This window comes from Chiloscyllium plagiosum, unplaced genomic scaffold, assembly GCF_037043375.1.
Source record: "Chiloscyllium plagiosum isolate Xiang-an unplaced genomic scaffold, Cpla_swu_hap1 HiC_scaffold_35, whole genome shotgun sequence".
Taxonomy (NCBI): domain Eukaryota; kingdom Metazoa; phylum Chordata; class Chondrichthyes; order Orectolobiformes; family Hemiscylliidae; genus Chiloscyllium; species Chiloscyllium plagiosum.
Genome location: NW_028270173.1, coordinates 54,357,855 through 54,429,759, shown reverse-complemented (window position 1 = coordinate 54,429,759; position 71,905 = coordinate 54,357,855). Strand labels below are relative to the sequence as shown.

The 71,905-nt window shown below is 48.2% G+C and overlaps 2 protein-coding genes across 2 annotated transcripts; both read left to right on the top strand.

The window, feature by feature from the left end:
- The first annotated feature begins 15,353 nt into the window (after window positions 1–15,353).
- LOC148140929 (class I histocompatibility antigen, F10 alpha chain-like) lies at window positions 15,354–28,763 on the top strand. The gene is made up of 4 exons (XM_087979690.1): window positions 15,354–15,546; window positions 17,045–17,305; window positions 27,818–28,093; window positions 28,210–28,763. The coding sequence occupies exons 1-4, from the start codon at window positions 15,495–15,497 to the stop codon at window positions 28,674–28,676; spliced, it is 1,056 nt and encodes a 351-aa protein (XP_087835816.1). The 5' UTR covers window positions 15,354–15,494; the 3' UTR covers window positions 28,677–28,763.
- A 25,146-nt stretch (window positions 28,764–53,909) lies between these two features.
- Window positions 53,910–66,888, top strand: LOC148140928 (class I histocompatibility antigen, F10 alpha chain-like). Its single transcript, XM_087979049.1, has 6 exons — window positions 53,910–53,985; window positions 61,542–61,760; window positions 62,262–62,540; window positions 62,657–62,935; window positions 66,101–66,133; window positions 66,857–66,888. Exons 1-6 carry the CDS (start codon window positions 53,910–53,912, stop codon window positions 66,886–66,888), a joined length of 918 nt encoding a protein of 305 aa, XP_087835175.1.
- Window positions 66,889–71,905: the final 5,017 nt, after the last annotated feature.

Below are 71,905 nucleotides of genomic sequence, written 5' to 3'. Positions count from 1 at the left end.
GAGGGGAATTAGTCTGACAGGGTTTAACAGTGCCTGGGAGGGTGGGAAAGGGTCAGGAGGGGAGGGGAATTAGTCCAACAGGGTTTAACAGTCTCTGGGAGGGTGGGACAGGGTCAGGAGGGGAGTGAAGAAGTTCCAATTAAGTCTACAGAGAGAAATTGATATATCATTTATTAAGTTGGAATAGAGATGTCCAAAGCTGAGAAAATAAAAAAAAGTTCAAAGTGGAATGAAATATAAGATTTCGCACTCTGAAATATTCTCTCTCACTCACTGGACCCAGGATTCAATCACCCTCAGCACTAACGAACCAGATTCACATAGCACAGTGCAGAGCGAGTCAAGGGTGAAGGAGTGGAGGGAGAGGGAGTAGGGGATGAGAAAATAGGGGGTGAGGATTGGAAGGAGAGGTTGTGGGGTGGGGGGGGGGGGGGGGGGGAGGGAGTTGAGGAAGAGACGGATGAGAGAGTCATGAAGAACTGAACCGTGAGGAAACTGATGAGTGTCCCATCCAGGAGAATGTAACTCTACACCTTCCAATCCCTCTCCCATCATTCCCAACAGTCTGTCCCCTCTATCACTTACTGTAGGTCCCACTTGGGGAATCTGCAGAAACAAAATAAATGTCCATTAGAATGAGGAATGATCCATTCTCAGAGAGTGAGAACACAACAAGTGTGAGGGAATGGAGTCTGTGTAAGTCATATTGGGTCCTTTTGATGTGCCGTTAGTTCTTTCTGCTGTGTTAATGGCTGTGGTGCATCAGGACCCTGTGGAATCCCTGTCCTTGCAGACTCTGAGGGAACATCCTGGGAAATTGAAGATCCTGCCGGGGTTGGGGGAAGTGGTGCTGTTCCGGTTTTGGGGGATTCTACGGCCACTCATCCTTCTGTGCCTCCCTCAGCAGATCTCCCCCTTAGCTCTGAGACTGACCACACTGTGGGTGTCACTGCCATCCCCAGGGTTGAACCTCTCTCTGACTTTGGGGAACCTGGCACAGTTCCTGACACCTCCTGTCAGGGTACCCTGTTCAGTCGGGAAACTCTCTGCAAATTAATTGGTTCTTATTTCTTGTTCCCCACAGGGTCCCACCTTCGAGATTGCCCAGTTGTGTTAATGTCATGTTCCAGTCTGCACTGAGCAGCCAGCCAGCACAGCTCACTTCTGCCAACTACAGTTGGTGCTGCGTTACTGATCCAATCCACTGTCCTGCCCAGGAACCTCAAGCTTTGCCCTCCTCGGAGCACCTCCCTGACTCCTTGAGGAGGTACCACCTGCACTATGGGGGGTGGCACTTGAACCATGCCCGCTTGGTCCTGTCAGCCCCTCCACATACTATCACCCTGAAGGTTGGTGCCCAGTTACCTTCGGTGCCACAGTACACTTTACGAGCTGCTGCCATGGAAGGAAGCTTCTCTACTGCACCAGGGGATCCTAGTGCCCACACAGCGCTCCCTGCAATACACTCATCCTCCTGACTCCCAAACAGGGCAGATCAGGCCATGAGAGGTTTGTGCAGGACCTGAGAGCCCGTTACTGCCATTGCTGCCCCCCATTCCCCGGTGGTACCGGGCACCAATGCCATCCTCTCGAGTATTCCTGCTTTGGTGACTTTTTTTTTTAGTGATTGACCTTGGTCCGCCTTTTCCTCGAATAAATTGTCCCCGAAAGCAGTGCCTTTTCACCTTTCCTTCCAGTACATGTGGACATAGCTTCCCTAAGGGTACACAAACAGCCCCACTGTATCTGCCTGGGCAGTGCAGCGGGTACTCAGAACCCTTCAAGTGACTTGCAGCAGCGTCCTTCTTCAATACGCCCATGTCTTGATTTTTTTTTTATTTCAAAAATATACTTTATTCATAAAATTATTTGAATCTCTATGCAATTGGTCATTCCATTCTTGTGCACACCTTACATTGCTTTACATAAAGCCATCGAAATTTATTTTTCCTATATACAAGTCTGTACATTTACTATCCAACTCTTCGGCTGAGGCATCAGCAGAGCCCAATGACTGTGTGGGCCCCCTGTTCTTCGTTAGGCAGGCAGATGTTACACGGTGGCCTTTCCCCACCGCGCCTTGGCGGCAGCTGCCCCAAGCTTCAGCGTGTCCCTCAACACGTAGTCCTGGACCTTGGAATGTGCAAGTCTGCAACACTCAGTCGGGGTCAACTCCTTCAGCTGGAAGATCATCAGGTTTTGGACCACCCAGAGAGCGTCCTTCACCGAGTTGATGATCCTCCAGGCACAGTTGATGTCCGTCTCCGTGTGCGTCCCGGGGAACAGGCCGTAGAGCACGGAGTCCCACGTCACGGCGCTGCTCGGGACGAACCTCGACAAACACCACTGCATTCCTCTCCAGACTTCCTCTGCATAGGCACATTCCAGAAGGAGGTGTGTGACAGTCTCGTCCCCCCCGCAGCCGCTTCGAGGGCAGCGTGCGGTGCGGCTGAGAGTCCGGGCGTGCATAAAGGATCTCACAGGCAGAGCCCTTCTCACCACCAGCCAAGCCATGTCTTGGTGCTTGTTGGAAAGTTCTGGCAATGAGGCATTCTGCCAAATGGCTTTGACAGTCTGCTCAGGGAACCGCTCGACAGGATCCGCCCTCTCCTTTTCCCGAAGGGTCTCAAGGACACTACGTGCTGACCACTTCCTGATGGACTTGTGGTCAAAGGTGTTTTTCTTCATAAATTTCTCCACGAAGGACAGGTGATACGGAACGGTCCAACTACTCGGAGCGTTCCGCGGCAGCGAGGCCAGGCCCATCCTTCGCAACACCGGGGACAGGTAGAACCTCAGTACGTAGTGACACTTGGTGTTTGCGTACCGGGGATCCACGCACAGCTTGATGCAGCCACACACAAAGGTGGCCATCAGGGTGAGGGTGGCATTGGGTGTATTTTTTCCCCCGTTGCCCAGATCTTTGTACAGCGAGTCCCTTCGGATCCGGTCCATCTTTGACCTCCATATAAGCTGGAAAATGGCCCGGGTGACTTCAGCGGCACAGGTTCTGGGAATAGGCCAGACCTGTGCCACGTATAACAGCAATGACAGTGCCTCACACCTGATGACCAGGTTTTTTCCCGTGATGGAGAGCGACCGTAGCTTCCATCTGCCCAGTTTCTGCCTCACTTTGCTGATACGCTCCTCCCAAGACTTGGCGCACGCCCCAGCCGCCCCCAGAACCAAATTTCCAGCACCTTCAGGTGGTCGGTCCTGACGGTGAAGGGGATCGAGGATTGGTCGGCCCAGTTCCCGAAGAGCATGGCCTCCCTCTTGCCTCGGTTTACCTTGGCCCCCGAGGCCCGTTCGAACTGGTCACATATGCACATGAGTCTGCGCACGGACAGCGGATCCGAGCAGAAAACGGCGACGTCATCCATGTACAGGGAGGCCTTAACCTGCAGGCTCCCGCTGCCAGGAATAGTCACCCCTCTCAGGCTCGCATCCTTCCTGATGGACTCGGCAAATGGCTCTATGCAGCACACAAACAAGGCAGGAGAGAGAGGGCAGCCCTGCCTGACTCCAGATCTGACTGGGAAGCTATCTGATTCCCACCCATTGATTGAGACTGCACTGACAATGTTGGTGTAGAGCAGTCTGATCCAATTGCAGATTCCCTCCCCAAAGCCCATTTTGGAGAGAACATCTCACATATACCTGTGTGATATCCTGTCAAAGGCTTTCTCCTGGTCCAGGCTGATCAGGCAGGTGTCCAACCCTCTGTCCTGCATGTAGGCGATCATATCCCTGAGGAGTGGGAGACTCTCAGCGATCTTCCTGCCCGGCACAGCACAGGTTTGGTCAGGGTGAATCACCGACCCTAGAGCAGACCTGACCCGGTTGGCGATTACCTTTGACAGAATTTTGTAATCTGCATTCAACAGTGAGATTGGTCTCCAATTTTTGAGTTCCTCCCTCTCCCCCTTCCGCTTGGAGATGAGGGTGATGATGCCTTTCCTCATGGATTCACTCATGGTACCTGCCCGAAGCATACTGACATACACCTCCAGCAGGTCCTGGCCAATCAAGTCCCACAGAGCGGAATAGAGCTCGACCGGTAAGCCATCGCTTCCGGGAGTTTTATGCTTTTCGAAGGACTCGAGGGCCTTGGTCAGCTCGTCCAGAGATAGCGGCTGGTCCAGCCTCTCCCGTGTTCTATCGTCTATGACCTCCGTGATAGAGGACAGGAACGACTGGGAGGCCGCGCTGTCGGTCGGCTTCGCGTCATACAGACTGGCATAGAAGGAATTACTGATCCTCATGATGTCAGCCTGAGATGACGTTAGCGAGCCATCTTCTTCCTTCAGGCTGCTGAGCACAGAGCTATCTTTGTGCACCTTCTGGAAGAAGAAACGTGAGCACATCTCGTCCTGCTCCACCGAGCGGACCCTGGACCGGAAGATTATCTTGGAGGCCTCCGAGGCAAAGAGCGAGGCTTGCTGGCCCTTCACCTCCTTGAGGTCCTCCGTGACATCCACCCCCATCGTCTGCAGCAGGAGCAGGTTCTGCATACTTTCCTGGAGCTGGGACAGTTTTCCCCGCCTCTCTCTCGCCTCCTGAACACCTTTGAGGATGAAGAACCTCTTGATGTTCCCTTTTACTGTTTCCCACCAGTCCGCTGGGCACTCAAAGAGGGGCTTCACGGTTCTCCAACCTGCGTAGTCCCTCTTGAGCTCCTCAATGTTTCCCGGGGTCAACAGCTTGGTGTTCAGCTTCCACGTTCCCTTACCAGCCCGCTGCTCATCTTGTAGGTGACAGTCGGCCAGCAGGAGGCAGTGGTCAGAGAAGAACACCGGCTTGACGTCGGTGGATTAGACCGAGAGCGTTCGGGACACAAACAGGTAATCTATCCTTGAGCGGATAGACCCGTCTGCCCATGACCAGGTGTATCTACGCTGCCCTCCGTCTGCAGGGGCGCTGAAGACGTCGTGCAGCTTGGCATCTTTACCGTCTCCATCCACCCCACCCCCTCGCCGGATCGTCCATCTGCATCAATGATCCAGTTGAAGTCTCCGGCCAGAATGACTGTCCTGGACGTAGCCAGCAACAGTGGAAGCTGCTGCAGGACGGCCAACCGTTCCCTCTTACCCACTGGGGTGTACACATTAATCAGTCTCAGGGGAGCATTCCTGTACATGACGTCGGCGACAAGGAGACGCCCGCCCACCACCTCCTTAACCTCGGAGATGGCGAAGTTGCCTCCTCTCAACAGGATACCCAGGCCGGAGGTGCGGCTATCGTTGCCCCCCCGACCATGGGCCCACAAGCTCGACCATCTCCTGTAGCTGCTGAGGTGCGGTATCCCACAGTAGGTATCACTCCCACCCGTGATCCAGATGTCTCCTTTCCAAGGATAAACTGTCTTTATTGTCTTCAACCCTTTCCTTTACCACCTGAGGATATCTCTTTGCCCAAATTCTGTCCCTCACAGATTGAAATAATCATCAGCCAATTCTGCTGCTAATCTTGCATTTTTAACTCTGAGCTCTTCCATATGAGTTCACACTAAGTCAGGGAATGAATTTTCAAATCCTCCAAAATAACAGTTCCCCCTAAAAGCGTCATATGTCTGATTTATTTTTAATGCCCCTATTCACCTCTCAAAGTTACTTTGTTTGATTCTTTCAAACTCAAAGTAGCCTGATGAGGTACCTTCTTTAGATTTCAAAACATTAGCTGTAGGCCTCTGGCACTAGTTCATCTGCATATTTGGTTTTGTTGACCTTCCCATACTCCTCAGGTACCTCCTCTGATAGTGATTCAAACACCTCACCACCTCTGTTTGCATTAACAATACCCCCGATGATCACTAGCCATTCCATTTGTTTAGCCACTTTCTCAAATGAAATAAAAAGGGCTTTCACATAGTTCTTGCCGAACGTAGCCAAGGCTTGGACATAGATAAACAGATCCCACCAGGGCTTTGGCTACACTGGGTTTACTGACCATCACTATTCCTACCTTTCACCTCTACACCCACCATTTCAAATTGTCTTTCACTTTTCAGTCCCAACTTCTGAAGTTCAAAATCTCTCTCTTTCTCCCTTTCCCTCTCGGCTTATCCATGCACTAAAGTGAGTAACTCAACCTGTCTGTGTCTGATCTATCTGGTAATTGGTGACAGAAATCTGTTCATCTGTTTATTGGGTATTTTACTGAGATTGGGACCAATCAATGACTCTCTGCTTCTGCAGCTTGAAGCTCAGGAAATGATCTGCAGCTCAGCATTGACATGGAGTGGCGGGGGAGAAAGTGGTTTGTTCTTCCAGACTCTCACCACCAGTTGTTGCCAACTCCCCTTCCTCCCAGTCTCTGATTGGAACAGGGACAGCGGATTAACCCCATTCTCCAGGATGTAGAAACCCCGAGATCAGAGAAGCTCCGAGTAAATGGGAAATGGTTCCAATGGACAATTTTAATTTTCACATCGATTGGAAGAAGCCAAACAGCTTCATCATTCCTGGTCTAAAGGCTTGTAACCACTGCCCAGGCTCAGCTGTGATGATGCCCTTGAAAAGGATGGTTTTCTCTTAAATTTCCACAGCCTAAGAAAACTAGACAGAGCAATTTGGAACCTTGGCCGGTGTTTATTCATGCATATGCAAATGAGATTCCCTTTCCTGTTGGGAAAAATAGATCTCCTCGAGCTGTTACCAATCAGGGACAATCTGCCACTTTTCACACAGACTTTACGTTATTCGAATACATCAATGAATTCATACATTAATCCATTCATACAGTCCCGGTCAGGTTCCATCTGTGATGTTTGAATCTTAACACCAGGGTACTGCCCAGGAAGTGGGATAGGCTGGGCTGGGGGAAAGGTAAACAGATGGCTAACTCCTCTGTCTTTAATCCTGTTTTAATGGGACATCTAACCTCATGGACTGGAACATCCTATCTCTTTACTGCCACTGGGGAAGGTCTTAGGCTGGCAGTTCTGGGTTTCCCATGGGAAAGGAGTCATTTTCTCTGGGCTGAGCATCATTCCCAGGAGAGTGTTAGTGTCTCACTGTCCTGTCTGATTTTTCTCTGTGCCTCTGGGACATGCCCATTTGTTTGAAGCTTTTCTCCTCTGTTTGTGTCCTGTTTGTTCTGCTGGCATGTCTGAGCCAAGCAGCCTGAATGCATTGGGTTAAATCAACTGCTTTTCTTAAACTGCCTTCTGTGGGAGATCGATGTAGGTTAGAGATAGACCAGGTATGTCCCAGGTTACTGTTCCAGGTTAGTGATAGACTGGGTGCCCCCTGGTTACTGTTCCAGGTTAGTGATAGACCGGGTGCCCCCAGTTATTGTTCCAGGTTAGTGATAGATTGGGTGTGTCCCAGGTTATTACTCCATGTTAGTGATAGACAGGGTGTGTCCCAGGTTACAGCTCCAGGTTAGTGATAGATTGGGTGTGTCCCTGGTTCAGCTCCAGGTTAGTGCTAGACTGGGTGTGTCCCAGGTTACTGTTCCAGGTTAGTGATAGACTGGGTGCCCCCGGTTATTGTTCCAGGTTAGTGATAGACTGGGTGTGTCCCAAGTTACAGCTCCAGGTTAGTGATAGACTGGGTGCCTCCTGGTTACTGTTCCAGGTTAGTGATCGACCGGGTGTGTCCCTGATTACTGTTCCAGGTTAGTGATAGACCGGGTGCCCCCGGTTATTGTTCCAGGTTAGTGATAGACCGGGTGCCCCCGGTTATTGTTCCAGGTTAGTGATAGACAGGGTGTGTCCCAGGTTACAGCTCCAGGTTAGTGATAGATTGGGTATGTCCCAGGTTACTGTTCCAGGTTAATGATAGACTGGGTGTGTCCCAGGTTACTGTTCCAGGTTAGTGATAGACTGGGTGCCCCCGGTTATTGTTCCAGGTTAGTGATAGACTGGGTGTGTCCCAAGTTACAGCTCCAGGTTAGTGATAGACTGGGTGTGTCCCAGGTTACTGTTCCAGGTTAGTGATAGACTGGGTGCCCCCGGTTATTGTTCCAGGTTAGTGATAGACTGGGTGCCCCCGGTTATTGTTCCAGGTTAGTGATAGACAGGGTGTGTCCCAGGTTACTGTTCCAGGTTAGTGATAGACTGGGTGCCCCCTGGTTACTGTTCCAGGTTAGTGATAGACTGGGTGTGTCCCTGATTACTGTTCCAGGTTAGTGATAGACTGGGTGTGTCCCAGGTTACTGTTCCAGGTTAGTGATAGACTGGGTGTGTCCCAGGTTACTGTTCCAGGTTAGTGATAGACTGGGTGCCTCCTGGTTACTGTTCCAGGTTAGTGATCGACCGGGTGTGTCCCTGATTACTGTTCCAGGTTAGTGATAGACCGGGTGCCCCCGGTTATTGTTCCAGGTTAGTGATAGACAGGGTGTGTCCCAGGTTACAGCTCCAGGTTAGTGATAGATTGGGTGTGTCCCAGGTTACAGCTCCAGGTTAGTGATAGATTGGGTGTGTCCCAGGTTATTACTCCATGTTAGTGATAAACCAAGTGTGTCCCAGGTTATTGATAGACTGGGTGTTCCCTGGTTACTATTCCAGGTTAGTACTCTTCTGTTTAGCACACCAATTCCTGTATTGTGTCCCAGACTCTCTCTTGTATCCACACTGACTCTATTGAATGTCTGTATGACTCTGATTCTGTGTTCGGGCTCTGTTCTGAGAGACTGCATTATCTAATTCTGACCCAGCTGGATCTGGCTGTGTTTATAATATCAGACAGGATTCAGACAGTGTGATAAAGTGGTGGATTGTTGGAGATTGTCACTATAGGGATGTGAATTCATGGTGGTCTGATGGGAATGTGTGTAAATGTTTGTCAAATTGTCCCTTTAATTTTGTTCTACAAGCACTAACTCATTGATTGTGATCGACACAGCAATTTCTGGCACTGAAGATTTTCCTGTTGTAACAAAGGTTGCAATGGTGAATGGAGTTATAGTTAATGATCATGTCAGTAATATTCAAAGGACAATTGCCAGGCAGCAATTCATGGCACAATCTTTCAATCAGTGTTCTGGACCAGGCCAGGCCCCACAAAACACTTTAAGAAGGTCACCCAGACCCGAACATTTTCCTGTTTTAAAGGCAGATGTGAAGTGAATATTCCAGGAGTGATGCAGCTGGTCAAACCACTCAGCTTGAAGCAAAACACAACTTATTTACACCCTACAGTTGAAACATGAACAAAAGAAAACAGAATTCGGAATAACAACTGACCCGATATAGCAACTTAACTAAGGAGCTGTTCCAAACCCTGTGATGCCCCACAAACATATCTCTTGGCAAAAAGGAATTTCAAACCCAGGTTCTTACAGGCAGGAGAGATTGCAGAGAGAAGAGTCAGGCAAGAAATATCTGTTGAAGCATGGAACCTTTTTTTTAACTGTAGCAGCTTCTCTGCTACCAGCAAGTTCTGACTGCCTGCTGAAAACAAACCAAACTAGAAAATGACCTGAGCTGGGAGAACTGGCTACTCCCCTGCCATTGTTTAAAGTAGCCATTTACAGACATATTGGCACCTCTGCCTTTACAACCCCTCTTGAAAAAAGCTGAGGACAAAATAACCTTGTCAAAGGGGCAGCATCGTCATACTCTCCAGTCCCTCTTCCTTCAATCCTTCACTCTCCACTTTCTCATCCTTTCTTCACCAATAGTCTTCAAGATCCACTCACTCACCCTGTTTTCAGTGGGATTTGAAGGACAAGTGTTATCGATGATTTCGGGAGAAATCACCAGCTCTTCTTCAAAACAGTTTCTCTTGATATTTTACACAAATTCCTGAGAACAGACATGATCTTGGTTCAACATCTCATCCGAAAACAGGCAGCATTTAAATTAAATGTCCCATAGGTCTTTGCAGCTTTAGCTGTGTTGTCTTTATTATTCATCTTGGTGAGTTTTCTCCCAGTTAGTGTCCTCAGTCATTGCTGCACAAATAACAAGGGGCTCTGTCTCTGTGAAAATCTCTCCAGTGACTCTTTAAAACAAACCTTATAATCTTCCTGCTTATCTCAAAATGTACAGAAATGACCATCTTCAGGATTGGATCCTCAGACACTGGAACCCCATGAGCTGAACATTGTCACCGTGATTCATGGTCAGAGCATCGATAGCTGGCAGCTCAGCTTTTAGATGGACTTCAGTGTCAGGATCTTGTTTAACCACCTGATCTCCATTGACAGTGTCAGGTCGCTCAGGGGAAAGTGATTCCAGTTCATAATGTGGCCTGAGTATTTGACCCACATTTCAGTCAGACAGAGGGATCCAGTGGGTAGATAGGGAGAAGGAGAAATTACAGCGAAAGGGAAATAGACATTGATGCAATGTTAGATAGCGACAGTACATACATGCACACACTTGGAGACATACACACTGACAGGCTCACCTAAACCAACAGGCATGCAGATCGAGATACAATGATAAATCCATAGGTCTACAAGTATTGTTTTTTTAAGGCAGGGCTAGATAGATTCCTGTTCATCAAAGGGATCAAAGGTTATTGGGATGAGATGACAATGTGTCACTTAAAACATGACTGGATCAGCCAAGATCTGATTAAATTGTGCAGCAGGCTCAAGGAATCAAATGGATTACTCCAGCTCCTAATTCTCATGTTTATACCCTTTACAATATCGGATCGTGAACAGACCAACAATGAAGAGCTACAGATCTTCACAGTTAGTCTTTTGTTGTGGAATGATTAAGACATTGTGAGCACAATATTTCAGTCTGGCACACCGAGGATTCCAGATGTCATTAACCAAGAGCTCTTCAAGAACATGGCACGGTAGCTCAGTGATGCCTGACAGTACCACGGAATTGGGTTCGATTCCAGCCTCGGGTGACTGTCTGTGTGGAGTTTACACATTCTCCCCGTGTCTGCATGGGCTTCTTCTGGGTACTCCGGTTTCCTCCCACAATCCAAAGACGTGCAGGTTAGGTGAATTGGCCACAGTAAGTTGCCTCACTTCCAGGAATGTGTAGGTGAGGTGCATTAGTTGGAGGTAAATACAGGATAATAGGGCAGGGGAATGGGACTGGGTGGGTTACTCTTTGGAGGTTGGTGTGGACTTGTTGGGCCGAAGGGACTGTTCCCACACTGCAGGGATTCTAAGATTAACACTGACCCGGCTGTGAGATGTGAGTGAAATCAGGAGAAATTCACCCCTCAGCCACACGTAGCCCTCAGGTTGGGGAGTGTAATAAGTACTGAAGGACACTTTACAATTACAAGATAGATCAGGACAGAAGGGAAAAGGATACAGAATTCAGATTGTATGGATATACGAAGAGTAAACGGGAAACATTGGAGTCACTCTTTTATGCTGTGTGACATGAAGGAGGGTGAGAGTAGGATCTACTTATATACCTCTGATGGGCTGCTCATCCTGAGCAGTTTTCTGTGCCACCTCAGCCCTGGGATGGTCCAGCAGTTTGCCGTCACCACGGGGATGCACACAGCTACCCCAGAGGGGCAAGACCAGCAGCAAATGGACACTGTTAACCTCGTAAACTATTAAAATGGGGATAAGAATTGCCAGCATCAATGTGCGTTGCATCAAATCGGCTACGCGATGTGTTTCTACGATGGCCTTCCTGGCCAACGTTAAAGCCGACGTCCTGTTCCTGCAGGAGTGTGGGATACCGCACCTCAGCAGCTACAGGAGATGGTCGAGCTTGTGGGCCCATGGGCCGTCAGTTTGGTCGGGGAGCAACGATAGCCGCGCCTCCGGCCTGGGTATCCTGTTGCGAGGAGGCAACTTCGCCATCTCCGAGGTTAAGAAGGTGCTGGGCGGGCGTCTCCTCGTCGCCGACGTCATGTACAGGAATGCTCCCCTGAGACTGATTAATGTGTACGCACCAGAGGGAACGGTTGGCCGTCCTGCAGCAGCTTCCACTGTTGCTGGCTACGTCCAGGCCGGTCATTCTGGCCGGAGACTTCAACTGTATCATTGATGCAGATGGACGATCCGGCGGGGGGGACAGTAAACTGGACGCCACGCCCAGAGCCATGATGGACACGGTAAAAGATGCCAAGCTGCACGACGTCTTCATCGCCCCTGCAGACGGAGCGCAGCGTAAATACACCTGGTCACGGGCAGACGGGTCTATCCGCTCAAGGATAGATTACCTGTTTGTGTCCCGAACGCTCTCGGTCAGATCCACCGACGTCAAGCCGGTGTTCTTCTCTGACCACTGCCTCCTGCTGGCCGACTGTCACCTACAGGACGAGCAGCGGGCTGGTAAGGGAACGTGGAAGCTGAACACAAAGCTGTTGACCCCGGGAAACATTGAGGAGCTCAAGAGGGACTACGCAGGTTGGAGAACCGTGAAGCCCCTCTTTGAGTCCCAAGCGGACTGGTGGGAAACAGTAAAAGGGAACATCAAGAGGTTCTTCATCCTCAAAGGTGTTCAGGAGGCGAGAGAGAGGCGGGGGAAACTGTCCCAGTCCAGGAAAGTATGCAGAGCCTGCTCCGGCAGCAAACGATGGGGGTGGATGTCACAGAGGACCTCAAGGAGGTGAAGGGCCAGCAAGCCTCGCTCTTTGCCTCGGAGGCCTCCAAGATAATCTTCCGGTCCAGGGTCTGCTCGGTGGAGCAGGACGAGACGTGCTCACGTTTCTTCTTCCCGAAGGTGCACAAAGAGAGCTCTGTGCTCAGCAGCCTGAAGGAAGAAGATGGCTCGCTGACGTCATCTCAGGCTGACATCATGAGGATCAGTAAATCCTTCTATACCAGTCTGTATGAAGCGAAGCCGACCGACAGCGCGGCCTCCCAGTCGTTCCTGTCCTCTATCACGGAGGTCTTAGACGACAGAACACGGGAGAGGCTGGACCAGCCGCTATCTCTGGACGAGCTGACCAAGGCCCTCGAGTCCTTCGAAAAGAATAAAATTCCCGGAAGCGACGGCTTACCGGTCGAGCTCTATTCCGCTCTGTGGGACTTGATTGGCCAGGACCTGCTGGAGGTGTATGTCAGTATGCTTCGGGCAGGTACCATGAGTGAATCCATGAGGAAAGGCATCATCACCCTCATCTCCAAGCGGAAGGGGGAGAGGGAGGAACTCAAAAATTGGAGACCAATCTCACTGTTGAATGCGGATTACAAAATACTGTCATAGGTAATCGCCAACCGGGTCAGGTCTGCTCTGGGGTCGGTGATTCACCCTGACCAAACCTGTGCTGTACCAGGCAAGCAGATCGCTGAGAGTCTCGCACTCCTCAGGGATACGATCGCCTACGTGCAGGACAGAGGGTTGGACACCTGCCTGATCAGCCTGGACCAGGAGAAAGCCTTTGACAGGATATCACACAGGTATATGAGAGATGTTTTCTCCAAAATGGGCTTTGGGGAGGGAATCTGCAATTGGATCAGACTGCTCTACACCAATATTGTCAGTGCAGTCTCAATCAATGGGTGGGAATCAGATAGCTTCCCAGTCAGATCTGGAGTCAGGCAGGGCTGCCCTCTCTCTCCTGCCTTGTTTGTGTGCTGCATGGAGCCATTTGCCAAGTCCATCAGGAAGGATGCGAGCCTGAGAGGGGTGACTATTCCTGGCAGCGGGGGCCTGCAGGTTAAGACCTCCCTGTACATGGATGACGTCGCCGTTTTCTGCTCGGATCCACTGTCCGTGCGCAGACTCATGTGCATATGTGACCAGTTCGAACGGGCCTCGGGGGCCAAGGTAAGCCGAGGCAAGAGCGAGGCCATGCTCTTCGGGAACTGGGCCGACCAATCCTCGATCCCCTTCACCGTCAGGACCGACCACCTGAAGGTGCTGGGTATTTGGTTCGGAGGGGCTGGGGTGTGCGCCAAGACTTGGGAGGAGCGTATCAGCAAAGTGAGGCAGAAACTAGGCAGATGGAAGCTACGGTCGCTCTCCATCGCAGGAAAAAACCTGGTCATCAGGTGTGAGGCACTCTCATTGATGTTATACATGGCACAGGTCTGGCCTATTCCCAGAACCTGTGCCGCTGAAGTCACCCGGGCCATCTTCCAGTTTATATGGAGGTCAAAGATGGACCGGGTCCGAAGGGACTCGCTGTACAAAGATCTGGGCAACGGGGGAAAAAATACACCCAATGCCACCCTCACCCTGATGGCCACCTTTGTGTGTGGCTGCATCAAGCTGTGCTTGGATCCCCGGTACGCAAACACCAAGTGTCACTACGTACTGAGGTTCTACCTGTCCCCGGTGTTGCGAAGATGGGCCTGGCCTCGCTGCAGCGGAACGCTCCGAGTAGTTGGACCGTTCCGTATCACCTGTCCTTCGTGGAGAAGTTTATGAAGAAAAACATCTTTGACCACAAGTCCATCAGGAAGTGGTCATCACGTAGTGTCCTTGAGACCCTTCGGGAAAAGGAGAGGGCGGATCCTATCGAGCGGTTCCCTGAGCAGACTGTCAAAGCCATTTGGCAGAATGCCTCATCGCCAGAACTTTCCAACAAGCACCAAGACATGGCTTGGCTGGTGGTGAGAAGGGCTCTGCCTGTGAGATCCTTTATGCACGGCCGGACTCTCAGCCGCATCGCACGCTGCACTCGAAGAGGCTGAGGGGGGGACGAGACTGTCACACACCTCCTTCTGGAATGTGCCTACGCAGAAGAAGTCTGGAGAGGAATGCAGTGGTGTTTGTCGAGGTTCGTCCCGAGCAGCGCCGTGACGCGGGACTCCGTGCTCTACGGCCTGTTCCCCGGGACCCACACCGAGACGAACATCAACTGTGCCTGGAGGATCATCAACTCGGTGAAGGACGCTCTCTGGGTTGTCCGAAACCTGTTGATCTTCCATCTGAAGGAGTTGACCCCGACTGAGTGTTGCAGACTGGCACATTCCAAGGTACAGGACTACATGTTGAGGGACGCGATGAAGCTTGGGGCAGCTGCCGCCAAGACGCGGTGGGGAAAGACCACCGTGTAACATCTGCCTGCCTAACGAAGAACAGGGGGCCCATGCAGTCATTTGGGCTCTGCTGACGCCTCAGCTCAAAATGTGGAGAGTAATCGTACAAACCTGTATATATGAATGATTACTGTCTCTGTATGCAAAGAAATGGAATGTTTACATATGTATGGCTTGACTGATTGTACAGATCATCAAAATATTTCTGAATAAAGTATATTTTTGAAATAAAAAAAAAGACCTGAGAGACTTCCCCATTGGGTCTGGGCGCCTTAAATACAAAGACCACACCCTGATTCCTGCCGGTGCGGGGGCGGGCGGGGGCGGAATCCAATTCTGACAGTTTCTGTTTCCCTGCGGGTAACTCAACCTGAGTGTGATCCTCCTGGGAACTGGTGACAGGAATCTGTTCATCTCTTTATTGGGTATTTTACTGAGACTGGGACCAATCATTGACTCTCTGCTTCTGCAGCTTGAAGTTGAGGAAATGATCTGCAGCTCAGCATTGACATGGAGTGGAGTCAGAGAAAGTGTTTTGTTCTTCCAGACTCTCAATAGCAGTTGTCCCCTCTGTTTTTTTCCCCAATCCCTGATGGGAATAGGGAGAGTGGATTCTCAGAATGTTGGTGATCCTTCTCTCCATCTCCCTGTGTTTTTCCCGGGTCTCTCCCGGTAAGTACAGAATTCAGCTTTCCATTCTCTCTCTCTCTCTCTCTCTCTGTGTCTGGGGTGAATGTGAATCTCTTGGGGAGAGTTTGAAATGGGGGATGTTTGACCAGCCGCCTGTTATACAGCCAGCCTGATCTTTTACACATTGAAGGCAGCACAGTCTGGGAGACTCTGATGGGATTTGTGTCCAGGTCTCCTGACAACAGGATGTAGAAACCCCGAGATCAGAGAAGCTCCGAGCAAATGGGAAATGGTTCCAATAGAGGATTTTAATTTTCACATCGATTGGGAGAAGCCAGACAGCTTCATCATTCCTGGTCTAAAGTCTTGTAAACACTGCGGGGAGGAGAAGGATACTCCATGTTTAACCCAGCCCAGGCTCAGCTGTGATGCCCTCATGGTTGAATAGGCCGGGTTATCTCAGACACCAACATCCTACTGGCCGTGTATAAAGGGCTGATTAAAAAGCTCAGTGAAGGACAGTGAGGATCCTGCTCTGGATTGTCCATCCCCCTGTTTGACAGAGAGAAGTTCACACAGTGACTGTCTTTTTTTAATTTCAAAAATATAGTTTTTCATAAAATAATTTGATGGTCTGTACAGTTGGTCATGCCATACATACGTAAACATTTACATACAGAGATCAGAATTTGTCATGTGTGTATACACGTCTGTACGTTTACCATCCATATATCCATATATTTAGCTGAGGCGTCAGCAGAGCCCAAATAACTACGTGGGCCCCCTGTCCTTAGGCAGGCAGATGTTACACGGTGGTCTTTCCCCACCGCGCCTTGGTGGCAGCTGCCTGTCCCCCATGGTCTCACACATCATCCGCCCAAATATTCCTGATTCTCTTCATTTCAGTCTGGATTCACTCACTCCACATCTTTCCTGGTTATGGTGATAAACTACAGACCTGCCCCTGGGTTAACCTGAATTCCTCACTTCAGATGTTTCCTGGCCTGGAGAGTCTCCTCAATATCCTTCTTCAAGTTATCCTGGGATATTGTTCCAGGTTAGTGATACACCACGTGTGTCCCAGGTTCCTGTTCCAGGTTAGTGATCTCTGTTTAATGTCCAATCCCTGGATTGTGTTCCAGCCTCTCCTATGTCCACACTGACTCCATCGAGTATCTGAGTGACCCTGATTCTGTGTTTACTCCCTGTTCTGAGAGGCTGCAGCAGCTAATTCTGACCCAGTTGAATCTGATTCTGATGATTATATCAGACAGGATTCTGACAGTGTTATAATATTTTGGGTTATTGGAAATTGTCACTGTGTGGATGGACCTCACTTTGACCAGCTGGAAGTGTGTATAATTGTTTTCAATCTGATCTTTACAGATATAACATGTTGAAAGTGATTTTGAGAGCAGTCTCTCACATTAGTGATGCCCCTGGGATCTGTGATGTGATTCTGGTTTTGTGGCCCAGGTACATTAATATGATGTTTATGTTGGTATTGAGTAACACCCTGCTTTTATTGTTTGTTTTACAGAGACTAATGTAATCACTGGGATTTACACAATTGTTTCTGGAATTAAGGATTTTCCTGAGGTTACAAACACTGGAACAGTCAATGGAGTTTTAATGAATTCTCATGACAATAAAACCAATCGGAACATCCCCAGGCAGCAGTTCTTGGCAGATTTCTTCGATATGAATTTCTGGGATCATGTTACAGATATAGTGAACAGACATGCAAACATGGCGAAGGAAATTCTGAGTACAATAATGAAGAGGACAAACCAGACATCTGGTAAGATCAGGCTTGTTGAATTTCTCTGTTGTTGTCCCCTTTCATCATAAAACCTCATTCGTTCCCCAACCCTGTCATTTGGGCCCCAGGACTGGGAGAGACATAATAGGCCTCGATGCTTCCCCTATTTCTGTGAGAGTTTTCCACCACCAGTGCACCACCAACATTCATCTCAGTCCTTCATATCTTTTGAGGGACCAAAATAGGGAACTGTAGACACAGTGCGGTCAAATATTTTTACATAGGTTTAACAAAACATCTTTTTTTATTATTTCAAAAATGTACCTTACTCATAAAATTATTTTGGTATCTATACAAATGATGATGCCATACATTCGTATATATTCCATTTCTTTACATACATAGATCAGAATTAATCATTCGTATGTCCAAGTCTGTACATTGACCATCCAGGTATTCTGCTGAGGGGTCAGCAGAGCCTTTCTTTTTATTTCAAAAATATACTTAATTCATAAAATGTCTTGATGATCTGTACAATTGGTCATGCCATACATCCATAAACATTCCATCTCTTGGTACACAGAGACAGAGTAATCATTTGTATATACAGGTCTGTGCCATTACATTTTTAGCTGAGGCGTCAGCAGAGCACAAATGACTGCGCGGGCCCCCTGTTCTTCTTTAGGCAGGCAGATATTACACAGTGGTCTTTCCCCACTGCGCCTTGGCGGCAGCTGCCCCAAGCTTCAGCGCGTCCCTCAACACGTAGTCATGGACCTTGGAATGTGCCAGTCTGCAACACTCAGTCGGGGTCAACTCCTTCAGCTGGAAGATCAGCAGGTTTCGGACCACCCAGAGAGCGTCCTTCACCGAGTTGATGATCCTCCAGTCACAGTTGATGTTCGTCTCGGTGTGTGTCCCGGGGAACAGGCCGTAGAGCACGGAGTCCCACGTCACGGCGCTGCTCGGGACAAACCTCGACAAACACCACTGCATTCCTCTCCAGACTTCCTCTGCACAGGCACATTCCAGAAGGAGGTGTGTGACAGTCTCGTCCCCCCCCCGCAGCCGCTTCGAGTGCAGCGTGCGGTGCGGCTGAGAGTCCGGGCGTGCATAAAGGATCTCACAGGCAGAGCCCTTCTCACCACCAGCCAAGCCATGTCTTGGTGCTTGTTGAAAAGTTCTGGCGATGAGGCATTCTGCCAAATGGCTTTGACAGTCTGCTCAGGGAACCGCTCGATAGGATCCGCCCTCTCCTTTTCCCGAAGGGTCTCAAGGACACTACGTGCTGACCACTTCCTGATGGACTTGTGGTCAAAGGTGTTTTTCTTCATAAACTTCTCCACGAAGGACAGGTGATACGGAACGGTCCAACTACTCGGAGCGTTCCATGGCAGCGAGGCCAGGCCCATCCTTCGCAACACCGGGGACAGGTAGAACCTCAGTACGTAGTGACACTTGGTGTTTGCGTACCGGGGATCCACCCACAGCTTGATGCAGCCACACACAAAGGTGGCCATCAGGGTGAGAGTGGTATTGGGTGTATTTTTTCCCCCGTTGCCCAGATCTTTGTACAGTGAGTCCCTTCGGACCCGGTCCATCTTTGACCTCCATATAAACTGGAAGATGGCCCGGGTGACTGCAGCGGCACAGGTTCTGGGAATAGGCCAGACCTGTGCCACGTATAATAGCAATGACAGTGCTTCACACCTGATGACCAGGTTTTTTCCCGCGATGGAGAGCGACCGTAGCTTCCATCTGCCCAGTTTCTGCCTCACTTTGCTGATACGCTCCTCCCAAGACTTGGCGCACGCCCCAGCCCCCCCCCGAAACAAATACCCAGCACCTTCAGGTGGTCGGTCCTGACGGGGAAGGGGATTGAGGATTGGTCGGCCCACTTCCCGAACAGCATGGCCTCGCTCTGCCTAGGTTGACCTTGGCCCCCAAGACCCGTTCGAACTGGTCACAAATGCACATGAGTCTGCGCACGGACAGCGGATCGTAGCAGAAAACGGTGACGTCATCCATGTACAGGGAGGCCTTAACCTGCAGGTCCCAGCTGCCAGGAATAGTCACCCCTCTCAGGCTCGCATCCTTCCTGATGGACTCGGCAAATGGCTCTATGTAGCACACAAACAAGGCAGGAGAGAGGGGGCAGCCCTGCCTGACTCCAGATCTGACTGGGAAGCTATCTGATTCCCACCCATTGATTGAGACTGCACTGACAATGTTGGTGTACAGCAGTCTGATCCAATTGCAGATTCCCTCCCCAAAGCCCATTTTGGAGAGAACATCCTGTGTGATATCCTGTCAAAGGCTTTCTCCTGGTCCAGGCTGATCAGGCAGGTGTCCAACCCTCTGTCCTGCACATAGGCGATCGTATCCCTGAGGAGTGCGAGACTCTCAGCCATCTTCCTGCCCGGCACAGCACAGGTTTGGTCAGGGTGAATCACCGACCCCAGAGCAGACCTGACCCGGTTGGCGATTACCTTTGACAGAATTTTGTAATCTGCATTCAACAGTGAGATTGGTCTCCAATTTTTGAGTTCCTCCCTCTCCCCCTTCCGCTTGTAGATGAGGGTGATAATGCCTTTCCTCATGGATTCATTCATGGTACCTGCCCGAAGCATACTGACATACACCTCCAGCAGGTCCTGGCCAATCAAGTCCCACAGAGCGGAATAGAGCTCGACTGGTAAGCCGTCGCTTCCGGGAATTTTATTCTTTTCGAAGGACTCGAGGGCCTTGGTCAGCTCATCCAGAGATAGCGGCTGGTCCAGCCTCTCCCGTGTTCTGTCGTCTAAGACCTCTGTAATAGAGGACAGGAACGACTGGGAGGCCGCGCTGTCGGTCGGCTTCGCGTCATACAGACTGGCATAGAAGGATTTACTGATCCTCATGACGTCAGCCTGAGATGACGTTATCGAGCCATCTTCTTCCTTCAGGCTGCTGAGCACAGAGCTCTCTTTGTGCACCTTCTGGAAGAAGAAACGTGAGCACGTCTCGTCCTTCTTCACCGAGCAGACCCTGGACCGGAAGATTATCTTGGAGGCCTCCGAAGCAAAGAGCGAGGCTTGCTGGCCCTTCACCTCCTTGAGGTCCTCCGTGACATCCACCCCCATCGTCTGCAGCAGGAGCAGGTTCTGCATGCTTTCCTGGACTGGGACAGTTTTCCCCGCCTCTCTCTCGCCTCCTGAACACCTTTGAGGATGAAGAACCTCTTGATGTTCCCTTTTACTGTTTCCCACCAGTTCGCTTGGGACTCAAAGAGGGGCTTCACAGTTCTCCAACCTGCGTAGTCCCTCTTGAGCTCCTCAATGTTTCCCGGGGTCAACAGCTTGGTGTTCAGCTTCCACGTTCCCTTACCAGCCCGCTGCTCGTCCTGTAGGTGACAGTCGGCCAGCAGGAGGCAGTGGTCGGAGAAGAACACTGGCTTGACGTCGGTGGATCTGACCGAGAGCGTTCGGGACACAAACAGGTAATCTATCCTTGAGCGGATAGACCCGTCTGCCCGTGACCAGGTGTATCTACGCTGCGCTCCGTCTGCAGGGGCGCTGAAGACATCGTGCAGCTTGGCATCTTTTACCGTGTCCATCAGGGCTCTGGACGTGGTGTCCAGTTTACTGTCCCCCCCGCCGGATCGTCCATCTGCATCAATGATACAGTTGAAGTCTCCGGCCAGAATGACCGGCCTGGATGTAGCCAGCAACAGTGGAAGCTGCTGCAGGACGGCCAACCGTTCCCTCTTACCCACTGGGGCGTACACATTAATCAGTCTCAGGGGAGCATTCCTGTACATGACGTCGGCGACAAGGAGACGCCCGCCCACCACCTCCTTAACCTCGGAGATGGTGAAGTTGCCTCCTCTCAACAGGATACCCAGGCCAAAGGCGCGGCTATCGTTGCCCCCCGACCAAACTGACGGCCCATGGGCCCACCAGCTCGACCATCTCCTGTAGCTGCTGAGGTGTGGTATCCCACACTCCTGCAGAAACAGGACGTCGGCTTTAATGTTGGCCAGGAAGGCCATCGTAGAAACACATTGCGTAGCCGATATGATGCTACACACATTGATGCTGGCAATTCTAAACCCCATTTTAACAGTTTTCGAGGTTAACAGTGTCCATTTGCTGCTGGTCTTGCCCCTCTGGGGTAGCTGTGTGCATCCCCGTGGTGACGGCAAACTGCTGGACCATCCCAGGGCTGAGGTAGCTGTCCGGCTCCACGCTGGAGCCATTTCCCCGCTCTGGTGTCTTCGGGTCGGGCCCAGGGTCCGCATGGTCCAGTTCTCCATCTGACAGCGGAGTCCACGGCTCGCATTGCCACCTCCAGCCATCTGTGCGTAAGTGGGGCCCCCCCCCCGGTCTTGGGCAGGTCTTGTACATGTGGCCCGCCTCTCCGCACAGGTTGCAGCTCTTTGCTTCCTGACAGTCCTTAGTCAGGTGACCCTCCTGTTTGCAGTTCCTGCAGATGGTCACTTTGCAATCCGCCAGCACATGTCCCGACTTCCCGCAGGTTTGGCACACTTTTGGCTGCCCTGCATATGTCACGTAGCCTCTGCTCCCTCCAATTGCGAAGCTCGAGGGTGGGTGGAGAATGTTCCCATTGTCATCGACCCTCAGAGTTACCCTGACCTGCCGCTTACTGGTCCAGATCCCAAAGGGGTCGACCACATCAGTGGCTTCTCCCTCAACTTGGACGTACCTTCCCAGAAAGGTCAGGACATCAGCCGTTGGAACACAGGGGTTGTACATATGGATTGTAACAACCCGACTCCTCTGTGCAGGAAGCACACACAATGGGATCGCTGACAAGATGGAGAACAGCGGCTCCCCTTCCTTTTCCTTGAAGACCTTCAGGAGCTGTTCGCACTGCTTCACACTTCTGAAGGTCACGTCAAAGTAGACTGCCCCAGGGAAATCCTGCAGGCAGTACACGTCCGCTGCAGCGAACCCACAGCATCCTAGCAATACCTTCTTAATAAACAGGATGCGATGCACCGGTGTATGACCCTCTACCTTCTTCACAGTCACCCGGACTGTGTTTCGAACTCCCTGCCCAGGGCTGCAGACAGCTGAGGAGGTCATAGCTCTGAGATTGTCTGGTCGTCCTTAGGTATCGTGGTATCTTCCCTGCCAGGCAGTACACGTCCGCTGCTTCGAACCCGCAGCACTCCAGCAAAATATTCTTCACAAACACCGTCCGATCGATCGGTGTGTGCTCCTCCACCTTCTTAACAGTCACCCTGACTGTGGGGAGACCATCTTAGATTTTGTATCCATTCCTGTGTTTGGAAATCCCATTGAAATCTCAGCTTTCAATGTGACCCACCTTCCAACCATTGCTTCGGCCTTTTGGCTCGGAATATGTGTAGTTCCTGAGGACCAGAGGAAGAGATTCTGCTCGAGTGCTGTCGGTTCGACGCAGCGGACGTGTGCTGGCGGGGGAGAAACCAAGGGGATCGTGCTGCGAGTCGTAGGAACTGCTGGAGACCATCGCTGGATCGTGATTGGACGTTGGAGGATCGTTGGGTTGTGCTGACCTGCTCTAGGTGGATCTTTATGCTGGCTTCGGCCTAACACCAATTCAGGTACCAGCCAACCTCTGAGCCTCAGCAGCCGCTCGCAGCCCTGGCCAGGGCATTCGCAACACAGTCAGGGTGACTGTGAAGAAGGTGGAGGAGCACACACCGGTTGATCGGATAGTGTTTGTGAAGAAGATTTTGCTGGAGTGCTGCGGGTTTCAAACAGTGGATGTGTACTGCCTGCAGGATTTCCCTGCGGCAGGCTATTTCGATGTGACCTTCAGGAGCGTGAAGAATTGCGAGCAGCTCCTGAAGGTCTTCTCCATCTTGTCAGCGGTCCTGTTTTGTGTGCTTCCTGCGCAAAGGAGTCGGGGTGTAACAATCCAGATGTACAACCCTCACGCCCCAGCAGCAGATGCCCTGACCTTCTTGAGGAGATACGTGCAGGTCGAGGGAGAGAGTACCGATGTGGTCGATCCTTTCGGGATCTGGACCAGCAAACGACAGGTCAGGGTAACCCTGAGGGTCGATGCCAGTGGGAACATCCTCCACCCACCCTCCAGCTTTGCCATCGGAGGAAGCAGAGGTTACCTGACATACGCAGGGCAGCCAAAAGTGTGCCGAACCTGCGGGAGGTCAGGCCACATGGCGGCGGATTGTAAGGTGACCGTCTGCCGAAACTGCAAGCAGGAAGGCCACCCGACCAAGGAATGTAAGGAGGCCAAGAACTGTAATCTGTGCGGAGAGGCGGGCCACATGTACAAGGCCTGCCCAAGACGAGGGGCCACCACCTACACACAGATGGCCGGAGGTGGCAACACGAGCCGTGGACCGAGTAAGACCAGCAAGGTACCACAAAACAGCACGGGAACGGTGTCTGGAGGCACCCAGAAGGAAGGGCAGGCTGTAGCGGAGCAGACGGCAGACAGTGGGGAGGTGCAGCAGCCGATCCAAGCTCCTTCAGGACAGACGGAGGAAATGGAAGAGAAGGGACCAAAGGAGGCAGAGGATTGGATTACCGTGAAAAGCAGGAAGAGGAAACCTCCCAGAGCCACCCAGCGAAGGGGGAAGCGACACCTACACGGCGAGGATACAGGCAGCTCTTCCGACGGTGAGGACGGGCGCAAGGAGGGTCGTCACCAGAGGAAGAGACAGAGCGCTGCGGGGAAAAAGGAGGGCAGCACCGCCCAAGCACGAAACGACGATCCTCTGAGGGGATGGGTAAAGGCCTCCCCCCACCCGGTGAGAACCAAGAGGTACCCACCGGCCCACAGCTCCAGGTAACGGGGAGCAGCGGTCCTGTGACAGCCCCACTGTCAGATGGAGAACTGGACCATGCGGATTCTGGGCCCGACCCGAAGACACCAGAGCGGGGAAATGGCTCCAGCGTGGAGCCGGACAGCTACCTCAGCCCTGGGAGGGTCCAGCAGTTTGCCGTCACCACGGGAATGCACACAGCTACCCCAGAGGGGCAAGACCAGCAGCAAATGGACACTGTAACTGGGGAGAAGGTATTACATAAACTGATGGGATGAAAGGCAGATAATTCCCCGGGACCTGATGGCCTGCACTCAAAGGTAATGGGGACGTTGCTGAAGCCAATCATAAGGGAGGAAATAACTGAACATTTAGATAAATGAAGCTCAATTCACTGGTGTCCAGTGGATGTGGCATATCTAGACTTCCAGAAGGCATTTGACAAGATGCCACATAAAAGACTGATCCTGATGATGAGATCCTAGGGGGTTTAAGGTAGAGTATTGGCCTGGAGAAAGGATTGGATAACTGACAGAAAACAGAGGAACAGGAAAAATGGGTCCTTTTCTGGGTGGTGAAGTGGAACTATCTTGTGCTGCTTGGTTGAGTTGTCAGAGTTCAACTATTTACAATCTGTATAAATGATCTGCAAGGAGGGACAGAGTGTTGGGCGGCACGGTGGCTCAATGGTTAGCACTGCTGCCTCACAGCACCAGGGACCCAGGTTCGATTCCTGCCTCGGGTGACTGACTATGCAGAGTTTGCACATTCTCCCCTTGTCTGTGTGGGTTTCCTCCAGGTGCTCCGGTTTCCTCCCACAATCCAAAGATGTGCAGGTCAGGTGAATTGGCCATGCTAAAATGCCTGTAGTGTTAGGTGCATTAGTCAAGGGCAAATATGGGGTAGGGGAATGGGTCTGGGTGGATTGCTGATGGGAGGGTCAGTGTGGTCTTGTTGGGCTGAAGGGCCTGTTTCCATGCTGTAAGAAATCTAATCTACTATATTGTAGTTAAACTCATGGATGATACTAAGATTGGTGGGGAACCAGGCTATGATGAGGAGATAATAAGTTTCCAGATGGATATTGGCTAGGAGAATGGGCCAGACTCTGAGAGGTGGAGTTTAATGTGGGTAAGAATGGGGTTGTTCATTTTGGCCGGAAAATAAGAAGGCAAATTGTTATTGCACTGGGAAGCAGATTTGCAGTGTGTCAGTGCAGAGGGATCTGGGTGTTTTTGGGCATGAATTGAAGAAAGTGGATACGCAGGTGCAGCATATAACAAGAAAAGCAAATGGAATACTGGCATTTATTGCAAAGAAGTGTGGTTACAATTATATAAGGCATTGGTGAGACCACACCTGGAGAATGATGTCCAGTTGTGGTCTCCTTACCTAAGGGAGGATGTGGTGACATTGCAGGCAGTTCAGACGAGGTTCACCAGGCTGTTCCAGGGATGAAAGGGTTATTGTACGAGAAGCAATTGTATAGCTTGGGCCTGGACTCACTGGAGATCAGAGGAATGAAGGAGGATCTGATTGAGGAATATAAAATGCTCAAGGGGATTGATAAGATTGATATCTAGCAGACATTCCCCTTGTGGGACAGTCTTGAACAAGAGGTCATAGATATAGAGAGAGGAGGTCGGTTCAAAACTGAGATGAGAATTACCTACCCCTTTCAGGGGGTTGTGAATCTGTGGAACTCACTGACCCAGAGCGAGGCAGAAACAATCAACAAATTCAGGACAGAAATGGCTACGTTTCTGATGGAAAGCAGGATAAAGGGGGATGGGAGCAGGCAGGAAGGTGGCGGTGAGACCAGGATAAGATCAGCCATGATCATGTTAAATGGTGGAGTGGACTCAAAGGGCTGACTTGCCCACTCTCCCTCTGAACTCCCATGTTACTAGAATTAACTGGGAATGTGTTTGAAAGCAGCATATCAAGTGTAGCACTGGAATCTATTACTTGTTGTCATGAAAACAGAAAAAAACAATTGTAAAGTAAACAAAGCTAGAAATGAAGAAATATTAAAAAATGAAGAAATAGATAGAACGATCACTAACATTAATCATGTTTAGTTCTTAGCAAATCAGTAAACAGTGGGATAACAAATGAATTGAGAACAGGAGGGACAGTAAAGAGAATATTTGACTGTCACGGTCCATTCATGATCTGGAGATATATTTGAATCAGGTTGTGGAGATATATTGTGACCCCTTTGGACCAGCGGGGACTTGAAACAGGGCATTCTGGGAAACTGCCCCAAAATAGGCCAACTCATTCTGTTTAATTTGTGAGGAATGGATTAAACAACAAGAACAAATGTAAAAACACTGTAATAATTAGAGGAAATTGTATAGAAAGTAGATACATAGAGTTGCACAGCTCAGAAACAGACCCTTTAGTCCAACTCGTCCACGCAGACCAGAAATCCTAAACTGATCTAAGTCCCATTTGCCAGCTTTTAGCCCACATCCTTCTTAACCCTTCCCATTGTAAGCCCATCCTGATGCCTTTTAAATGCTGTAATTGTACCAGCCTCTGTCACTTCCTCTGGCAGCACATTCCATACTGGCACCATCCTCTGCATGAAAAAGTTCCCTGTTAGGTCCCTTTTAAATCTTTTCCCTCTCACCTTCAACCTATGCCCTTTAGTTTCGGACTCCCCTACCCTGGGCAAAAAAACTTGGCTATTCACCTTATCTATGCCCCTCATGTTTTTATAAACTTCAGGGAAAATAGCTCCAGCCTATTCAGTCTCTCACTATAGCTCCAAACCTTGTAAATCTTTTCTGAACCCTTTCACATTTCCTATTGCAGGAAGTACAGAATTTAACACAGCATTCGAAAAGTGGCTGAATCAATGTCCTGTACAGCTGCAACATGATATCCCAACTCCTGTACTCAATCCACTGACCCATAAAGGCAAGGAGACCAAACACCTTCTTCACTATCCTGTCAGTCTGTAACTCCACCTTCAGGAACTATGACTCTATACCCCAAGGTCTGTTTGTTTGGCAACACTCCCCAGCACCCTACCATTAACTGTGTAAATGCTGCTATGATTTACGCAAAATGCAACACCTCACTTTTATCGAAATTAATCTCAATCTGCCACTCCTCAGCCCATCTGATCAAGATCCCATCATACTCTGATATAACCTTCCTCACTGCCCACTACATTTCCTGTTTTGGTGTCATCTGCAAACGAACCATTACTAACCATTCCCTCCTATATGCACATCCAAATCATTTATTAAAATGACAGAAAGCAGTGGACACAGGTAGTGAGTAACTTAAAGAGATTGATCCTCATCTCCATTCCGCCAGGCTCAGGGGAAGAGATTGCACAGCCCCACGTAGGGAGAGGGTCCTTGTAAATAACACACAGAGTCCGATCGTGGGCCAGAGCCTGTGGGAGGCTGACAGAGTGGTCACAGACAGACATGGACTACATCCCCCAGAATGCAGCCTGTGATTGAAACAAATGACCAGAAGGACTGGGCCTGTCGTTCCAGGACAGTGGGAATGTGAGCACTGGAATTCTGACCCGGATCGGAGAGCACATTCCCTATCTGCTCCAGGTTGAGGTGTGAAGCAACCACTGGAGAAAGGGTCAGTGCTGCCCGAGTCTGGGGCCCTGGAGATTAGCACCGTGTGTAACCCCCCTCTCCCTGGGCCTGATACAGGATCCCCCTTCCCCTTTGATCAGATTGTTCCTCTGGTTATTAATTATTAATTATCTATGACTGTTTGATCACCAACAGGAATTCACATTTTTCAACGGATAACTACTGTTGAGGTCAGTGATGACGGCAGCATTAAGAGATCGATGAGATTTGGATTTGATGGAGAAGACTTTATCAGTTTGGAACCAGACAGAATGAGATGGATCGCATCCAATCCCATTGCAGTGATGACTAAAGAGAAATGGAATTCTGATGATTCCTGGAACAACTACTGGAAAAGACACATGGAAGAGGTATATGTTGAATATTTAAAGAGATATCTGGAAGCTGGAAAGGAATATTTCAGAAGGAAAGGTATGTATTTCAGTTTTGTTCCATGTTCCGATCTAACCTCACTGATCTATGAAGCCGCTCTCCCATTCCATTCAGTGTCTGTCTATTGTTTGTGGTTTCACCCTTTCCCATCACAGTTCAGCCTGAAGTGTTCATCTCCAGGAGGGAGCCCAATGGTCAGGACAAGCCGCTCACTCTCTCCTGCCTGGTCACTGGGTTTGATCCTGCAGACATTGAGGTGACCTGGCTAAGGAATGGAGAGGTCATGTCTGAGACACATTCCTCGGGGGTACGACCGAACCACGATGGGACCCATCAGATCCAGAAAGAGATTGAGATCAATGCTGGGGATGAGGATCAATACTCCTGTCACATTGAACACAGCAGCCTGGCAGAGGCCCAGCTCTATCAGTGGGGTAAGGGACTGGGCACAATGTTTGTGTGTGTGTGTGTGTGTGTGTGTGTGTGTGTGTGTGTGTGTGTGTGTGTGTGTGTGTGTGTGTGTGTGTGTGTGTGTGTGTGTGTGTGTGTGTATATACATGTGACAGATGAAACCATTTACAGGACACTTTTTCACTTCCTTGTTTGCAACTACCCACCTTGATCTCTGTGTTGATATGTCATGTTGGTCTCAATTGCGTTAAAGATTTCAATTCTAAGTTTGAAAGGATCTCCGAATCCCAAGCTTCTAGAGCCTTTTGGGGATTCCAGATTCCCACAGCCCTGTTATTGGTGAAGTACTCGTTGATTTCCTTCTGGAATAATCTCACCAGAATTACAAGAAGATGCCCTTGTATTCCAGGCTTCAGCACCAGACATGGGCCCAGATTGTCCAGCAGCCAGACAGTCAGAGACTGGACACTCCCTGAGAGAGGAGGGTCTGGACCCCTCAGAATTCCTGACTCACTGAATGGGATTTGTCCAGGAAGTTTCAACTTCCGATGGACAATTACCTCGCATCTGAAACCCTTTGGGAAGACCTCAGGTTCTGAGGTTAGGGATTGGAAGCTTCTTTAACTCCTAGTGTGATGATGCTGCCACTTTAAAAGGTTGTTGGTGTCCTAGTTTTTGTTTTGAAGAGAGGTTGTAAGGCAGAGGCAATAAACTCGCTGCTGCTGATGACTGAGGTAAACAAGTTGTGAGGCCTCTAGGTGTTTTTTTTAAGTTGGAACAATAGAAGCAGTCTGAATGGGCGTGGCCAGCTCTCACAGATCCAGATTTCTCAGTTTGGTTTTTTCAGTTACATCAGAAGCCTTTGCGGTCTCAAAAGAGTTGGCAGCTTCAGTGAATGTCACCTGGCTTCTACTGTCTACATTTTTTTCTTGATATTATTTCCTCCTGGGTTGGAGAACTGCATGTAAGAATCTGTGTCTGAAATTACCTTTTTAGCAAGGTGTTTATAGGATGTTACAATATTGCAGCAGTTAATTAGTAATAGGTACTGAGTTTGGTTGCATTTTTCAATTGTTAAGTTATTCTAAATTTCTCGTTCTTTTGTTTGTATTTTAATTACAGCGTTTAAGTAAATTGTGTTTTGCTTAATGTTGAGTTGTTTGACCACCTGCGTTGTATCTGGAACACATCATTTCCCATCGAGCTTTAAAATAAGAAACAATTCAGATCTTAGACTACCTTCTTCAGATATTTTGAGGGGGCCTGGTGTGGTCCCTAACACCAGAGAGCTGGAAAACCGACCATCTCCAAAGGTACTGCTGATCCCTCCATTCACACACTGACGAGGATATCTGGTCAGTGTGGGCAAGTTGGACTGAACATACACACTTGTTGTGTGACTCTTTAACTCTTTGACTCCATCCCCTCAAACACATGACCTGATATTCTGCAACCAACACTTGACCTCTCCCCAGCACCAACAGCAGCTCACCGTCTCCAGACGTCTGTCAAACTCGCAGTGCATCACCCTGGACAGACAACTGGGACACAACACAGATCTCTACAACTGGATCCCTAACAAGGCCCCCTCACCAGCCCACTGTGGCACCCAAACCCCATTCCATTGGTACTCAACATCCCCAACACTCACCAGTGAGTTCCCAAACTGCCCCTTGCCCAACCACTGAGGAAGTGCCTTCTGGGTACCGAACTACACCCCTCCAACCATTCACTCACTCCTTCACCTCACCCAAGGCCGATCTACCCCACCAGCACTAGTAAGGACAGGACACAGAGATATTGGGGAGAATGGGAACTGAACTGTCTGGGGAGGTAACCCCCAGGACAGGTACAACACGATGTTTATACCCCTATCAATGGGATCCTTGGTGACTTCACTGGAGAGTGAAATCGGGAGAGGGTGAAACCAGCATTTCAACCAATCCCAACAATTCCCAACAGCCCGGAGCAGTTATAATTGTTCCCAATTAACACAGAGCTAGAAATAAATCCAGGAACAGAGAGAATCCTGATATATTTCCAATGTGTTTCAGAAAATCTGAAAAGCAATTGGCTGCATTCCCAACTTGGAAGTCTCATTGCATCAATGGTCATTCTTTTGGCTGTTATTGTCGGGATAGTCGGAATAATCATCTGGAAATGGTCACGGAGAGGTAAGAATCAGAGAGAGGGGAATGTGGAACTGAGGGGACAGAGTGAGTGTGGGGAATCTCCAGTACTGGGAGTACAGGGCACTGTGGGGAATGGAACTGATTGAATTCCCACACACAGATACACACGTATAAACACGTCTCGTTCCCTGTCTGATCTTCCTTTACGTGATCAGCCCAGACCAGGTCTAATATTGATCATTAAAGCCACTGCACCCAATCAGATCCTCACTGACTGAATATTAATGGAATGGAAGGGATTTTTTGCATCTCGAGGGGATGCAGGGGAGGGGAATATGGGAATGAGGATTTCTGACACAATCCCTGTAAAACCTTCCTTACTGCCTTGTTTGTGTGCCATCACCTTGATAAATTTTGAACAGCTGTTTACAGTCTCTGAGAATGGATTATTCCCCATCCTAATGGACATTTATTTTGTTTCTGCAGATTCCCCAAGTGGGACCTACACAACAGCTCCCAGTAAGTGGCTGAGGGGACAGACTGTTGGGAATGGTGGAGAAGGTAATGGGAGGTGTAGAGTAGATTCCTGACAGTGTGGAAACAGGCCTTTCAGCACATCAAGTCCACACAGTCCCTCCAAAGAGTAACCCACCCAGACCTATTCTGCAACCCTATATTTACCCCTGACTAACACAACTGACACTATGGGCAATGTAACATGGCCAATTCACCTAACCTGCACATCTTTGGACCGTGGGATGAAACCGGAGCACCCGGAGAAAACCCACACAGACACGGGGAGAATGTGCAAACTCCACACAGACAAATACCCGAGGAGGGAATTGTACCCGGGTCCCTGGTGCTGTGAGGCAACGGTGCTAACCACTGAGCCACCGTGCTGCCCCGATGAGAGTGTAGAGTTATATTTGCCAGGGTGTTGCTCAGGGTGATGGGTCCGTCTCCTCACAATGCTGTTTCTCAGCCAACACTCTCTTATCGTCCTGTTTCTCTACTCCATGTCCTCGGTGTCTCTCCTTCGAACTGTCACCCTCCATTCTCTTCCCCCACTGCCCCTCCCTCCACTCACTCACACTTAATTCCCACTGGGGGGTGCTCGGAGAGTCTGGTTAGTTAGTGCTGAGGGCGATTAAATCCTGGGTCCAGTGAGTGATAGAGAATATCTCACACTGTGTCATTTTATATTTGATATAACTTCTCACATTCTGTTTTTATTTTCTCAGCTTCTGATATCTCTGGTGCAGCTTCTTCATGATTCAGTAAGTGACATGTCAACTTTTCTCTGACTTAGATTTATTTAGATTTATATTCTCCAGATTTATTTGCAACATTTTCACATCCCTCCTGACCCTGTCCCACCCTCCCAGACACGGTTAAACCCTGTCAGACTAATTCCCCTCCCCTTCGACCCTATCCCACTCTCCCAGACACTGTTAAACCCTGTCAGACGAGTTCCCCTCCCCTCCTGACCCTGTCCCACCCTCCCAGTCACTGTTAAACCCTGTCAGACTAATTCCCCTCCCCTCCTGACCCTGTCACACCCTCCCAGACACTGTTAAACCCTGTCAGACTAATTCCCCTCCCCTCCTGACCCTGTCCCACCCTCCCAGACACTGTTAAACCCTGTCAGACTAATTCCCCTCCCCTCCTGACCCTGTCCCACCCTCCGAGTCACAGTTAAACCCTGTCAGACTAATTCCCCTCCCCTCCTGACCCTGTCCCACCCTCCCAGTCACTGTTAAACCCTGTCAGACTAATTCCCCTCCCCTCCTGACCCTGTCCCATCCTCGCACTGTTAAACCCTGTCAGACAAATTCCCCTCCCCTCCTGACCCTGTCCCACCCTCCCAGACACTGTTAAACCCTGTCAGACTAATTCCCCTCCCCTCCTGACCCTGTCCCACCCTTCCAGTCACTGTTAAACCCTGTCAGACTAATTCCCCTCCCCTCCTGACCCTGTCCCACCCTCCCAGTCACTGTTAAACCCTGTCAGACTAATTCCCCTCCCCTCCTGACCCTGTCCCACCCTCCCAGTCACTGTTAAACCCTGTCAGACTAATTCCCCTCCCCTCCTGACCCTGTCCCACCCTCCCAGACACTGTTAAACCCTGTCAGACTAATTCCCCTCCCCTCCTGACCCTGTCCCACCCTCCCAGTCACTGTTAAACCCTGTCAGACTAATTACCCTCCCGTCCTGACCCTGTCCCACTTTCCCAGTCACTGTTAAACCCTGTCAGACTAATTCCCCTCCCTTCCTGACCCTGTCCCACCCTCCCAGTCACTGTTAAACCCTGTCAGACTAATTCCCCTCCCGTCCTGACCCTGTCCCACCCTCCCAGACACTGTTAAACCCTGTCAGACAAATTCCCCTCCCCTCCTGACCCTGTCCCACCCTCCCAGTCACTGTTAAACCCTGTCAGACTAATTCCCCTCCCCTCCTGACCCTCTCCCACCATCTCAGACACTGTTAAACCCTGTCAGACAAATTCCCCTCCCCTCCTGACCCTGTCCCACCCTCCCAGACACTGTTAAACCCTGTCAGACAAATTCCCCTCCCCTCCTGACCCTGTCCCACCCTCCCAGACACTGTTAAACCCTGTCAGACTAATTCCCCTCCCCTCCTGACACTGTCCCACCCTCCCAGACACTGTTAAACCCTGTCAGACTAATTCCCCTCCCCTCCTGACCCTGTCCCACCCTCCCAGTCACTGTTAAACCCTGTCAGACTAACTCCCCTCCCCTCCCTGAAGTGATTGCCTTGTGTCTCTCCATTCCTGACCTTGTGGGATTCCTGGGCCCCACTACAGGACATTCCCAGAGCCTCATTGCGGAATAACGGGATTCTCTTGTTCCAGTATGAACGTGGACATCATTGTCCATCCTTCCATATCACAGCAGACACAGAGAATTACAGCTCATTGTTCACACTCAATTCGTTCAGGACTGAGGTCAATGTTTCTGGGAATGTGTTTCCACACATTGAGCAGTGGATCCCAGATGCTCAGGTTTGGATCCTGATTCTTCAAGTGAGACCTTCTCAAGTCGTGTTTCCATCCCGTCTCAGAAGTGTGAGCAGTGTCACCGTCAGAGGGATCTTCACAGCTGGTTCCTCCCTCACACTTTCTCATCCTCACTGTCTTCAGTGGGTCACTGATTGACCTGAAATGAAGCAACGTCCTGAGGGAACTCGGAGACAGTTTTTATATTGAAGGAATTGATTTTGCATCTGACGTAAACAAGTTTCAAATGTTATGTAAATCTCTGTACATAAATATCAGTTTTACATATTCTAATTCTTAAATAAATATATAAATAGTATAAATCTGAGTTATTGGTGAATACTAAAATCTATCACTACTTATCACCATTGTTTAACTACAATCACCAATATGTGTCATTTGTAATCATTAAAAGTTATTTATTGACTTATTAATTTTGATATTTTTATTAATATTTCACAAGAACGATTCTATTCATTTACACAGCAGCAGCTTGTGGCTCTTGGAACCAGCAGATGCTGAGCTTCAATTCAATGTGAACTGGGGGAGTTAAGACCATATCCATCTGCCTCTATTGTAAAATCCAAGTCCCAGATGGTAACTCCATACCCGTCAACACAATCAGGGAAAGTCCATTCCCAGAGAGTGGGAACACACAAGTGTGAGGGAATGGAGATTGTGTCAGAACCTGATGGAGATTCTGGACATCGCTTCCATTCCATCGATATTCCCTGAGGATGTGTGTGGTGGGTTTGATGACCAACATTAGACTTGTATTAAAGGACATAGCTGCTAGACTGGGTCTGCAGCAGGTGGTGAGGGAACCAACAAGAGGGAAAAACATACTTGATTCCATCTTTCCAATCTGCCAGCTGCAGGTACAAATGTCCATGACAGTCTCAGTGAGAGTGACCATCGCACTGTCCTTGTGGAGGCAAAGTCCCACTGTCACATTGGGAATAATCTCCATTGTATTGTGTGGCACTATCACTGTGCTAAATGGAACAGACTTGGATCAGATCTAGCAGCTCAAGCCTGGGTATCCATGAGGCACTGTGGGCCATCAACAGCAGCAGAACCGTACTCCAGCACAATCTGTAACCTCATGGCCTGGCATAGCCCCCACTGAACCATTAACACCAAGCCAGGGGATTAACCCTGGTTCAATGGGGAGTGTAGGAGGGCATCCAAGGAGCAGCACCAGACATACCAGACGATGAGGTGCCAACCTGGTGAAGCCACCAAACAGGACGACTTGCATGTCACATAACATAAGCAGCAAGTGATAGACAGAGCTAAGCGATCCCACAACCAACAGATCCGATCTCAGCTCTGCAGTCCTGCCACATCCAGCCAACTCACTGGAGGCTCCACAAATATTCCCACTCTCACTGATGAAACAGCCCATTACATCAGAGTGAAAGATAGGCCTGAAGGTTTCACAGCAATCTTCAGTCAGAAGTGTCATCTCAGTCTCCTCCAGTGGTCCCCAGCATTACAGATACCAGTCTTCAGCCAATTCAATTCACTTCATGTGATATCAAGAAACAGTTGAAGACACTGGGTACTGCAAAGGCTTCAGGCCTAACAACATTCAGGCAATAGTACTGAAGGCTTGTGCTCGAGAACTTGCCACTCCCCTATCCAAACTGTTCCAGTCCAGTTACAACACTGGCATCTACCCAACAATGTAGAAAATTGCCCGGGTATATCTTAGACACAAAAAGCAGGACAAACCCAATCTGCCCCATCAGTCTCCTCTCGATCATCAGTAAAGTGATGGAAGGGGTCATTAACAGTGCTATCAAGCAGCACCTGCTCAGCAATAACCTGCTCAGTGACGCCCAGTTTGGGCTCTGCCAGGGTCACTCAGCTCCTGACCTCAATACAGCCTTGGTTCGAACATGGACAAAAGAGCTGAATTCCAGAGGGGAGGTGGGAGTGACAGCCCCTGACATCAAGGCTGCATTCGACCGAGTGCGGCATCATGGAACTCGAGCAGAACTGGAATCAATGGGTATTGGGGGAAACTCTCCAGTGGATAGAGTCATACCTGACACATAGGAAGGTGGTCTTGGTTGTGGGAGGTCAGTCACCTCAGCTCCAGGAAAGCTCTGCAGGAGTCCCTCAGCGTGGTGTCCTAGGCCCAACCGTCTTCAGCTGCTTCATCAATGACCTTCCCTCCATCAGAAGGTCAGAAATGGGGATGTTTGCCAGTGATTGCACAATGTTCAGCACTATTTGCAACTCCTCAGATACTGAAGCAGTCCATATTCAAATGCAACAAGATCTGGACAATATCCAGGCTTGGGCTGACAAGTGGCAAGTAACATTTGCGCCACACAAATGCCAAGTTATAACCATCACCAACAAGAGACAATCTCACCACCACTCCTTGGCATTCAATGGTGTTACCGTCACTGAATCCCCCCACTGTCAACAGCCTGTGAGTTATCATTGATCAGAAACTCAACTGGCCTCACCACATAAATGCAGTGTCGTCAAGAGCAGGTCAGAGGCTAGAGATACTGCAGCAAGTAACCCGTCTCCTGATTTCCCAAAGCCTGTCCACCAACTACAAGACACAAGTCAGGAGTGTGATGGAATGCTCCCTGCTTGCCTGGATGAGTACAGCCATCTCACCACTGAAGAAGCTTGATACCATCCAGGACCTAGCAACCCAACTGATTGGCACTGTATCCACCAACATCCAGTCCCTCCACCACTGACACTCAGTTACAGCAGTGTTTGCTATCTACAGAAATTCATCAAAGATCCTTAAACAGTGCCTTCCAAACCCACAACCACCTCCATCTGGAAGGTCAAGGTCAGCAGATATATGGGAACACCACCACCTTCATGTTCCCCTCCAAGCCACTCACCATCCTGACTCGGAAATATATCACCATCCCTTCACTGTTGCTGGCCAAAATCCTGGATTTCCCTCCCTCATGGCATTGTGGCTCAACCCACAGGAGGTAGACTGCAGCAGTTCAAGAAGGCAGATCACCACCACCATCTCAAGGGCAACTAGGGACGGGTAATAAATGCTGGCCAGTCAGAGACACCCACATCCCACAAAAACAGAATCAATACAAAAACTGGGGGAGGTGTGATACATGGTTATTGTCTCTGGAGGAGGAATCCAGTGACCAAAGTATCATTCCAGAATGAGAAGCCTCTTTCTCCTCCAGGGAGTTGTTCAATGTTCACACCTGGATGTGACAGGACAGCAGAGCTTCGATCTTATCTATCGGTTGTGGAAACACTAAGTTCTGATTCTACTCCCTCTGCTGTTTACTGCACGATCAGTCCTGATCTGACACTTCACTGACCAACACCATCACTTACAAGTTCCCCTCCAAGCCACTCACCATCCTGACTTGGAAGTATATTGCACTTCCTTCACTGTCACTGGGTCAAAATCCTGGAATTCCCTCCCACCACCACATGAGCTGCTGCTGTTCAGGAAGGTAGCTCACCCCCACCTTCGCAAGGACCGTTAGGGATGGGAAATAAATTCCAGCAGCCAGTGATTCCCACGTCTCCCCAGTGAATAAAAAAGACATCATTTTTCAGCTCTGCTTGGTCCTGCTCCTGTGATCCCTCCCACATTCCTCATTGAACCGGGGTTGGTCCCCTGGCTTGGTGGTAATGAGAGACTGGGGGTTGGGGTGAGCCATGAGGTTACAGTTTGTATTGGATGGCAGTTCTGCTGGTGTTGATGACCCACAGTACCTCATGGACACACAGTCTTCATCTGCTCGACCTGTTCACATCCCACAGGAGGGGAGGGAGGGGGTGTGCCATGAGGTTTAATGGTGAAATGTGTTCCCATCTGATGGTTATTGGTAGGAGCAGGGTGCAGTGAATGGGCTGTAACCACCCGGCCCCCACTGGGTTCTCTGTACCTGACTCTCAATATCAATCCCCCCCTCACCACCTCCCCTCTCACACTGGGTTCTCTGTACCTGACTCTCACCATCAATCCCCCCTCCCCCCCCAACACTGGGTTCTCTGTACCTGACTCTCACCATTAATCTCACCCCCACAGTTTGCTCTCTTTAGCCGACTCTTCCCACCAAACCCCATACCGGATTCTCTGCAAATAAAAGATCTAAATAACTCTGTAATAACTCCTTTTCACAATAGCCCACAGGCCAACCTGACTCTCTGTAATTAATCCACTCCATGTTCCCTCACATTAAACTCTCTGTCAGGTTTAGCTCATTGATCACTGACTGGGTGAAGAATCTCTCTCACTGTAACTGTGTCCTCCTGTTCTGAATCTCTCGGTTTAGTTTAAATCCAATCTCAGATTTCTCGTTTCCAGACTGTTTAATGTTTTATAAATCCCATCAGGTGCTTCCTTTCCTGGTAGAATAACCCAATTCTCTTTGCCACATGACCCAGAAGCTTGACCCTGGGGTGAGCCTGGGTGTTTCTCTCTCTGCACTCCCCCCTTCCACACTCCCCCCTCCCAGGGTCTGAGTGTCTCCCCTGTGACTGTGTCCTGAATTAGACTCAGTACCAGGAAGAACACCAGGGTCCATGGGATTCCCAGCCAGCCCAGGGTTAGCAGTGACTGATACTGACCTGTGACCCATGACCCAGGGTGACACCATGCCTCAGTGGTTCGCACTTCTGCCTCACAGCACCAGGGACCTGAGTTTGATTCCTGTGTGGAGTTTCCCTGAGTCTGCATGGGGTTCCTCCGGGTGCTCCAGTTTCCTGCCGCAGTCGAACAGGTGCACCTTGGGTGGATTGGTCATGCTCAATTCCCCACAATGTCCAGGGATGTGCATGTGGATTAGCTATGGAACATGCAGGTTTACGGGATGGAATAGAGCGGTGGGTCTGGGTGGGAAAGTCTTGAGAGAGTCAGTGTCGACTCAATGGGCCGAATGGCCTGTTTCCACACTGTCGGGATTCTATGATTCATGAATGGCCTTTAATCTCCCAGTTCCCAGAGACAGAATGGAAAGATGAATTCTGTACTCATCGGGAGAGACTCAGGAAAAACACAGTGAGGGAAAGGAAAGGATCACAACATTCTGGGGATACACTGTTCCTATTCCAGTCAGAGACTGGGAATTAAACACTCTGAGGGGAAACAGCTTCTGTTTACAAACTGGAAAAACCAGTAATACAACAATCTTTGGAGACTGCACCCTATTTGTTGAGAAATTTGATCCATTGTTTGAAGTGAAGCTGCAGAAGCAGAAAAATGGAACAAGTGCTAAGTGATGACCCGGTCCCAGTGACGGGGAAGCTCCAGCACAGCCAGGCTGAGGTTCAGGCTCTGAGCCAGTAAGGCTGGGGCTGAGAAGAGGCCTCCCCCACCAGCTCAAGAAGCATCAGGACACTAGGACCCTGGGACCCCCCTCTCACAGTAAACATATGGCTCAGTCCTTCCAACTGGGGGAGGTGACGGAAGATCGGGATTGTCCCTGGAGCAGGAATCCAACAACCCAAGTGGAGCCTCCTCCTCCTACATTGAGTTGTTGAATGATCATGACTGGATGTGGTAGGACAGCAGATCTGATCTGTTGGTTGTGGAATCACTGAGCTCTGTCTCTGCTGCTCCTGTTGTTTCTGCACACCTCGGCCTGTTCTGTAGCTTCACCGAGGAACACCATCATCTGCAAGTTCCCTCAAAGCCACTCACCAACCTGACCATCCATTCCTTCACTGTCACTGGCTCCAAATCTTGGAATTCCCTCCCTCCCTAATGACATTGTGGGTCTGCCTCCAGCATATGGAATGCTCCATGAGGATCACTGGGGAGATGGGCTCTCCCATGACTGCAGGGAACCAGCTGAATCTCCATGTTGGATTCTCTGTACCAGACTCTCACCATCAACTCCCATACTGGAGCCTCTGGAACTAAACGTCCCACACCACTCTCTGTCATTAATCCACTCCATGAAGACCCCACACCACACTCTTCGTTTTTCTCTCTCTGCACTCCCCTCCCCCCCCCAGGGTCTGAGTGTCTCCCCTGTGACTGTGTCCTGAATTAGACTCAGTAGCAGGAAGAACACCAGGGTCCATGGGATTTCCAGCCAGCCGAGGGTTAGCAGTGACTGATACTGACCTGTGACCCATGAATGGCCTTAACTGTCCCAGATCACATTGAACTGAATCTCAACAACTGCTGATACGAGGACCCACAAGCTGCTGGGTGAAAATCTCGTGAAATTATTAGCAATGAATTCAATCAACAACAAACAATTATTTATTGATGACTCACCACAATTATCAGCATTTACAGTCAGTTTAATGATATAAATAGGAAAAGATGGTTTTCTCATTTGCATATTTGCTTTGTAAAAATTGTAAAAAAAAAATCCGTATTGGATCCAATTTGCATGACACAAAGTGCAAAGTCAGTCACATCCTTTCAGTGCAGTCTGTGGCTCTCTGAGCTGCCTCACTACATTTATAATTGTCGGTTATATTTTACAATATACACATCACGTTAATCAGACAGCTCACTCAAGGGGTTTTATAAGGTCATCAATCTCTTCCTGTAGTGTGGTGGGAGGGCTGCAGACAAAGACCTTGCTTCATTCAGCATCTATGGGACTTGAAATCCCTTTACATGAAATGCCCCATTCTGGGTCTCACATATTATTGGTGGATGAGGTTTGGCTCTGAAAGGGTTAATGCTGAGGAGTACATTAAGCACTGCCCAATATGATGATGTCACATGGACTTGGGTGAAGAGATCAGCTGTGGATGTTGAAGGGGTGAGACCCAGCATGGATATCTCCATCATCGTCTGTAAAACAATGTCCCCCTCACTCCCCAACGCCAGTGTATCCTGGACTGAGCTGTTACCATGAAGTAAACTCAGTCCTGTTTAAAACAAGAGCCTGTTCTCATTAGCTTCTCGTGTGGTTTTCCTCAACTAACCACTTGACCAACCAGGTCCTGGAGATTCCAACCAGGAAAGAGGATGGTCATATTTAATCTGCCAGATGGAACTGGAGGAGCTATGGGGAGGATCCATCTTACCCTACGTGTCTGAAAAGTAAATGGCTCATGGTGTCAATCCCTTCAAACAGCCGTGGAAGTGTTCTTGAAGAGCTCGAGGTAAATGAGGTCTGGGTACCACTCTGTGGGAGACTGGAATTTTACCTTCCTAACATCTCCATCATTGCACAATGAAGGACCAACTCCATCCAGATAATGAACCATCACTGGGTATCTTTATCTAACACTGTATCTATATCTGTGTGTGTATGTCCATCTGTATGTTGTGTGTGGGTGCAAACAGATGTCTCTGCCTTTGTACTCATCCACATCCGTGTATATCTTTCTACATTCCTGAGTGAGCTGTGTATGAGTGCACACTGACATATCTAACACTGACCTATATCTGTCCATCTCCCTTTCATTATCTGCTTTTGCTCTCACACTCTGTGCAATCCACCTACTGACAGGATCCTGCTCTCTGTCTGTGAAATGTGCATCATGTATTCAGACCACATTATGATCTGGAATCACTTTCCCCTGAGCTACCTGACACTGCCAATGGAGATCAGGTGGTTAAACAAGATCCTGACACTAAAGTCCATCTAAAAACTGAGCTGCCAGCTATCGATGCTCTGACCATGAATCACGGTGACAATGTTCAGCTCATGTAGTTCCAGTGTCTGAGGATCCAATCCTGAAGATGGTCTTATCTGGGTAAGTTCAGAGTGAACAGTAAGATTATAATGTCTGTTTAAAAGTGACTCTGACACAAAGCAACACAGATGTTTGTCATTGGGAACAAGTTGTTGAAGATGAGAAAGGGTGAGGGAAACCAGCCCTAAAGATCCCTTCGACTGTGAGAGCCATCACCTTGCTGACACTGGATGGAGTCACTCCTGAAGAAAATCTCACCTGAAGAATCAGGATTCTGACCTGGTGGATCTGGGATCCACAATTCAATTTGTGGAAGCACATTTCCAAGAAAAATCTATCTCAATCATTTGATAAAAACCGGTTATAGAGTCATGGAGATGTACAGCACAGAAATAGACAGTTCGGTCCAACACATCCAAGCTGACCAGTTATCTTGGCGTCATCCAGTCCCACTTGCCAGCACCCAGCCCACATCCCTCCAAACCCTTCCTGTTCATTTAACCTTCCTGATGCCTTTTAAATGCAATTGTACCAGCCTCCACTACTTCCTCTGGCAGCTCATTCCATACACGTAACATACTCCATGTGAAAACGTTGCACTTGAGATCTCTTTTATATCTTTCCCCTCTCACCCTAAACCTATGCCCTCTAGTTCTGGACTCCTCCAGCCCATGTCTATTTATCCTATCCATGCCCCTCATAATTTTGTAAACCTCTATAAGGTCACCCCTCAGCCTCCGACGCTCCAGGGAAAACAGCCCCAGCCCGTTCAGCCTCACCCTATAGCTCATGTCCTCCAACCCTGGTAACATCCTTCTCCATCTTTTCTGAAGCCTTTCGAGTTTCACAACATCTTTCTGAAAGGAAGGAGACCAGAATTGCACGCAATATTGCAAAAGTGCCCTAACCAATGTCCTGTAAAGCTGCAACATGACCTCCCAACTCCTGTAATCAATATTCTGACCAATAAAGGAAAGCATACCAAATGCCTTCTTTACTATCCTATCTACCTGTAACTCTACTTTCAAGAAGCTATGAACCTGCACTCCAAGGTATCTTTGTTCAGCAACACTCCCTGGGACCTTACCATTCAGTGTATATGTCCTGCCCAGATTTGCTTTCCCAAAATGCAGTACCTCACATTTATCTGAATTAAAATCCATCTGTTACTCCTCAGCCTTCTTTTTGTCCACTGTATGGAAAGTTCCCCATTACCCTTTCCTTTCACAGCTTATCGGGCCATCTGTCCAATGATATGCCGGAAGAACATGACTTGGATTTTTGTGAACTCACTGTTCACCAGGTTTAGCACCAAGCACGCCTTCGGAAGTTGATTGAATAATTCTGAGAGATACTCCAAATGATCCTTCCACATGTGTCTGAAAATGACAAGATCATCCAAGTACACCACACAATGGAACAATCCCAAAATGGCCTTCTTAGTTAGTCTTCAAAATATGGTATTTTTCGTATCAAAAGACATCACTTTGAACTGGTAAACGCTGCTCGCTGTCATATAAGCCACAATTGCCTTCACTCTTTCAGTTAACGTCACCTGCCAGTATCCTCTGAGTAGTTCAAGCTGAGAAATGTAAGTTGCTTGTCCCACCTTCTCAATGTAATCTTTCAATCTTGGCATAGGGTACAAAGCAGGTTCCATCACTGCGTTGTATTTTCGATAGTCCACACAAAATTGTTGGGTACCATCTGGTTTTGGGACCATCACTGTGCATGAGCTACATTCACTGCAACTCATTCAATTATGTCATCGCTGAGCATGTTTTCAAACTCTTTTGGAACTTTTAGCAATTTCAAAATATTAAGTCTAGAAGAATGTTTCTTCAGTGGAAAAGCATTTCCTATATCTCCATCATGAGTAATTGATTGACACCTTCCCGGCTTATTCCCACATACAGCTATATCTTTATGTGATTGCAATCAGACTTTCAGGTCAGTTTGATTTTCCTCTGGAAGGGAACTCAGTAATTTAGTGCAAATTTCCTCATTGTCCAATTTAATTTGAGGAAAATCAAATTCAGACTCATTTGGATTTGGGTCTTCCCTCTGAGTTGTAACAAGTATCCATTCTCATCTCACTTTTCTTCCTTCTCAAACACCTTCTGAGCAAATTCCCACCCGGTTTCCTTTCTACCTGATGTTCTGATCAAATAATTCCCCTCACTCAATTTCCTTTCGATTCAATAAAGCCAACTAACTCTTACCTTTTAATGTTCACCTCCCACTGACAGTAACACTATCACCTTATCCCCATTAGCAAAACTACACATGTCTGAGCACTTGTTTGCTTCCTGAATCACCACGTGGTGTGCTGGGTTTACACACTGTCCAGCCAACTCACCCACTCTATTTAATTTCTCCCTAATATTTAACATGTAGTCCTAATACTTAGTCTCTTCAATATTGACTCTTCAATACTTCCTGAATTAATTTAAATGGTTCCCCCACCTCATGTCCGAATACTAATTCAAATTTAGCTGATTTATTAGGTACATCCCAAATTGAAAAAAATATACAAATACAATTTTGTTCTCCCAGTTGTGATGACACTGTGGCATTAAGTGGCATTTTACCCTGGTTTTTATTTGAAGAGAGATTTTAAGGCAGAGGTACTGAGCGGTCCAGCTAAGCCGTGAGAGTAAACAGCTTGTGAGGCCTTGGGGTTTTTATAAGTTGGAATAATAGAAGCAGCCTGAATGACCCTGTGGGGTCAAGCTCCCACAGAACCAGGATTTTTTTTATACCTTTCAACAGTTGCTGTTGGGTTTTGAAGACGTGGAATCTATTTATCCCTCTCTCAGTTACAGCCAAAAGCTGGGGGTTCTCCTCCTGTTATTGCAGTTGGATGTGAGACAGTCTGTTTTCTGAATTTACAATTTGCCAAGAATATATTTATGGGATATTACTCTGTTGGAACAGTTAATTACTAATAGTTATTGCTTCAATTATTCTGTTATGTTTTTTATAGAGTTGTTATTTTGTTGTATTTTGACTACAGTGGGGGAATAAAGTGTGTTCTGCGTTAAATCCGGTAGATGGACCAATCAAATTGCATCTGGAATGCAGCATCTCATGTTGAGCTTTAAAATAAGAAAAAGTTAGTGTCCAGACTATCTTCAGAATATTTTGAGGGGATTTGGTCTGGTTCATTACACAATCCCTTGGATGGTCTTGACTGTATGCCCTCAAGATAGTGTTGAAATCCGGGTGTTCCCCAACAGGAAACCCTGGATGGATCAGGACATACAGAACCTGCTAAAAACCAGGTGTGAGGCCTCACATCAGGAGACCCACTCAAATATAAGGAATCCAGGTGTGACCTTCACAGAGCCATGAAGACAGCCAAGGACCAAAACTGATCCAAACTCGAGACCCAGACAGACACCCGGCAACTATGGCAAAGGCTGAATGACATCACAGGTTTGAAAAAGAGACAGTGCAAGATAGCAGACGATGACACATCCCTCCCAGATCGTCTCAACACCTTCTATGCTTACTTTGAGCAGACCTCTGGTGGAGAGGTAACACCTATTCCAACAAGTCCTGATGAACCTCTCCCAACCGTCGCTGCATCAGAGGTCAGGTCAGTTTTCCTGCGTGTGAATCCAAGCAAAGTGATGGGACCAGAGTACCAGGCCGTGCACTCAGATCATGCACAGATCAACTGGTAGAGGTCTTCTCGGACATCTACAACCTCTCTCGGCTCCCCACTACTCTTGACCCACTCCAATTTGCCCATTGGACCAACAGATCCACGTCAGATGCCATGTCACTTGCCCTTCACTCGTCCCTAGAACATCTTGACTCCAAGAACAGCTACATAAGAATCCTACTCATTGACTACAGTTCAGCCTTCAACACTATTATCCCCTTGAGACTGATGACTAAACTTACTGATATTGGACTAATCCCCACTCTCTGCAACTGGATCCTTAGTTCCCTGTCCCACAGGCCACACTCAGTGAAGACTGGGGACAATATTTCATCCTCACTAACACTCAACACTGGAGGCCCCCAGGGGTGCGTACTCAGTCCCCTACTGTACTCACTATATACCCATGACTGTGTCACCAAATACCAGACTAATGCCATTTACAAGTTCGCTGATGACACCACCACAGTCGATCGAATCTCAGATGGCAATGAACAGTCTACAGACGGGAGGTGGAAGACCTGGAAAAACGGTGCACTGAGAACAACCTAACTCTCAATGCCAGCAAAACCAAGGAACTCATTATTGACTTTCGGTGGGATGTTACTCCTGCCCCCCTGCACAGAGGTGGAACGAGTGGAGAGTGTCAAGCTCCTGGGAGTGGTCATCCACAACAAGCTTTCTTGGACTCTTCATGTGGACACACTGGTGGCAAAGGCCCAGCAATGTCTCTTCTTCCTCAGGCAGCTGAGGGAATTTGGCATGACGCTCTGCCAACGTTTATAGGTGTGCCATCGAGAGCATTCTGTCTGGATGTATCACAACCTGGTATGGCAACTGTACCATTCAAGATCGGAGACGGTTACAGAGAGTGGTGAACTTGGCCCAGACAATCACAAAGGCCAACCTCCCATCTATAGAATCCATCTACCAGGCCCGCTGTCAAGGAAAGGCCGCCAGCATTCTCAAAGCTCCATCCCACCCTGGCAATGTTTTTCTTTCACCTCTACCATCAGGGAGAAGGTACAGAAGTCTGAACACATTCACCAGCTGGTTTCAAAACCGTTTCTACCCGACTGCTGTTAGAATACTGAATGGACTCACAAACTCTTAACATTCGCCTGTACCTGTGTTTTTGTTTTAGCCGCTGTTTACCTATTATTTACTATTTCTGCTATTTAAGTCTGTGATCTGCCTGTATTGCTCGCAAGACAAAATTTTTCACTGTGCCTCGGTACATGTAACAATAAATTCAATTCAATTTAAAGTTTGAATGCTCCCCCATTTCTGGATGGTACACAATTGATTTAAATTATTTAGATGCCTGAGCTCTTCATAATTTCCTTGAATAACTTTGATGTAAAATTTGATCCTTGTTCCAATTGCATTTCTACAGGTTGTCTGTAATGAGGGAAAAATACTGAGTAATTCTTCTCCACTCCTTTCAGCCATGCTATCTCATTCTGGAATGGCCTCTGGAAATCTCAGAGACACATCCATTATCGTCAACAAATATTGATCCCCACTTTTTGTTTTAGGGTTGGGTCTGATGCAAATAATTAAAACTTTTGTAAAAGATTCATCAAATGCTGGAATAGGTATTAAGGGTGTTGGTTTGATCAATAAATGAGTTTTCCAATTATCTGACATGCCTGACATGTCTGGCAAAATGCAACAACATTTTGAAGGGCTTTTGCCAGAACCATGGATTTTCCTGCTCCACGGATGCGGCCTGACCTGCTGTGCTTTTCCAGCACCACTGTAACCTTGCCTCTGATCTTCAGCATCTGCAGTCCTCACTTTCACCGAACATCTTTCTGCAGTCCAGGCCAATAAAAATAAACTTCTATTTTCCTTACTTCCAAATGACCTCCTACTGGTTACTCTCATGGTGCTACCCACAACACCTCCTTTATATCACACACCAGTAATACAACTTGATGAGCTTCTGCCCATTTTTCACCCACTTGAATATGTGATGGTCTCCATTTCCTCATCAACATTTCATTTTTAAGAGAGTGACATTGTGGGACAGGCGCAGATTCACCTTTTCGGTAAAACTGTATTATCTTTCCACCTTTCTGTTGTAATTTCGCTAACATCTCTGAGCTAGAAAACGTATGCTTTGTTCTTGCTTTTTCTCAACAAATTGAACAAATATAGTTTCTGATAATTGAATTTTAACTTGCTTATCTTTTCTCTTCGTTCTCTCCTTCTGTTCAACCTGTGGCTTTGTGACCTTGTTATCACACATTCAGGAATAATTCCAGAATGAACTGTTCTGGAACCGAGAATTTCTCTGTTACTCCATCCACCACTTTTCATCAGACCCTCTAACTTCACCTTACATGAAAGAACACTATGTTTCTCACCATGGACTCCATGTATTCTAGCAATACTTTTTCTGATTACACATCTCTGTATCTCTCCCTAGCAAAGATTGACTTGCTCCCATATCTCTAAAAATCTTAATTTCTTTTCCTACCCGTCTTGGTAAACATGAGGAAACTTTCCTCGCACAAGTGCTGCAAAGTTGAAGAGAGTACTTGTGGATTGGAAGGTAGAAAGCTAGAATTTGGTATTTGTAAAAGGCTAGGGGTGGATGGGGGAAAGCATTGCTTGGTCCCTTTAAAAATCTAGTGCTTTTTCTATGTTTAGAGATTTAAAATGGATGTCTGTGAACAGCAGCTTGAAGGTTTGCAAATCCACAGAGAGCACCCAAATTGAAACATTATATTGAAAGGCTATACAGTTAGCAGGCTAAACACCAGTTATTTTTTCAAGACAACAGGCTTTTGAATTTAGCCAATTAATTTGAGCAGCGACTTCGATACCAAAAATCTATTAAATTTAAGGCTGATGATTTTAACAACAGAAGACCAATCCTATTGTGTGAAATATTGATATGTCATCAAGGAGATGAAGGTAGGGGGCAGTTGGATAAAGACCCCAGAGCTAACTGCCCTCCAGCAGAGCCAATGGCCCTCAGCTCTTAAGAGAGAATCACTGGCTCTCACAGCCTCATCTATGTCTTAGAGAAAGTGCCATTAAAATAAAAATGGTACCAGTGGTACAGCTAGTTAATATTCCTGACAGAAGAATTGTTGGAGAAGGCATAGAACATTCCAGAAGGCACGTAACATGGATGTAATTTTGAGAGACTAAATATTTTTATGTATAAGTGGGACTGTTCTTTATTGGAACAGCATACCATTAGAATCTTGCTGTAATTGGGAATAGTTAGAAGTTAATCGGGATTAATTCTGCTTGTTAATAGTTTAGTTAATTTGTTCACTGTTCGAGTGAGATAAATAGATGGTAACGAATTGATTTTAAAGTGAGTGTCAGGGATTTATTTTATTGAACCGCTTGAAGTTGCTGAGGTACACCACTCTACACACTCCCTTTTACAGATTATGAGGTGAGGTGTTCCTCTTTGGGGATGAGGGGGGTGGGAGGGGGGTGGAGTCAACCTCCACTTTATAACACAAGGAAATTCTTCGCAGTTTTAACTCTCTGCTCTTCATCATGAGTTGCCAATACTTCACAAAGTGAATTCTTGAACTCCAACAAAGTAGTCTCTCCAAGACTGTGATATGTGTCTGATTTATTTTCATGCCCTTATCCACTTCGCAATGTTACTTTGTTTGATTTTTTTCAAACTTTGACCAAGTTCTTTCGTTAGATTTTGAAATTGTTTTCTTTCAGCTTCTGGTACAAGTTCATATGAACATGAGATGGCTGTTTTTAGAATCATGGATTCATAGACTCCCTACAGTATGGGGACAGGCCATTTGGCCCAACAAGTCCACCCAACCCACCGAAGGGTATCTCACAAAGACCCCACACCCTGTGTCCTGCCAATGGGAGAAAGGTCAGTTTTCCCTGTGTCTGTTTCACAGCGAGTAACTCAACCTGTCTGTGTCTGATCTCCCTGGGAACTGGTGACAGAAATCTGTTCACCTCTTTATTGGATTTTTTACTGAGACTGGGACTGAGACTGGTTCGGCAACTTCAAGTTCAGCAAATGATCAAATTACTTTGTCGATCGGGAAATGGCATTCTGGATAGGCAAAAATGTTTATTTTGTTAATTTTTCAGTTTGTGAACAGCAGATATTTTCCAATCACTTTTTATTTCCAATCCCTGATTGGAATAGGGAGAATGAATTCCCAGAATGTTGCTGATCCTTCTCTCCATCTCCCTGTGTTTTTCCCGGGTCTCTCCCGTTAAGTACAGAATTCAGCTTTCCATTCTCTCTCTCTCTCTCTCTCTCTGTGTCTGGGGTAAATGTGAATCTCTTGGGGAGAGTTTGAAATGGGAGATGTTTGATCAGCCGCCTGTTATACAGCCAGCCTGATCTTTTACACATTGAAGGCAGCACAGTCTGGAAGACTCTGATGGGATTTGTGTCCAGGTTCCTAATCTAAAACCTTCTTAACAGTGCAAGGCTTGGTAGCTCAGGTTAAGGTTTAGGGTGGAGGTTTGCACGCTGAGCTGTAGGTTTGATACCCAGACGTTTCATTACCTGGCTCGGTAACATCATCAGTGGTGACCTCCAAGTAAAGCGAATCTGTTGTCTCCTGTTTTCTATTTATATGTTTGTCCTGGATGGGGTTCCTGGGGTTTGTGGTGATGTCATTTCCTGTTCGTTTCCTGAGGTGTTGATAGATGGTATCTCGATCTATGTCTTTGTTTATGGCATTGTGGTTGGAGTGCCAGGCCTCCAGGAATTCTCTGGCGTGTCTTTGCTTAGCCTGTCCCAGGATAGATGTGTTGTCCCAGTCGAATTGGTGGGTTTTTTCATCCATGTGTAGGGCTATGAGGGAGAGAGTGTCGTGTCTTTGTGGCTAGCTGGTGTTCGTGTATCCTGGTGGCTAACTTTCTTCCTGTTTGTCCTACGTAGTGTTTGTGGCAGTCCTTGCATGGAATTTTGTAGATGACGTTGGTTTTGTCCATGGGTTGTACTGGGTCTTTTAAGTTTGTTAGTTTTTGTTTGAGAGTGTTGGTGGGGTTTGTGTGCTACTAGGATTCCGAAGGGTCTTAGTCGTCTGGCTGTCATTTCTGAGACTTCTTTGATGTATGGTAAGGTGGTTAGAGTTTCTGGCTGTGTTTGGTCTGCTTGTCGTGGTTTGTTCCTGAGGAATCTGCGGACTGTATTTTTTGAGGATCCGTTCTTCTTGAATATGTTGTATAGGTGGTTCTCCTCTGTTTTCCGAAATTCGTCTGTGCTGCAGCGTGTGGTGGCTCGTTGGAATAGTGTTCTGATACAGCTTTGTTTGTGTGTTGGGATGGTTGCTGGTGTAGTTAAGTACTTGGTCAGTGTCTGTCGGTTTTCTGTATACGCAGGTTTGTAGTTCTCCGTTGTCCTTTCTTTCGACTGTGACGTCCAGGAATGCGAGTTTGTTGTCGGTTTCTTCCTCCTTGGTGAACTTTCTGCCTGTGAGAGTGTTGTTGATGATGTTAAATGTCACTTCTATCTTGTTTTGTTTTGTGATGACAAAGGTGTCATCTAGGTAGCGGACCCAGAGTTTTGGTTTGATGGTTGGTAGGGCTGTTTGTTCTAGTCTCTGCATTACTGCTTCTGCTATGAATCCCGCTAGCGGAGATCCCATGGGTATGCCGTTGGTTTGTTTGTAGATGATGTTGTTGAAGGTGAAGTGGGTGGTGAGGCACAGGCCCACTAGCTTCATGATGTTTTCGTTGGTAACATGATTGATGGTGGTTGGGGTGTGTGTGATGGTCTCTTCTAAAAGTGTGGTAAGTGTTTCCTTTGCCAGGTCGATGTTGATGGAGGTGAACAGTGCTGTTACATCGAATGAGATCATTATATTTTTAGATTAGATTACATTACAGTGTGGAAACAGGCCCTTTGGCCCAACAAGTCCACACCGACCCGCCGAAGCGCAACCCACCCATACCCCTAACCTAACACTACGGGCAATTTAGCATGGCCAATTCACCTGGCCTGCACATCTTTGGACTGTGGGAGGAAACCGGAGCACCCGGAAGAAACCCACACAGACACAGGGAGAACGTGCAAACTCCACACAGTCAGTCGCCTGAGGCGGGAATTGAACCCGGGTCTCTGGCGCTGTGAGGCAGCAGTGCTAACCACTGTGCCACCGTGCCGCCCACATGGCGTATCGTCTTCCTCTATTTTGGTGTTTTTGATGATTTTTAGGAATTCCTGGGTGGAGTGGATGGAGTGCTGTGACTCTTCTACTAGGTATTTCAGTCTTGTGTGTAGTTCTTTGGCCAGTCTGTAAGTTGGTGTTCCGGGTAGTGAGACTATAGGTCTGAGGGGGGCTCCTGGTTCACGGATCTTTGGTAGTCCATAGAATTGTGGAGTGTTGGTCCCGTCTGGTTGCATTTTCTGGAATTCTGTCTTGTTTAATTGTCCGGAACTGTGTACTTAGGAGAAATGTAATTTTGTTTCTTGGTTGTGGGGTCGGGTCTAGTGCCACCTGTCGGTAGGTGTTGGTGTCTGCGAGTAGTGCATTGGCTTTCTCTATGTAGTCCCTTCTGTTCAGGATGACTGTGAGCTGACCTTTGTCTGCAGGTAATATAACGATGTTTTTGTCTTTTTGAGGTTTTCTGGGGCTTTCTTTTCTTGTGTGTTGAATTTGTTTCCTTCCCTCGTTCGGCTCAGAGTAGGTGCAACTGTCTATCTGATCGTTTGTTGTGTTTCTTCTGTGAGATTGTTGTCCTTCAATGTGGTTTCTAATGCCGCTAGGAAATCCTCCTTGTCAGCGTCTCGGTAATTGAAATTTAGTCCTTTTACTAGTACAGCTTTTTCTGTGCCCGATAGGGTCCGGTCTGATAAGTTCTTTATCCATGCCCCTGTGTTCTCGGTTATGTCTTTGTTTGTGAGTTTGTCAAGTTTTATCTTCAGGTCCTGATTTTGCTTTCTCTGTGTTTGTCGTTGTTTGGTGTTTATGGCTCGCTCTACCGCGTCTGGCTATTCTTGATTTGTTGCTTGTTTGAATAACGGTTTATGGCGCGCAATTTCCCAGTTGTATTTTCGGAGTCTGTGTTTGGCGTCATTGATTAGTTCTCAGAGCATTCTGCAGCTATTTCATTCTGTTAAACCTCTGGCTTGAGGTGTTTTTATCGGCGGTTTGTATTGGAGACATTTTGGCAGTACCTGTTTTCTCAAACATTCATACAGGAAGTACAGATATTCGCGGGTGAAACTCTCTCGGATGGCATTCCTTTCCCATCTTCGGGCAATTTGCAGTGTGTTGCGTCCATAGGTTTTGCAAAGTTTGTAAAGGTTTGTAGCTCAAGCTGAGCTGTAGGTTTGATATCCAGATGTTTCATTACCTGGCTAGGTAACATCATCAGTGGCAACCTCCAAGTGAAGCGAAGCAGTTGTCTCCTGCTTTCTATTTATATGTATGTCCTGGGTGGGGTTCCTGGGGTTTGTGGTGATGTCATTCCCTGTTCATTTTCTGAGGGGTTGATAGATGGTATCTAGATCTATGTTTTTGTTTATGGCGTTGTGGTTGGAGTGCCAGGCCTCTAGGAATTCTCTGACATGACTTTGCTTAGCCTGTCCCAGGATAGTTGTGTTGTCCCAGTCGAAATGGTGGGTTTTTTTATCTGTGTGTAGGGCTACAAGGGAGAGAGGGTCGTGTCTTTTTGTGGCTAGCTGGTGTTCATGTTTGTCCTACGTAGTGTTTATGGCAGTCCTTGCATGGCATTTTGTCCGCTACGTAGATGACACCTTTGTCATCACAAACGAAACAAGATAGAAGAGACATTTAACATCATCAACAACACCCTCACAGGCATAAAGTTCACCAAGGAGGAAGAAACCGACAACAAACTCGCATTCCTGGACGTCACAGTCGAAAGAAAGGACAACGGAGAACTACAAACCTGCATATACAGAAAACCGACAAACACTGACCCAATACTTAACTACACCAGCAACCACCCCAACACACACAAACAAAGCTGTATCAGAACACTATTCCAACGAGCCACCACACACTGCAGCACAGACGAACTTCGGAAAACAGAGGAGAACCACCTATACAACGTATTCAAGAAGAACGGATCCTCAAAAAATACAGTCCGCAGATTCCTCAGGAATAAACCACGACAAGCAGACCAAACACAGCCAGAAACCCTAACCACCTTACCATACATCAAAGAAGTCTCAGAAATGACAGCCAGACGACTAAGACCCCTCGGAATCCTAGTAGCACACAATCCCACCAACACTCTCAAACAAAAACTAACAAACTTAAAAGACCCAGTACAACCCATGGACAAAACCAACGTCATCTACAAAATTCCATGCAAGGACTGCCACAAACACTACGTAGGACAAACAGGAAGAAAGTTAGCCACCAGGATACACGAACACCAGCTAGCCACAAAAAGACACGACCTTCTCTCCCTCATAGCCCTACACATGGATGAATTAAAAAAACCACCATTTTGACTGGGACAACACATCTATCCTGGGACAGGCTCAGCAAAGACATGCCAGAGAATTCCTGGAGGCCTGGCACTCCAACCACAATGCCATAAACAAACACATAGATCTAGATACCATCTATCAACCCCTCAGGAAACGAACAGGAAATGACATCATCACAAACCCCAGGAACCCCATCCAGGACATACATATAAATAGAAAACAGGAGACAACAGCTTCGCTTCACTTGGAGGTCACCACTGATGATATTACCTAGCCAGGTAGTGAAACGTCTGGGTATCAAACATACAGCTCAGCGTGCAAACCTACACCCTTCTTAACAGTAAATATGTTCATTTTCTTGGAAGGCAATAACAAAATGTGAAATATACCGGCAGGAGACTGGAAGAACACAGCAAGCAAGGCAGCAGCAGGAGGTAGAGAAGTCGAGGTTTTGCATATAGCCCTTCTTCAGGATTGGGGGTCGATTTGAGGGGGAGCTGCAGATAAATGAGGAGTTGGAGGAAGGATGGTGAAGTGGGGATATGTAAAGACTTGATATGACCTGGTTGGTGAATGGGACGTACATATCCCGTTGGTGGCAGGGGCCAGTGGAAGATAGGGGAGAGCTGGGAAGTGAGTCTGGGGATGGGGAGGAAGGTTATTGAAATCTGGAGGCCTCGATGTTGAGTCCTCCGGACTGGTGTCTGCCCAGGTGGAAGATGAGATGTCGTTCCTCCAATTTGCGCTGTGGCTCATTTGGCAATGGAGGAGGCCAAGGATTGGCATGTTGGAAAGGGAGTGGTTGGGGGAATTGAAATGGGTGGTGACTGGGAGGATGGTCATGTTGGAAAGGGAGTGGTTGGGGGAATTGAAATGGGTGGTGACTGGGAGGATGGTCATGTTGGAAAGGGAGCGGCTGGGGGAATTGAAATGGGCAGTGACTGGGAGGATGGTCATGTTGGAAAGGGAGCGGCTGGGGGAATTGAAATGGGCAGTGACTGGGAGGATGGTCATGTTGGAAAGGGAGCGGCTGGGGAATTGAAATGGGTGGTGACTGGGAGGATGGTCATGTTGGAAAGGGAGCGGCTGGGGGAATTGAAATGATCTGTTACGTTTGGTGAACCATTCCCTAAGCTAACGTTCGGTCTCTCCGATGTAGAGTAGACCCCACCGGGAGCACCTGATGCAGTAAACTGGGTTGGAAGAGAGGCAGTTGAACCTCTGTCTCACCTGGAAGGATGGTTTGTGGCCCTGGATTGAGGTGAGGGGTGTGTTGAGCAGGTTTTGCATTTCTTCTGGTTGCACAGGGAGGTATCTGAGAGTTCAGGGGGGTTTGGTGGGGAGAGTGGTGCAAAGCAAGGAGTGTCAGAGGGAATGGTCCTTGTGGAAAACAGAGAGGGGTGGGAAGGGGAAGATGTTCTTTGGGAAGGGGGAGATGTTCTTGTGGTGGGGTCTAGTTGGAGTTGGCAGAAGTGTTTAAGGGTGATGTGCTGGATGTGGAGACTGGCGGGATGGTAGGTGAGGACAAGAGGGGCCACCCCCTTTATCTGCAGCTCCCCCCACACCCACCCCCAGTCCTGAAGAAGGGTTAGATCGAAACGACGAGTTCACCACCTCCTCATGCTGCCTGGCTTGCTGTGTTCTTCCAGCCTCCTGCCTCTCTGGTTTGGATTCCCAGCACCTGCAGTTTTTTTGTCTCTGTCAAAAATAAAATGTGAGCTGTGGTGCGAATGGCCCTCAGTTTGAAATGTGTAAAAACGGTGTATTGTTATTGTGATTTTTAATATTGTGGACTGAAATGGGAAAGCCCTGTTTTCCAGCAGGGATTTACAAGGATGGCTGCATGTTTTGGAAGTAAGGAATTCGATACCTTTTGTGAACCCTGTTTGTGTAGCTGTTGGTTTCAGCTGAAATATCTCCACCAAGGCTGGTATCCTGTCACCAAGTCACATGTTCATAAGATCTAGGAGCAGAATTAGGTCATTCGGCCCATCAAGTCTGCTCTGCCATTCTATCATGGCTGTTCTGCTCCTCACCCCCATTTTCCTGCCTTCTCCCCATATCCCTTCACCCCATTACCAATTAAACATCTGTCTCACTCCTCCTTAAATTTACTCACTGTCCCAGCATCCACCGCACTTTGGGGGAATGAATCCCACCAATTCACAACCCTTTGGGAGAAGTCGCTTTTCCCCAAATCTGTTTGAAATTTGCTCCCTCTCATCCTACAACCTCCCATCCGAGGATGCCCCACAAGGGGAAGCATCCATTCCCCATCTATTTTATCCGTGACTTTTATCATCTTGACAACCCAATTTGAAGTCTCCTCATTTTTCGAAATTCCAGACAGTATCGGCCTACACTGGTCAATTTCTCTTCATGTGACAAACCCCTTATCTCTGGGATCAATCTCACCAACCCTCTTGGGAACTGCCTCCAATGCCATTACATCTTTCCTCAAATAAGGGGATCAAAGCTGTGCACAATACTCCAGGTGCGGTCTCACTAATGCCTTGTATAGCTGCAACAATACGGCCTTCCCTTTATATTCTATTCCCTGAGCTGGGAAAGACAACATTCCATTCACTTGCTTTACTATCTGCTGGACCTGAATGCGAGCTTTCTGTACCTCATGAATGAGGACACCCACCTCCCTCTGTACCTCAGCATCACAAGTCTCTGCCCATGTCGATAAAAGGTCACCTTCCCATTGCTCGACCCCAATTCATGACCTCACACGTATCCGGGTTAAACTCCATCTGCCACATTTTGGCTGACTCCCCTACCCTATCTGTTGTAAGGTTCCTATTTCCTTATTGCAATTTACCATCCTGCCTATTTTTGGCAACCTTCCCTATATCCAAGTCGTGAACGTAGATTGTCAAAAACTGGGGCCCAAGGACCAAACCCTGTGGCACCCCACTCGTAACCTTTTGCCATCCGGCAAAAAAACCCTATTTATCCCGATTCTCTGTCTTCTGTCCATTAGCCAGTCATCTGCCCAAGATAATAAATTACCCATAATCCCATATGATCCAACTTTATGAATTATCCTTTTGTGCGGCACCTCATCAAATACCTGCCAAGAGTCCAGATACATTACACCTAAAGGATCCCCAGTATCCACTTTGCTTCTCACATCTTCAAAGCCATCCAGCAAATTAGTCAAACATGATTTGCCCTTCATAAACCCATGCTGACTCTGATGGACCACATTCTGACTTGCCACCTGTCCTGATATTGCTTCCTTGATAATTGATTCCATCAACAGATATTAAACTAACTGGTCTATAATTTTTGAATAAGATTAGTATTTTTCTAATCCATGGGAGCTTTTCCCGTGTCGAGGGAATTTTGGAATATTGTAATGAATGGATCCATGATCTCCACCGTCACTTCCTTTAATACCCTCGGTTCTCGGCCATCTGGCCCAGGAGACTTGTCTGCCCTCAATCCTAATAGTTTGCTGAGTACCTTTTCCTGATCAATGCTGATTGTTTTATGTTCTACCCTTTCTATTGCCTCTGACTCGAACCAATAAGAATGATCCTTCACTGTGAAAACTGGGGCAAAGCATTGCTTTGGCATCTCTGCCATTTCAGTTGTCCCCACAATTAACTCACCAGTTTCACCTTCCAAGGGACCAACATTCACATCAGCGACTCTCTTCCCTTTTGTATACTTATAGAAGCTTTTGCTATCCTTTTTGATATTTTGTGCCAATTTTCTTTCTTCATTTACCTTAGCTCCTGTTATTAATTTTTTAGTATCCCTTTGCTAATGTTTGATAGTTTCCCAAGCTTCCAGCCTGTCACTGGCTTTTGCAATATGGTAGACCTTCATTGTTGACTTTATATTGTCCTTGACTTCCTTTTTTAGCTATGGAAGTTTTTGACCTTCTACCCCCTGCCCTCCACCCCACCTTGCCCCCACCCCACCCCACCCCAACGCCTTACCACCTTTCTTAATCACTGGAATATAGTTTAGTTGTGAGGAATTTTACTAGCACCTTAAACAACTGCCACTGCTCATCCACTCTCTTACCTTTTAGCCTTCCCGCCCAATCTACTCGAGCCAAATCTGTTCCCATGCCTCTCTCATTTCCATAAGACCATAAGACATAGGAGTGGAAGTAAGGCCATTCGGCCCATCGAGTCCACTCCGCTATTCAATCATGGCTGATGGGCATTTCAACTCCACTTCCCCGCATTCTCCCCGTAGCCCTTAATTCCTTGTGACATCAAGAATTTATCAATCTCTGCCTTGAAGACATTTCGCGTCCCAGCCTCCACTACACTCTGCAGCAATGAATTCCACAGGCCCACCACTCTCTGGCTGAAGAAATGTCTCTGCATTTCTGTTCTGAATTTACCCCCTCTAATTCTAAGGCTGTGTCCACAGGTCCTAGTCTCCTCGCCTAACGGAAACAATTTCCTAGCGTCCACCCTTTCCAAGCCATGTATTATCTTGTAAGTTTCTATTAGATCACCCCTTAATCTTCTAAAGTCCAATGAATACAATCCCAGGATCCTCAGCCGTTCCTCATATGTTAGACCTACCATTCCAGGGATCATCCGTGTGAATCTCCGCTGGGCACACTCCAGTGCCAGTATGTCCTTCCTGAGGTGTGGGGAGCAAAACTGAACTCTAGGATGTAGCCCATCGGGGCCAAGAGATTTATCAATTTTAAGACCTTTTAGCTTTTCTAGCACTTTCTCTTTTGTGATGGCAACCATACTCCACTCAGCCCCCTGACTCCCTTTAATTGTTGGGATATTACTCATGTCTTCCACTGTGAAGACTGACACAAAATACTTGTTAAGTTCTCCTGCTATTTCCTTATCTCCCATCACTAGGCTTCCAGCATCAGTTTGAAGTGGCCCAATGTCTACATTTGCCTGTCATTTGTTTCTTATGTATTGATTTCCTATGTTTAATTCCAGAACACGAGTGTGGGACTCCACTTTCTCCCCCCAAACTGGAGTCACCCTTTATTTACAGGTACATAGCACATGACAGTGACTCAGCTAGCACGGAGCCAGCTCCTAGAGTGAACAGAACCCCTGACCCTCCTGTTTATATCTGTCAGCTGGGGCTTCCTGATAGGATGAGGTTAACAGCCACAATCAGGGAACTCATATTCGATGAGGTAAACCTGAATGATATCATACGGATCAGTACACCAGTAAACTGGGGCTGAGGGATGGTTTAAAGTGAAGCTGATTGGTTTGTGGCCTCATGGCCAGTTGTAATGACAGAGCTCCTCTGCCCGCCAACAGCAAGGTGATTGGTTGTCAGGGAACTGAACAGCTCAGGGCTGACAGCAAAATTGTATTGAATTTATTGCCACGTGTACCGAGGCACATTGAAAAGCTTTGTCTTGTGAGCAATACAGGCAGATCACAGAGTTAAGTAGCACAGGTAAGTAAATAATAGGTAAACAGCAGCAAAAGCAAAAACGCAGGTACAGGCGAATGTTAAGAGTTTGTGAATCCATTCAGTATTCTAGCAACTTAGGGTCGAAATGGTTTCAAAACCAGCTGGTGCATGTGTTCAGGCTTCTGTACCTTCTCCCGATGGTAGGTGTTGTAGAAAAACATTGCCAGGGTGGGATGGATCTTTGAGAATGCTGGCGGCCTTTCCTTGACAGCGGGCCTGGTAGATGGATTCTATAGATGGGAGATTGGCCTTTATGATTGTCCGGGCCGACTTCACCACTCTCTGTAACCGTCTCCGATCTTGAATGGTACAGTTGCCATACCAGGTAGTGATACATCCAGATATAATGCTCTCAGTGGCGCACCTATAAATGTTGGCAGAGCGTCATGCCAAATTCCCTCAGCTGCCTGAGGAAGAAGAGACATTGTTGGGCCATTGTAACCAATGCATCCATGTGAAGAGTTCAAGAAAGCTTGTTGTGGATGACCACTCCCAGGAGCTTGACACTCTCCACTCGTTCCAGCTCTGTGCTGTTCATGTGTAGGGGGGGCATGAGTAACATCCCACCGAAAGTCAAGAATGAGTTCCTTGGTTTTGCTGGCATTGAGAGCTTGTTTATTCCCAGTGCACCGTTTTTCCAGGTCTTTCATCTGTAGTCTGTATCGTCGCCATCTGAGATTTGACCGACTGTGGTGGTGTCATCAGCGAACTTGTAAATGGCGTTAGTCTGGTATTTGGTGACGCAGTCATGGGTATACAACGAGTACAGTAGGGGACAGAGTACGCACCCCTGGGGGGCTCCAGAATTAAGTGTTAGTGAGGATGAAATATTGTCCCCAATCTTCACTGATTATAGCCTGTGGGTCAGGAAACAGGTCAGGTTCAGAGAGTGGGACTCAGTCTGAGATCACAAAGTTTAGTCATCAGTCTTGAGGGGATAATAGTGTTTTAATTTTTTTTAGAAGTTACATCCTCAAGTGCATTTTCACAAGCGGTGTCATGTCGGCCCAGATAAAGTATTGAAGGTGTAAACTCCCTGTGTGAGAATGTCTGTGCCACAATGGTCAGAATGATTCAAATCTAAAAACGGATTTACAGACTCTTACATGGATTCATGCAGTTTTTGAGCAAAGTACAATGTAATTCTGCAAGTACAAATTCACCCACAAACTTATGTGTGTGTAGGAGTGTCTGTGTGTGCCCGTCTGTGTGTGTGTGTGTGCATGTGGGTGTGCGTGTGTGTATGTTATGTGTGTGTAGGAGTGTGTGTGTGTGTGTGTCTGTGTATCTGTGTGTGTATGTGTGTGTAGGAATGTGTGTGTATGTGTGTGTAGGAATGTCTGTGTGTGTCCGTCTGTGTGTGTGTGTGTGTATATGTGTGTAGGAATGTCTGTGTGTGTCCATCTGTGTGTGTGTGTAGGAGTGTCTGTGTATGTGTGTGTAGGAGTGTCTGTGTGTGTCCGTCTGTGTGTGAGGCATAACAAACAATCCAGGTCTTTTTCAATATATGGTTTCAGTTATATCACACTATAAACTTTTGCTGTAAATTTAGTGCTTCCGAAAATTAGTGCTTCCAAATAAACCGATTGGACTGGAACCTGGTGTTGTGTGATTTTTAACTTTGTCCACCCCAGTCCAACACCAGTGCCTCTCAATTAATGAAGCAAACCCCAGTTCGAATACCGAATGAAATGATGTGGCACAGCTCCTGTTTAAATGACAGGGGCTAAATGAAGCGAAATTGGACATTTTTAACATCCAATGGCAGAACTAGGAAATATCAACCGAATTATTGAGCAAACTTCCTCGTCTCTTGCTTTCTCCCAACAATCTCTCTCTCTCTTCCTTCCCACTGTTCTCTCTCTCTCTCTCTCTTTCCCCTCCCCAGTGTCTCTCTCTTCTTTCCTTCTTCTTTCCTTCTTCTTTCCTTCTTCATTCCTGTTCTTTCCTTCTTCTTTCCTTCTTTCGTTTTCTCTCTCTCCACCTACCCTCAGCCTCTTTCCCATCCCCTCCCCAATCTTTTATCCAACCTTCCCCAGAGTCTCATTTCCCTCCCTGGTCTCAACCCCTCCACCCCGCTCCCCATCCCAGTTTCTTTCTGTCCTGTGTAATCTCTCTCTCTCCCCCTCCTTCACAGTCTTTATCCCCTCATCAGTCCCTTTGCTCCTCCCAATCCCTTTCCCTCCCCTGCAATATCTTTGCCTTCTACGCCTGCCTCTCGCCCTTCTCGATCTGTAAACCCTCCCATTCTATTCCTCCAGGTCCCAGTCTCTTTTGTCCTCATCCCAATGCTCTCTCTTCACCTCTGACCTTCCTTATCTCATTTCCAAACCCTCCATATTCTCTCCTCACTCCTCAGTGTCCCTCCTCCATACTGTACAGTCTCTCTTCCTCATTTCTGCAGTGTGTGTCTCTCTCTCCCCCATCCCCAGTATTTATTTTCCAATGCTAGTCTCCGTCCCTCCCCTGTCTCTGTCCCTCCCCTGTCTCTGTCCCTCCCCTGTCTCTGTCCCTCCCCTGTCTCTGTCCCTCCCCTGTCTCCGTCCCTCCCCTGTCTCTGTCCCTCCCCAGTCTGGCTCTCTTTATCCCCCAAGTCTCTCTTCCTCCCCCTCACCAGCCACATTCTGTCTTGTTTGCTAGTTCCTCACCCTCCCAGTTTCCCTTACAGTGCTTGTTCTGCAGTTTGATAACCAGTTCCTCGAACTGTTTATATTACAGAGACTAACTCACGAACTATACAATTGTCTCAGGAGAACAAGATTTCCCTGAAGTCACTGTTGTTGCGATGGTCAACGGAATACAAACAGGTTACTTTGACAGTGATACCTGTCGCTGTGTCCCCAGGCAGCAGTTCCTGGCTGATTCACTCAGTGTGAAATTCTGGGACGATGCTACAGATCAGGCGATCACACACACCAGGCTGGCAAAGGGGAATCTGAAATCGATCATGAAAAGGACAAACCAGACTTCAGATAAAATCTCACCGTCAATTGTCCACATTATCCCCAGGTCACTCCACTCGGTCCATCTCCCAGCACTGACCCCTGGGTCTGTCCACTCAGTCCATCTCTCAGCACTGACCCCTGGGTCTGTCCACTCAGTCCATCCCCCAGCACTAACCCCTGGGTCACTCCACTCAGTCCTTCCCCCAGCACTGACCCCTGGGTCACTCCACTCAGTCCTTCCCCCAGCACTGACCCCTGGGTCACTCCACTCAGTCCTTCCCCCAGCACTGACCCCTGGGTCTGTCCACTCAGTCCATCCCCCAGCACTGACCTTGGAATGTAAAGTGAAATGAGGACTGTCAACTAATTCTGCAACTTTAACTTGAGATTGGAACCCTTTCCCCTCTGATCAGACTGTGACCCTCATCCCCTATTTCCATCTGATATTTGATCCCCTTTCCCTCTGATCAGACAGTGTGTGATAATCTATTATTTATTGATGATTGATCCCTGTCTGGTCACTGACAGGAATTCACACTCTCCAATGGATACATTCTGTTGAGGTCAGTGAAGATGGCTCTGTGAAGAGATCGATGAGATTTGGATTTGATGGAAAGGACCACATTAGTTTAGAGCCAGACAGAATGAGATGGGTTGCCGCAAATCACTTTGCAGTGATCAATAAAGAGAAATGGAATTCGGATCAATCCTGGAACTACTATTGGGAATCATATCTGCAAAAAACATCTGTTGAACATTTAAACAGATATCTGGAAGTTGGAAAGGATTATTTCACAAGGAAAGGTATGTATTTCAGTTTTGTTCCATGTTCTGATCTAACCTCACTGATCTATGAAACCGCTCTCCCATTCCATTCAGTGTCTGTCTGTTGTTTGTGTTTTCACCCTTTCCCATCACAGTTCAGCCTGAAGTGTTCATCTCCAGGAGGGAGCCCAGTCGTCAGGACAAGCCGCTCACTCTCTCCTGCCTGGTCACTGGGTTTGATCCTGCAGACATCGAGGTGACCTGGCTAAGGAATGGAGAGGTCATGTCTGAGACACATTCCTCGGGGGTTCAACCGAACCACGATGGGACCCATCAGATCCAGAAAGAGATTGAGATCAATGCTGGGGATGAGGATCAATACTCCTGTCACATTGAACACAGCAGCCTGGCAGAGGCCCAGCTCTATCAGTGGGGTAAGGGACTGGAGAGTCTATGTGTCTCCACCCCTCAGGCTCTCTGTCTTTATCCCTGATGAAGAGCTTTTGCCCGAAACATTGATTTTACTGCTCCTCGGATGCTGCCTGAACTGCTGTGCTCTTCCAGCACCACTAATCCAGAGTCTGTGTGTGTGTGTGTCTGTCTGTCTGTGTGTGTGTGTGTGTGTGTGTGTGTCTGTCTGTGTGTGTTTGTGTCTGTCTGTGTGTGTGTATACATGTGACAGATGAAACCATTTCGAGGACACTTTTTTTCACTTCCTTGTTTGCAACTACCCACCTTGTTCTCTGTGTTGATATGTCATGTTGGTCTCAATTCAATTCTAAGTTTGAAAGGGTCTCCGAATCCCAAACTTCCGGAGCCTTTTGGGGATTCCAGAATCCCACAGCCCTGTTATTGGTGAAGTACTCAGCGATTTCACTCTGGAATAATCTCACCAGGATTACAAGAAGATTTGCTTGTATTCCAGGTTTCAGCAGCAGACATGGGCTCAGATTGTCCAGTAGCCAGACAGTCAGAGACTGGACACACCCTGAGAGAGGAGGGTCTGGACCCCTCGGAATTCCTGACTCACTGAATGGGATTTGTCTGGGAAGTTTCAACTTCCGATAGACAATTACCTCGTATCCGGAACTCTCTGGAAAGATCTCAGGTTCTGAGGTTAGGGATTGGAAGCTTCTTTAACTCCTAGTGTGATGATGCTGTCACTTTAAAAGGTTGTTGGTGTCCTAGTTTTTGTTTTGAAGAGAGGTTGTAAGGCACAGGCACCAAACTCGCTGCTGATCATGACTGAGGTAAGCCAGTTGTGAGGCCTTGGGTTTTTTTTTAAAGTTGGAACAATAGAAGCAGTCTGAATGGGCGTGGCCAGCTCTCACTGATCCAGATTTCTCAGTTTGGTTTTCTTTTCAGCTGCATCGAAGCCTTTGGGTTCTCAAAAGAGTTGGCAGCTTCAGTGAATGTCACCTGGCTACTACTGTCTGCGTTTTTTCTTGATATTGTTTCATCCGGGATTGGAGAACTGCATGTAAGAAGCCAAGGTGTTTATGGGATGTAACAATTGGAACAGTTAATTAATAATAGGTACTATATTCAGTTACATTTTTCAATCATTACGTTATTCAAAATTCCTCTTTCTTTTGTTTGTATTTTAATTACAGCGTTTAAATAAATTGTGTTTTGCTTAACATTGGGTTGTTTGAACACTTGCATTGCATCAGGAACACAGAACTTCCCATCCAGTTTTAAAATAAGAAGCAGTTCAGATCTAGACTACCTTCTTCAGATATTTTGAGGGGGCCTGGTGTGGTCCCTAACACCAGAGAGCTGGAAAACCGACCATCTCCAAACGTACTGCTGATCCCTCCATTCACACACTGACGAGGATATCTGGTCAGTGTGGGCAAGTTGGACTGAACATACACACTTGTTGTGTGACTCTTTTAATCTTTGACTCCATCCCCTCAAAATACATGACCTGATATTCTGCAACCAACACTTGACCTCTCCCCAGCACCAACACCAGCTCACCGCCTCCAGACGTCTGTCAGACTCGCAGTGCATCACCCTGGACAGACAACTGGGACACAGCACAGAACTCCACAACTGGATCCCTAACAAGGTCCCCTCACCAGCCCACTGTGGCACCCAAACCCCATTCCAGTGGTACTCAACATCCCCAACACTCACCAGTGAGTTCCCAAACTGCCCCTTGCCCAACCACTGAGGAAGTGCCTTCTGGGTACCGAACTACACCCCTCCAACCATTCACTCACTCCTTCACCTCACCCAAGGCCGATCTACCCCACCAGCACTAGTAAGGACAGGACACAGAGATATTGGGGAGAATGGGAACTGAACTGTCTGGGGAGATAACCCCCAGGACAGGCACAACACGATGTTTATACCCCTATCAATGGGATCCTTGGTGACTTCACTGGAGAGTGAAATCGGGAGAGGGTCAAACCCGCATTTCAACCATTCCCAACAATTCCCAACAGCCCGGAGCAGTTATAATTGTTCCCAATTAACACAGGGTTAGAAATAAATCCAGGAACAGAGAGAATCCTGATATATTTCCAATGTGTTTCAGAAAATCTGAAAAGCAATTGGCTGCATTCCCAACTTGTAACTCTCATTGCATCAATGGTCATTCTATTGGCTGTTATTGTCGGGATAGTCGGAATAATCATCTGGAAATGGTCACGGAGAGGTAAGAATCAGAGAGTGGGGAATGTAGAACTGAGGGGACAGAGTGAGTGTGGGGGAATCTCCAGTACTGGGAGTACAGGGCACTGTGGGGAATGGAACTGATTGAATTCCCACACACAGATACACACGTATAAACACATCTCGTTCCCTGTCTGATCTTCCTTTATGTGATCGGCCCAGACCAGGTCTAATATTTATCATTAAACCCACTGCACCCAATCAGATCCTCACTGACTGAATATTAATGGAATGGAAGGGATTTTCTGCATCTCCATAAAGTGTAAGGATGGATGGGAGTGTGGGAATGAGGATTTCTGACACAATCCCTGTAAAACCTTCCTTCCTGCCTTGTTTGGGCACCATCACCTTGATAAATTTTGAAGATCTCTCTCCCTTAATGAGTTTGTACAGTTTTGGATGACTTATTACTTTGGTTTGACCCTCGGCGTGTGACTCTGATACCGATCATGTTATTCCAGGCATTTGATTTGTCTCCAGTCCCACCGTATTTTTAATGTTTTGGAATGATCTCTCTGCCCCATTTAATGGGATTCTGGATCATCCCTTCTCTTGTTATCCAGCTGTTGACACTTTCCTCCCACCATCTGACATTTGTGATCACCTGCAGAGACTCCACTCACCCCATTTGGATGATCTTTTGATCTCTCTGCCCATTGATCTCCCTGCTGATAAATTCGGTGTCTGTGAGCTTCTCTCTCACTTCACCTGAGGAAGGGGCTACGCTCAGAAAGCTTGTGATTTCAAACAAACCTGTTGGACTGTAACTGGCGGCCGTGTGTGATTTCTGACTGTGTTCACACGAGTCCAATACCAACACCCCCATACCAATCTCCATTCCCTCACACTTGTTGTGTTCTCACTCTCTGAGAATGAATTATTCCCCATCCTAATGGACATTTATTTTGTTTCTGCAGATTCACCAAATGGGACCTACACAACAGCTCCCAGTAAGTGACTGAGGGGACAGAGTGTTGGGAATGATGGAGAAGGTAATGGGAGGTGTAGAGTAGATTCCCTACAGTGTGGAAACAGGCCCTTCAGCTCAACAAGTCCACGCAGACCCTCCAAAGGGTAAGCCAACCAGACCCATTCCCCTACCCGATATTTACCCCTGAATAACACACCTAACGCTATGGGCAATGTAACATGGCCAATTCACCTGACCTGCACATCTTTGGATTGTGGGCAGAAACCGGAGTACCCGGAGGAAACCCACACAGACAAAGGGAGAATGTGCAAACTCCACACACGCAGTCACCTGAGGTGGGAATTGTACCCGGGTCCCTGGTGCTGTGAAGCAACAGTGCTAACCACTGAGCCACCGTGCTGCCCCTATTAGAGTGTAGAGTTATATTTGCCAGGGTGTTGCTCAGGGTGATGGGTCCGTCTCCTCACCATGCTGTTTCTCAGCCAACACTCTCTTATTGTCCTGTTTCTCTACTCCATGTCCCCAGTATCTCTCCTTCGAATTGTCACCCTCCATTCTCTTCCCCCACTGCCCCTCCCTCCACTCACTCACCCTTAATTCCCAATGGGGGGGTGCTCGGAGAGTCTGGTTAGTTAGTGCTGAGGGCGATTAAATCCTGGGTCCAGTGAGTGATAGAGAATATCTCACACTGTCTCATTTTATATTTGATATAACTTCTCACATTCTGTTTTTATTTTCTCAGCTTCTGATATCTCTGGTGCAGCTTCTTCATGATTCAGTAAGTGACATGTCAACTTTTCTCTGACTGAAATTTATTCAGATTTATATTCTCTAGATTTATTTGTAGCATTTTCACATCCCTCCTGACCCTGTCCCACCCTCCCAGACACTGTTAAATCCTGTCAGACTAATTCCCCTCCCCTCCTGACGCTGTCCCACCCTCCCAGACACTGGTAAACCCTATCAGACTAATTTCATACCCCTTCTGACCCTGTCCCACCCTCCCAGTCGCTGTTAAACCCTGTCAGACTAATTCCCCTCCCCTCCTGACCCTGTCCCACCCTCCCAGACACTGGTAAACCCTATCAGACTAATTTCCCACCCCTTCTGACCCTGTCCCACCCTCCCAGTCACTGTTAAACCCTGTCAGACTAATTCCCCTCCCCTCCTGACCCTGTCCCACCCTCTCAGACACTGTTAAACCCTGTCAGACTGATTTCCCTCCCCTTCTGGCCCTGTCCCACCCTCCCAGACACTGTTAAACCCTCTCAGACTAATTCCCCTCTCGTCATGACCCTGTCACACCCTCCCAGACACTGTTAAACCCTGTCAGACTAATTCCCCTCCCCTCCTGACCCTGTCCCACCCTCCCAGTCACTGTTAAACCCTGTCAGACGAATTCCCCTCCCCTCCTGACCCTGTCCCACCCTCCCAGACACTGTTAAACCCTGTCAGACTAATTCTCCACCCCTCCTGACCCTGTCCCACCCTTCCAGTCGCTGTTCAACCCTGTCAGACTAATCCCCCTCCCCTCCTGACCCTGTCCCACCCTCCCAGTCACTGTTAAACCCTGTCAGACTAATTCCCCTCCCCTCCTGACCCTGTCCCGCCCTCCCAGACACTGTTAAACCCTGTCAGACTAATTCTCCTCCCCTCCTGACCCTGTCCCACCCTCCCAGTCACTGTTAAACCCTGTCAGACTAATTCCCCTCCCCTCCTGACCCTGTCCCACCCTCCCAGTCACTGTTAAACCCTGTCAGACTAATTCTCCACCCCTCCTGACCCTGTCCCACCCTCCCAGTCACTGTTCAACCCTGTCAGACTAATTCCCCTCCCCTCCTGACCCTGTCCCACCCTCCCAGACACTGTTAAACCCTGTCAGACTAATTCTCCTCCCCTCCTGACCCTGTCCCACCCTCCCAGACACTGTTAAACCCTGTCAGACTAATTCTCCTCCCCTCCTGACCCTGTCCCACCCTTCCAGTCGCTGTTAAACCCTGTCAGACTAATCCCCCTCCCCTCCTGACCCTGTCCCACCCTCCCAGTCACTGTTAAACCCTGTCAGACTAATTCCCCTCCCCTCCTGCCCCTGTCCCACCCTCCCAGACACTGTTAAACCCTGTCAGACTAATTCCCCTCCCCTCCTGACCCTGTCCCACCCTTCCAGTCGCTGTTAAACCCTGTCAGACTAATCCCCCTCCCCTCCTGACCCTGTCCCACCCTCCCAGTCACTGTTAAACCCTGTCAGACGAATTCCCCTCCCCTCCTGACCCTGTCCCACCCTCCCAGACACTGTTAAACCCTCTCAGACTAATTCCCCACCCCTCCTGACCCTGTCCCACCCTTCCAGTCACTGTTAAACCCTGTCAGACTAATTCCCCTCCCCTCCTGACCCTGTCCCACCCTCCCAGTCACTGTTAAACCCTGTCAGACTAATTCCACTCCCGTCCTGACCCTGTCCCACCCTCCCAGACACTGTTAAACCCTGTCAGACTAATTCCCCTCCCCTCCTGACCCTGTCCCACCCTCCCAGTCACTGTTAAACCCTGTCAGACTAATTCTCCACCCCTCCTGACCCTGTCCCACCCTCCCAGTCACTGTTCAACCCTGTCAGACTAATTCCCCTCCCCTCCTGACCCTGTCCCACCCTCCCAGTCACTGTTCAACCCTGTCAGACTAATTCCCCTCCCCTCCTGACCCTGTCCCACCCTACCAGACACTGTTAAACCCTGTCAGACTAATTCCCCTCCCCTCCTGACCCTGTCCCACCCTCCCAGTCACTGTTAAACCCTGTCAGACTAATTCTCCACCCCTCCTGACCCTGTCCCACCCTCCCAGTCACTGTTAAACCCTGTCAGACTAATTCTCCACCCCTCCTGACCCTGTCCCACCCTCCCAGTCACTGTTCAACCCTGTCAGACTAATTCCCCTCCCCTCCTGACCCTGTCCCACCCTCCCAGTCACTGTTCAACCCTGTCAGACTAATTCCCCTCCCCTCCTGACCCTGTCCCACCCTCCCAGTCACTGTTCAACCCTGTCAGACTAATTCCCCTCCCCTCCTGACCCTGTCCCACCCTACCAGACACTGTTAAACCCTGTCAGACTAATTCCCCTCCCCTCCTGACCCTGTCCCACCCTCCCAGTACTGTTAAACCCTGTCAGACTAATTCTCCACCCCTCCTGACCCTGTCCCACCCTCCCAGTCACTGTTAAACCCTGTCAGACTAATTCTCCACCCCTCCTGACCCTGTCCCACCCTCCCAGTCACTGTTAAACCATGTCAGACTAATTCCCCTCCCCTCCTGACCCTGTCCCACCCTCCCAGTCACTGTTCAACCCTGTCAGACTAATTCTCCACCCCTCCTGACCCTGTCCCACCCTCCCAGTCACTGTTAAACCCTGTCAGACTAATTCCCCTCCCCTCCTGACCCTGTCCCACCCTCCCAGTCACTGTTCAACCCTGTCAGACTAATTCTCCATCCCTCCTGACCCTGTCCCACCCTTCCAGTCGCTGTTAAACCCTGTCAGACTAATTCCCCTCCCCTCCTGACCCTGTCCCACCCTCCCAGTCACTGTTAAACCCTGTCAGACTAATTCCCCTCCCCTCCTGACCCTGTCCCACCCTCCCAGTCACTGTTAAACCCTGTCAGACTAATTCCCCTCCCCTCCTGACCCTGTCCCACCCTCCCAGTCACTGTTCAACCCTGTCAGACTAATTCTCCACCCCTCCTGACCCTGTCCCACCCTTCCAGTCGCTGTTAAACCCTGTCAGACTAATTCCACTCCCGTCCTGACCCTGTCCCACCCTCCCAGACACTGTTAAACCCTGTCAGACTAATTCCCCTCCCCTCCTGACCCTGTCCCACCCTCCCAGTCACTGTTAAACCCTGTCAGACTAATTCTCCACCCCTCCTGACCCTGTCCCACCCTCCCAGTCACTGTTCAACCCTGTCAGACTAATTCTCCACCCCTCCTGACCCTGTCCCACCCTCCCAGTCACTGTTAAACCCTGTCAGACTAACCCCCCTCCCCTCCTGACCCTGTCCCACCCTCCCAGTCACTGTTCAACCCTGTCAGACTAATTCTCCACCCCTCCTGACCCTGTCCCACCCTCCCAGTCACTGTTAAACCCTGTCAGACTAATTCCCCTCCCCTCCTGACCCTGTCCCACCCTCCCAGTCACTGTTAAACCCTGTCAGACTAATTCCCCTCCCCTCCCCACCCTGAAGTGATTGCCTTGTATCTGTCCATTCCTGACCTTGTGGGTTTCCTGGGCCCCACTGCAGGACATTCCCGGAGCCTCACTGCAGAATAACGGGATTCTCCTGTTCCAGTGTGAACATGGACACCATTATCTATCCTTCCATATCACAGCAGACACACAGAATTACAGCTCATTGTTCACACTCAATTCCTTCAGGACTGAGATCAATTTTTCTGGGAATGTGTTTCCACAGATTGAGCAGTGAATCCCAGATCCCCAGGTTTGGATCCTGATTCTTCAAGTGGGACATTCTCAAGTTGTGTTTCCATCCCGTCTCAGAAATGAAAGCAGTGTCACCGTCAGAGGGATCTTCACAGATGGTTCCTCCCTCACACTTTCTCATCCTCACTGTCTTCAGTGGGTCACTGATTTACCTGAAATGAAGCAACGTCCCGAGGCAAGTCAGAGGCAATTTTTATGTTGAAGGAATTGATTTTGCATCTGACGTTAATAAATTTCAAATGTTATGTAAATCTCTGTACATAAATATCAGTTTTACATATTCTAATTCTTAAATAAATATATAAATAGTATAAATCTGAGTTATTGGTGAATACTAAAATCTATCACTACTTATCACCATTGTTTAACTACAATCACCAATATATGTCATTTGTAATAATTAAAAGTTATTTATTGACTTACTAATTTTGATATTTTTATTAATATTTCACAAGAACGATTCTATTCATTTACACAGCAGCAGCTTGTGGCTCTTGGAACCAGCAGATGCTGAGCTTCAATTCAATGTGAACTGGGGGAGTTAAGACCATATCCATCTGCCTCTATTGTAAAATCCAAATCCCAGATGATAACTCCATACCCGTCAACACAATCAGGGAAAGTCCATTCCCAGAGAGTGGGAACACACAAGTGTGAGGGAATGGAGATTGTGTCAGAACCTGATGGAGATTCTGGACATCGCTTCCATTCCATCGATATTCCCTGAGGATGTGAGTGTGTGTGGTGGGTTTGACCAACATCAGACTTGTACTAAAGGACATAGCTGCTAGACTGGGTCTGCAGCAGGTGGTGAGGGAACCAACAAGAGGGAAAAACATACTTGATTCCATCTTTCCAATCTACCAGCTGCAGGTCCAAATGTCCATGACAGTCTCAGTGAGAGTGACCATCGCACTGTCCTTGTGGAGGCAAAGTCCCACTGTCACATTGGGAATAACCTCCATTGTATTGTGTGGTACTATCACTGTGTTAAATGGAACAGACTTGGATCAGATCTAGCAGCTCAAACCTGTGTATCCATGAGGCACTGTGGGCCACCAACAGCAGCAGAACCATACTCCAGCACAATCTAACCTCATGGCCTGGCATAACCCCCACTGAACCATTAACACCAAGCTAGGGGATCAACCCTGGTTCAATGGGGAGTGTAGGAGGGCATGCCAGGAGCAGTACCAGACATACCTGAAGATGAGGTGCCAACCTAGTGAAGCCACCAAACAGGACGGGTTGCATGTCACATAACATAAGCAGCAAGTGATAGACAGAGCTAAGCGATCCCACAAT

Excerpts from the sequence above, each read along its gene's own strand:
- LOC148140928 (XM_087979049.1), top strand. The coding sequence starts at position 53,910 with ATGACCTGGTTGGTGAATGGGACGTACATATCCCGTTGGTGGCAGGGG. Across the intron at positions 61,761-62,261 it reads GAAAAGGACAAACCAGACTT|CAGGAATTCACACTCTCCAA; the intron begins CAGATAAAATCT and ends TCTGGTCACTGA. Across the intron at positions 66,134-66,856 it reads GACCTACACAACAGCTCCCA|CTTCTGATATCTCTGGTGCA; the intron begins GTAAGTGACTGA and ends TTATTTTCTCAG.
- LOC148140929 (XM_087979690.1), top strand. The coding sequence starts at position 15,495 with ATGTTGGTGATCCTTCTCTCCATCTCCCTGTGTTTTTCCCGGGTCTCT. Across the intron at positions 17,306-27,817 it reads GAGGACAAACCAGACATCTG|GAATTCACATTTTTCAACGG; the intron begins GTAAGATCAGGC and ends GATCACCAACAG. Across the intron at positions 28,094-28,209 it reads GGAATATTTCAGAAGGAAAG|TTCAGCCTGAAGTGTTCATC; the intron begins GTATGTATTTCA and ends TTCCCATCACAG.